At 36.0% G+C, this 72089-nt stretch overlaps 2 protein-coding genes and 2 non-coding genes across 6 annotated transcripts in view; 2 read left to right on the forward strand and 2 right to left on the reverse strand.

Moving 5' to 3' along the window:
- The window catches only part of LOC108465360 (endoribonuclease Dicer homolog 2-like), a 10871-nt gene extending 10355 nt beyond the window's left edge, over positions 1-516 (forward strand). For all 3 annotated transcript variants that reach the window (XM_017765694.2, XM_017765692.2, XM_017765693.2), the window contains one exon: positions 1-516. This exon is cut by the window's left edge and continues 242 nt beyond it. In XM_017765694.2, coding sequence (XP_017621183.1) covers positions 1-106 — 106 coding nt within the window. In that variant the 3' untranslated portion in view covers positions 107-516.
- A 13516-nt stretch (positions 517-14032) lies between these two features.
- Positions 14033-14139, reverse strand: LOC128281683 (small nucleolar RNA R71). Its single transcript, XR_008271942.1, has one exon. It is a non-coding gene; the product is annotated as a small nucleolar RNA R71 (small nucleolar RNA).
- A 23775-nt stretch (positions 14140-37914) lies between these two features.
- LOC128281703 (small nucleolar RNA R71) lies at positions 37915-38021 on the forward strand. The gene has a single exon (XR_008271966.1). It is a non-coding gene; the product is annotated as a small nucleolar RNA R71 (small nucleolar RNA).
- Positions 38022-43158: 5137 nt separating this feature from the next.
- LOC108465359 (uncharacterized) lies at positions 43159-47319 on the reverse strand. The gene is made up of 7 exons (XM_017765691.1): positions 47145-47319; positions 46344-46519; positions 46038-46155; positions 45135-45499; positions 44385-44919; positions 43511-44078; positions 43159-43423 (listed from the first exon to the last, which is right to left on the reverse strand). Exons 1-7 carry the CDS (start codon positions 47317-47319, stop codon positions 43159-43161), a joined length of 2202 nt encoding a protein of 733 aa, XP_017621180.1.
- Positions 47320-72089: the final 24770 nt, after the last annotated feature.

Below are 72089 nucleotides of genomic sequence, written 5' to 3' on the forward strand. Positions count from 1 at the left end.
TGGCGAGGTATTAAAGCACACATCAACAGCTTCTGATAGGAAGATGGCCAAGAAACTGGCTTCCAAAGAAATTTTGAAGTCCCTAAAGGGAGCCAATTTTTGCTAGATTTTGCAGTTGACCTCAATGTTAGCTACTCAAAGAGCTTGGTTTAGACATTCAGCCTTCTTCTCAGTAGAAACTACTTGATCAGAAAAGAAAAGGAAAAATGCATCTTCATCATTTTTTCTGGCATCTGAAAAAGCTTGTTTTAGTGATGAGAACGGTGTCCATTAATGCATCTTACTCGTTGCTGCATGCAATGCTTCAAGAAGTTGAGAGCAGGTAATTTTTTGTTTAATGTTGTTGCTGGTTCATTTTTGGTACTAATTGATCTGCCATTTGGGTTGGAACACATCATAAGGTCTTTTGCTCATCTTTGTAAATCTTGTTCTTGCACTTTTAAACACTACTGTTATTCTATCTTAATGGTTTTCTTACCATGATTCTTAAATTTACATATTTATTAATTCTGGAAATTTGTGTACTCATCATTTCTATAATGCCCGGCCGGTGTTTGAGTTTTATTATTATTATTATCATTATTGTTGTTGTGGTTAAACATAGAAAAAGAATGGAAATTGATTAATTTTTTTTCTTAGACTTAGAAATAGAATTACACTGAATCATTTGTTGATTGTTTTAGTAACTTACAAATTATAGTTGCTTATTACGCAATCCAAACCAAAATATGTTCAATAAAATTACAAATTAGAAAATCACGGTGGTATGTCTAATTTTTAGGGAATTAGGGTTTTGTATAATATTAATCGAGTTCGGATTTAGTTTTTTTGAATAATATATTTTTATGGGTTTATTTTGGGTTTGGGTTTGAGTAATGTATTTTTTTCAAGGAAATTGGGCCATTTATTGATGAAGGCAATCAGGACAAACAAATGCTTGAACGGAGAAACAAAATCCAAAATAAAACCTTAGTCCGAGTAGCTCCCAAGCCAAACAAGAAATGCATGTCCAAACCTTAAAAAGGAGCTAACTTCCAAAAACGCTTTGGTATTTAGCAACCAAAGTCAGGCCGAATGGCCTCGATTGATAATTAGAGTGGAGAGCAGGAACCGACAAACTCCAATAGCGTCCAGTCGTACAAAATCCACCACGTAACCCAGATTTGCAGATTCCTCAGAGGCCAAGCAAACATGTCCCTTTCTTGCAGTCGAACCAGTGGACCTTGGAGTTTACCCCCAGCCAAAGACCCATCCTGAAGAACTAGATCTGCATGAAACTGCCTTAGCCACCATGCTCGTTCACCCCTATAGCTTAACGATCCCGCTCTACCGCCAGTGAAGCATATTCGGGCATGACACTGCTCAAGTAAGAACAACCACTGTAACAGCCCCTTTTAAGTCAAATTGAAACAGTAGTTTTGGAACCACAAATCTCCCTTTTAAGTCAAATTGAAACAGTAGTTTTGGAACCACAAATCTGAAGTCAAAATATTTATTTTATTATTATTTTAAGGTCTACAACATGAATATATGATTGTGTGAAAGTTTCGTTAAGAAATTTTATTGTTTGATTGGTAAATTTGATAAAAAAAGGACTAAATCGAGTAAAGTGCAAAAGTGCTATTCTAATAGTTGAAGGTATTAAATAGCTATAGAACCTTAAAGTTAAGGTCCTTAAGTGGTAATTAGACCATTAATATAATAGTAGATGATAGTGGCTTGGTAAATTTGAAATAATTAATGTTCATTAAGGTTATAATAGTAATTTGGAAACTGAGTGATAATTTAATAAAACAAATACACAAAATGTGTTTCATTCATCTTTCTTAACCGGTTATAGCAAGGAAGAAAGCCATTTTTAGGGCTTGAAGCATTCGGTCCTCTCCTAGCTCAATTGTAAGTCAGTTTTTGTCCCATTTTTAATGATTTCTACGTTTTTGAGATCGTTGCAACTAGGCCTAGCTAGCCTAAGGACTAATTTGAAAAACTTTTAAAGGTTTAGGATGTTTCTATTGATGAATATGTATGAGTTTTGAAGTTTCTTGATAGATTATGAATGTTTGTTGTGAATAATACAAGTTTTGTTAAGTGATTTTTAGTAAAAATGCAAATTAGAGATTAAATTGTGAAATGTGAAAACTTTGTGGTTAAAATGTAAAATAAATGAAAAATATGGGTTGCTAGGGACCTAATTGAAATTTGGCTAGCATGGGTTGTGGTTAAATTGCATGAAATTTTGTTTTAAGGTAATAAGGACTAAATTGTAAAAGATGTAAAATATTAGGGGCAATTGTGTAAAAATGCCTTAAAGTGAATTTTGGACTAAATTGAATAGAGAGATAATTAAATAAGTTAATTTTGATTACATATAGATAAAAAAAACGAAACTCGAATCTAGATCGAGGGAAAGAGAAAGTTCTTGACTAATTGATCAATTTAGCCGTTTTTACATCCGAGGTAAGTTCGTATGTAATAAGTTTCATTAAGTTCTCGACTAATTGATCAATTTAGCCGTTTTTACATCCGAGGTAAGTTCGTATGTAATAAGTTTCATTGTAAATATATTTTAAATGCTTTGATATTGTATAAACTACTAATACGAGACTACGAACATGTTCCACAATGATTCAACGACGATTCGATGTTAGAAATCCTAGTTAAACCTTAGGAATAGACTTGGATACTAGTGACATATCATTGGGGAATATTGTGATTATGTGATCCAGGTGCTGGTCCTGTACGTCCTACCGGTGGCTGAGTATACTAGCATGTGTCGCGGATACTTGACAACTTGTGTGAGCAGGCCTGTTGATAGCTCTAGTGTGAGCAGTTTATGTGGATATGAGATTTAAATAGCTTCGGTTATATATGTGGCACTTCGGGTGTGAGTTTCCCATGTATCCGATAGTATTCCGAATGGTTCAACGGGTAAAAGAAAGACGTGGTTGTGTATGAGATTGATACGAGATTATACAAGTATGTACATGAACCGCATAAGTAAATCGAAGAAGTTGTGAAGTTCATATATGATATTATGATTGAAAATGTAAAAGGTTTGTTAGTTAAATGAACTACATGTTGATATGTTCAATTTGATGATTTTTATATTTATGTTAAGATTGAGTTTATTTTATACGAGCTCACTAAGCTATATTGCTTATTTTATCGTGTTTTATAGTGATTTCAAAGCTAGCTTGGATTCGGGGATCATCGGAGACTTCGTCACACTATCCGACTATCAATTTGGTACCTTTTGAGCTCATATTTTTAGTATATAGCTTGTATAAGGACTTTGGTCACTTTGGTATATTTGGTAATGTATTGTGCCATTTGAAATGGCTTGTAAATGTTTATATTTTGGTTTGTATATATAGCCATGAGTGATGGCTTATTTTGGGTTATTTTGGTATGTTTGAATATTGTATATATATATATGTGTGTATATGGCTTGTGTGATGTTTTGAAAGTTGGACATGTGATGCTAGTGGATAGTTAGTATAATAGATATCTAATAGCCAAGTTTTGATTGATTAACATGCTTGAGAAAATAGATCAAATGATGCATAGTTGATAATGGTCATATTGATGAATTGAGGAAGTATATAATGTGCATGGTTTACGTTTGAATTGGCTGGTTTAAATGCTTATTTATGCTATGTGTTGGTGCCAATTAATGTAGTGTAGGTACATGCAAGTTTGGGAGGCAAAATTGGCTTGGTAAATAGCCTATTTTTATCCACAAGGTTAGAGACACGGGCGTGTGTCTCAGCCGTGTGTGACACACGGTTATGTTATACGGTCGTGTGTCCCCTGGTATTGAAATTTAAATCAAGTCAGTATTGTAATATCCTGATTTTGGGCCTAGTCGAAATAGTGGTTTCGTGACCAAAAATCCGAGATAGAAATAATTATTTTATGATTATTTTGAGGTCTATGATATGATTGCATGATTGTGTGAAAATTTCGTGAAGAAATTTTATGCATAAAGTGCTTAAATTGAAATTAGGGACTAAATCGAATAATTTGCAAAACTTGCATTCTAGAAGTTTCTAGTATGAAATTGTTTTGAAATATTAATTAGGAGGTCTTAAATAGCAATTTTACCAATTTCTAAGTCTATGGACAAAATTGGACATGGATGGAATTTTGGAAAGTTTAGTGTAAGGGCATTTTGGTCATTTAGGGTAAAATGAATTAAAATACAAAATTAAAAGCCAATTTTGCTCATCTTCAACCCCATGGCCGAATATAACAAGGAGAAACCATGGCTAGGGTTTTCAAGCTTCCAAGCTCGATTGTAAGTCCATTCTAGCCTGTTTTTCAAGTTCTTTACGTTTTGGAGTCCCTAGCTCGATTAAGCTTATGCTAGCAATAATTTAACCTAGGGTTTATATTTGGAAAAAATACCCATAGGTGAAATTTGTGTATTTTGGTGTTTTATGATAGAATATGAGGTTTTAAATTATGTTAGACAACTTGTGCTACTCGGTTTTAAGTGAAAAGCGAGCAAAAGGGCTTAATCGGTAAAAATACCTAATAGTCATAAGTACATGTTAGAGTGAGAATTTGATGTTGCCATAGAAGGGAAAAATGATCATCATGTCATAAAACATAAGAAAATAGGCTGAAGTTTAATTTACGAGCTTTGGGGCAAAAGTGTAAATATGCAAAAGTTTAGGGGCAAAATTGTAATTTTTCCAAAATATGATTTTGGGTCAATTTGAATAATGTGAGTCCTAATTAGACTATATTTTAAATGATAGAGCAAGGAAAACTAAAATTAGGACTAAAATGGGAAAATACCAAGTTGTGGACGAAATGGTAAAAGTAGCCATTTTAGGATCGAGGTAAGTTCATATGTAAATGTTGGTAACATAGTTATTATTTTAAATGTTTTAATGTTATTTAAATGATATGATAATTATTATGAAATATCATACTTGTGACAATTGTTTGATAATATGTCAAATTATGTGATATACTTGGAAAATGTGAAATACTACCGAGTATCGGTATCGGCATTCCGTAGAAGATGGTTGAGACACATGATTGGGAAAAAGGTCCCGTTGAACCTTAGGAATGGATTAGGATACAAGTGACATGTCACTAGGATGGTTGAGCATCCGAACTCGTTGAGTTGAGTCCGAGTTCACTTATGGATGCAAATGTCCGAACTCATTGAGTTGAGTCCGAGTTCGAGAGATGTAACTAGGCATCCGAACTTGTTGAGTTGAGTCCGAGTTCACTTATGGATGCGAACGCCCGAGCTCGTTGAGTTGAGTCCGAGTTCGCTTATGGGCGGGTTACATAGTAGCATGGCTACATATGTGGCACTTATGTGCAAACTTTCCATGTATCCGAATTATATTCCGATGTGTTCAACGGGTAAAATTCTACTCAAGCGGAGGAATACTCGAGATGAAAGGGACGTATTGGTAAGTGTTGTGAAATGGACACTTTAGACAGGTATGTTCTTAACCCTCGGGTTGGAAATAGATACAACAACGGTAAGATCGTAAGATGATGAATGATATTTAGAAAATGTGATATGAATGTCTCGGTGATGATTATGCAAATGATGTTTTATGTTACTTGCTATTTGCATGTGAACTTACTAAGCATTTATGCTTACTCCCTCCTTTTCATTCCTTGTAGTTTTGACAAGCCAGCTCAGAAATCGGGAACGGTCGGAGGCTCGCTCACACTATCCGTATACCATCTTGGCATAATGGCTTGTATATTTTGAGTATGGCATGTATAGCATTATAATCATTTTGTATATATGGTCTTATGATATGGTTATTGAGTGGTATGGAAATGCTTGGTAATGATTAGCCATTGGAATGGCTAATCATGATCATATTTGGTGTTATGTATGTCAAATTGCTAGCTAATCCATGGAAACCATGAAATAGGTAAAATTTACCATAAAATAGATTCAGACAGCATTAGTGACGTGAATTTAAAAAAATCACTAAAAATAGTAGAAATGGAATTAAATAATGAATAAGTTATGGAATCGAAGCTTGATGAGTCTATTTTCATATGGAAGAAGCAAAACAGGTATATGAGCTATATTTTATGAGATGTTTAAATTTTTGTGAAACAGGGACAGAGCGATTTCTGGATCCCCTGTTCTGACTTTGGAAATTCACCATAAATTTTAAAAAGATAATTAGAAGTCATGATTTATATGTACAAATTCCTTAATTGAGTCTAGTTTTATTAGAGACAAACGTCATAGTCATTGAAGCTCATGCAGGGAGATATCGATTAAGTAATACACAGAGGTCAGAGTAGTCGAACCCTGAAACAGGGGAGACTTTAACTAATAAACTGTATTAATTGGCCGAACCAAAAATTCTAGAAAATAATTAGTAGATAGATATATGAGTCTAGTTTTAGGAAAAATTTACGGAATTGGATTTCGAGTTTCGAAACTCGAGATATGATTTTTAAAGCGACTGTGATGCAGTTAGCCAGCTTGTCTGGAAATTTTAAAATGAATTGTATGAGCTGTTTAAGTAATGAATTAAGTCCGTTAACACCTCGTGTTCGACTCTGAAAATGGTCTCGAGTACGGGGCGTTACAAGTATGCTCCACGTGGCCTTACACACGGGCGTATGACTTGGCTGTATGGCATAAGTCAGTATACCCTACAGGTTTGGCACGGCCTGACACACGGGATTGTATGGTCATTTTTAGGGCACACGAGCTAGCCACACGGGCGTGTGTGTTGGTCGTGTGACCAAGTCAGAGAGTTACATGGAGTCAGACACGTGTTAGGGCACAGAAATGTGCTTCCATTTCGAATGTCCACATGGGCTGTGACACGGGCATGTCTATTGGCCGTGTAAAACACACGGCCGGGCCACACGGGCGTGTGTCCCCTGTTTTGAGAAAGTTTTTCTAAGTGTTCTATGAGTTTTCAAAGTTATCGATTTAGTTTCGAACCACTCCCAATGCATGTTTAAGACTTCGTTGGCTCGTATTAAGGACAAAATGTTTGGCTGTGAATGGAATGTATATGATTTGATTAATTGTATGTGAAATATATGTTTAAATGTGATATAAGTCTGGTAATGCTCCGTAACCCTATTTTGGCGTTAAATACGGGTGAGGGGTGTTACAGCCTCCATATTGCAACCTCGTTGTAGCCAGGAGATAAGCCACAGTGTTACCATCACGAGAGGCATGAGCAAAAAAAATACTAGTGAAACAACAAAGCCATCGCTTTCACATCTTGGATGTAAACCCCAATAGATGATGCATCGTATAGAGGGGAACGAACTTTGTGAATAACAGAGTGCATCACCCTCAATAGTCACCTCTTGCAGATCGAGATCCAAATCCAAATGAACGGTGTAAGAACATGGCAAAGCTTTCGCTACAAAAGCTATAGGTATGTGCGTGGTGGGCACTGATTGTGATCCAAAAACTCTGCCCAAATTATCCCTAATTACTATTCCCACGCAGGACAACATGGAATTCGCATTGAAGGCAGTATCAAAATTCACCTTCAACATAGTGCCTTCCGATGGCCTCCAGTGCTCAACCTAATAAGGCAACCAGGTAACCTCTCTTGCACCACATCCAATTCCATGATATAAGAGATGACCTTGTGAACAATATCCTAGACTCACAATAGCATTAGCATGTACCCGTTGATTTCTGGCATGCCATATATATCATAACACACACCGCTTACCTAGAAACAGTAATATTAGAAACAACTAAAACATAATAAAACCAGCCCTGGGATGATATTTTAGAGAAATCATTAGGCCATATGATTTGCAGGTCATCCCAAACCCTAGCAACCAAAGGACAATCACGGAAAATGTGCTCCAATGTTTCAATCGGTATTTTTTTCAATTATAGTTTTTAAAAAATTAAATCAATTTCTAAAAATAAGTTTTAAATACCTTTAATTTAAAAATAGACTGAAACACGAAAATATATACACTTTTTATACCCTTTTAACTCAAATTCATGCAAATTAGTATTAATTCTTGTAAAAAATATAAATAATTATAAAATAAGTAAATTGTACTTAAATTATTAACATGTTGAATTTTAATTAATTTTATAATAAATTTTGATTAATTTTGATCATTTTCGACAGATTCGCACAAAGGGCAAAAATTGACTCAGCACACACTGCTAGAAGTGCAAAATCGAGAAGCGATTTTTGAAGCATCAATGCGAATTAATTTTTCAGCCGAAGACGGTCCAAATTATGAATATTAATTCATAATATAATTAAGTTTAATTTTAATCCAAATTATTTTGGGTTAAATAAATTATTATCAATTAATTATGAAAAGAGGCCAAGTTGAGCTAAACTGAGAAAATTGATCCAGCCGAGCACTGGGCAGCCCAAAACCGTCCCACATGCTGATCCAATTATCTTGTTTGGATGATTATTTGGCTTGCAAAATAGCCCTTGAAGACTCCTTGAATTTGCATTCAAACCCCTCTACTACTCATGCCTTTCTAGATTTGCCCCTACCTTAAAATAGCAAGTTTGAAACCTTCAAATTTTCCACATGTGTGGCTGGGCATGGGGGGAATATATGGTTACTGATTTTTTCTATTTTTAGCTCAAACCTATAAAGACCCCCATTGACTGCTCATGTAACAACCTATTTTTAGTGAAATCGGAATAGTAGTTTCGGGACCACAAATCTGATGTAGAAAAAATTAGTTTTTATATTATTATATGATCTACGGCATGATAGTGATATGGTATAAAAATTTCGTTATGAAATTTTACCGTTTACATGTTCAATTTGATAAAAAGGACTAAATTGTATCAAATTGTGTAAAGTGCGACAGTTGTGTCCTATTAGCTAAAGGTATTAAATAGCTGTAGAACTTTAACGTGGAGGTCCTTATTGAGTAATTAAACCATTAATTGAGGTAGTGGATGTACATGGATTTCAATCATGAAATTTGACATATTAGGTTGGTATAGGTGTGGTAAAAAATGAAATAATAATGAAAAAAAAAACAAAAAGAAAGCTATCATCTTTTTCATGTTCTCCTTCCCCAGCTACTTCTAGTAGAAGAAAATAGCCATGGAAGCTTGAAAATTTGAGCAACATAAAACCCTTTCATGTAAGGGATTCTTTGTCCCGTTTTTGTTGATTTTTATATTTTCGGGACCGTTGTAGCTTAAGCTAGCTAAATAGGGGACTAATTTGCAATATCATTGAAAGTCAAGGGTTTTGCCATTACAACATATTGGCTGTTTTTGAAGTTTAATGGAAGGAAACAAATCCTTGTTGTTGATTAAACAACTTTTGTTAAGTGATTTTTTAATGAAATTGTCAAATAGGGATTTAATTGAGAAATATGAAAAATGTGTTAAATATGTAAAATTGTGAAATTTATAGGCTGCTGTAGGCTTATTAGATTTCCAGCTAGGCTTGGGAGTGGGAAAATTTTCATTAATTTCACTTTCCGAGCCTAAGGACTAAATTGTGAAGAAATTAAAAGAATAGGGGCAAAATGGTAATTTTTCCAAAAATGTGTGTTGGACTAAATTGAATGTGTTTAGTATTGAATTGAGTTAAATTCATTTGTTTAGATCCGGTTAGACCTCATACGGAGTTAGATCGAGGCAAAGAGAAAATCTCAAATTAATCACCTTCGAATTTACGTAAACTCGTCGAGGTAAGTTTGTGCAATTAAATTAAATATTTATATGCTTTAATTGAAATATGTTTATGTGAATGGTATAACTATTATGTACAATTACCGAGTGTATAAACATTGATAAATGAGAAATACTGAGTCCCGTGTGAACCTTAGGAGTTTCGTAGGATACAAATGACATGTCATTAGGGTTACTATTTTGGTTGAGGTCTAGCATTTGTTGCAGACTCACCACAGCTCGCATAAGCTTACCGATATTTAGCTCGGAAGAGCTTACCGATATTCAGCTCGGATGAGCGTATCGTTTACCGCTCGTATGAGCATACATGAATAAGAATTGACAGATTATCATACAGTACACTTCGTGTGTACTACCCGCATATCCTACGATATTTTAAGTGGTTCAACGGGCATAATGTTATTACGAGATTATACAAGTTTGATACGAACTAGTACATGTATTTACATGAAAATGGTATGTATATGATATACGGATACACAGTATAAATATGTTACATGTACATGGAACTTAATAATTGATAAAATCATACATAATTCTGTTACAAGTTTATATGAGATCAATACGAACTAGCACAGGTATTTACACAATTACATGTAAATGGTTTGTATATGATATATGAATATATGGCTAATTTGGTAAATGGTTCAACGGGCAAGGTTCTGATATGATATAACATTAGTTCGATACGAACTATTACATGTATAGATATGTATTACATAGAGAATGATATTATATGGTATATGGATATATGAAATAGATGATACATGTGTAAGCAATTTGAATAATGATTGAGTTTATCCGTGTTTTGGTTTATAAATGTTGTTTATATGACACTATATCGAAACTGAATAAGACCATAGTTGAAAGAAACTATGGTATCATACCGGAAATGAGTAAGACCATAACTGAAAGACGTTATGGCATCACGATTCTAACGAGTAAGACCTTAGCTGAAAGATGCTATGGCATCATGAATCTGATGAATAAGACCATTGTTGAAAGACACTATGACATCCTTTAACCAATTGTTATTCAGTGAACATGTTTTGGGTGAGGTATGTATCATAAGATTAGTATAGGTATTTACAGGAAATATATGGAACTTTAATTAATTTTCGAGTTCATCCATGATTGTTGATTCATACGTGAATTTACATGACTAACATAATTGGTATATATGTGCTTAGGCTTTGGCTAAGTTGTAGTTGGATTATACCACGTTAAACTTATAAGTTATGCATTGAAATGATAATTGCCTAAATGGAAATATACTTGTGATCATGAAAAGGGGATTTTCGATTTTATATGAATACATGGCTATCTTGATTGATGATTATATGTTAGGCTTTTGAGCCAAATTGACTTGTGGTATTTAACCTTGAAAGGTTATTGTTGTTTAGGTTTAGGCCAAGTCATGATGGATTAACTTAAATGGATTACGCTTATAAATTGAAGCGGTGAACTTTAGTTATTTTTAGTTTGTGAACTTACTAAGCTAAATTACTTACTTTGTTTATTTTTCCGTGGTTTATAGATATCGGAAGCTCGTTAGGGTTGGAAGTTGTCAGAGATTTCATCACATTATCTATCGGCTATTTTGGTACTTATGGTTTTATAATTTTGGTTATAATGGCACGTATAGGTTGTTTGACTAATGTAGCCTATATGATTTGGTCAAGTATTTAGCCATTTGATTTGGCTTGTTTTGATACATGTTGTTATGTAAATATATACGTAAATGGTCTTGTCATATTGGTATACGTATCATGATGGTATGTGATATTATAATATGTTATAAGCTTGATATTGTTTGGCTTTGGATGCCTAATTATGCCAAGATTATATGCAAATTGTTGTATTTAGGTTGTTACCAATTTGGGTGAGAAATATGGCTTGGAAAATGACCTATTTATGTGCACACAGGCATAGGCATGGGCGTGTGTCTCAGCCGTGTGTGACACACGGCCATACGCACGGGCGTGTAGTTTGGGCGTGTAGTTTAGCTGTGTGTCCCTTGAATCTCTAAAATTTAGAAACAGGATGCTCGGAACAGTTCACAAGTGTAGAGACACGGGTGTGTGTCTCAGCCGTGTATGGCACATGGCCTAGCACATGGGGGTGTGGCTCGGCCGTGTAACCCAAGTCAGAGAGTTACACGGGTATGGATACGGGTTGGTACACGATCGTGTGCCTTACATCGAATGCCCATATGGCCTAGGACACGGACGTGTCACTTGGCCGTGTGAGCCACACGGCATGGACACACGGGCGTGTGACCCCTACACCTTGAAAATTTTTCATGTTTTTTTGAAAATTTCTTAAGTACTTGGTTTAGTCTCGGTTCACTTCTAATGTGTATTTTGGGCCTTGAGGGCTCGTATTAGGGACTATAAGTCCTGTGATGCTCCGTAACCCTGTTTCAATGTCGGATTCAGGCTAGGGGTGTTACAGCTCATTTGAAACACATCTCAAAAACCTTTCATCCTTTCACTTCTCTTTTACTTTCTCTCTTCAATCCCCTTCCGTTGTTCTTCATTTTCTTCCCCATTCCCTTGTCGATTTCACCTCTTGAAAAGAGTCCTTCAACCACCATTTGGAGCAGCATTCAAGCGTTCGTGGAAGTCTCGGTTCAATAGGAACAAGCAGAGAAGGAGGAGCGGAGCAACTTAGTTAAGCTTCGGAGAAACACCGGATTTGATTCTTGTTCCTTATCCTTTTAATTTTATTATTGTTGTTATGAACATGTCTATAAATACTAGTGATGTTGATATGTTTAATTTAATTAATATGGCTGAAATTTAATTTGTGTTAGGTTGATTGCATTTTGTCCACTTAATTTATTAAAATATTTGTTTGTGTTGTTATAGGCCTTGATAAGATGTTTGATTAAGTAAAATCATACCTAAGTTATTCTTGCATTACAATTGTAAGGTAACTAATGAATTAATTACTTAAATGGATTAAAATTGTAATTAACTGATACAATTCTTAATAAGTGCATGTTTAATCATCTAAGGTAGCTGAGGGTTAAATTAGCAACGGTATCCAACGGTACATTAGCCTTGCATTACTTGCAAGATTATTGTGATTAAACTATTTCAAGGTACGAATACATTGTTACCTCATGTAATCTTTTATGTGCTTATGAGATTGAATTAATTGTTTGAATTGGCATAGAGATATGTACAAGAGATTATTTTTAATTTCATAAGTGTGTATGTGCATTAACGCATTTGCTTATTAAAATATGTTTAATCGGTTGAATTGACATAAAGATATAGTCAAGAGATAAATGGATTTTGGTAGGTGAGTATGTTCATAAGTTAGCAAATTACCAAGTTGCTGTGAATTTATTTATAACAACATGAACATGAGTTTAGTAGTTCTAAGTTAAGAAATGTAATTAATATAACACAATTATGTCATATTGATTAAAATCATCTCTTGAAATCGTGCATTGGAACTTTTATTTTCTCTTTATTTATTTTACTTAGTTAAAAATCTTAGTTTTTAAACACCTCTTCAAATCAAAATATTTTTCTTCAACAAAGTGTTTTTAATTGCATTCATAAATAATTCTTTTCATAGCCCCTATGGGTATGATAATTCGACATTTACTTGTCACTTTATTACTTGTTTCCATTGTGTACACTTTCACATTTCTGTCGTTCCAAGTTTTTGGCACTGTCACCGGAGACTGTTTTAAAAATCATTATTTGTGAATTTATGAATTTTGCATTTTGGCTTATTTTTCTGTTCAGTTTTAATTGAATTAATTTTTTTCTATGTTGTTTTAGGTGTTTATGAGTATTGATCAAATTATCAATTTACGTCCTCGTAGACCCTGAGATTGAAAGAAGTTTTCGACAGTGAAGAAGAAAAGAAGGTCAGAGAAGGATCGAAGAGATGAACTTTGAAAATTTGAATCAAGGAAACGGAGCAAACCTACTCAAAATCCTATCCTTATTGCTAATGATAGGGATAAAGCTCTAAGACAGTATGTCGTGCCAGTGTTTCATGATCTTAATCCAGGTATTAGGAGACCCAAAATCGAGGCAAAACAATTTGAGCTGAAGCCAGTCATGTTCTAGATGCTTTAGACAGTGGGCCAATTCAGTGGAATGGCTATCGAAAATCCTCACATTCACTTAAGACTGTTTATGGAGGTGAGCGATTCTTTCAAGGTAGTCGGAGTACCCAAAGATGCGCTACGATTAAAGCTGTTCCCATATTCACTAAGGGATAGAGCTCGAGCTTGGTTGAATTCATTGCCACCAAATTCTATTTCAACATGGCAAGAGTTAGCAGAAAGATTCTTCATGAAGTATTTCCCACCTAGCAAGAATGCAAAGTTGAGGAACGAGACCACTACTTTCCAAAAAATGGATGATGAGTCCTTGTTTGAGGAATGGGAAAGGTACAAAGAATTATTATGGAAGTGCTCTCATCACAGAATCCCTCATTGCTTCCAACTTGAGATGTTCTATAACGGTCTCAATGCTCACACAAGGATGGTAGTGGACGCTTCTACTAATGGTGCTCTCCTTTCTAAGTCTTATAACGAGGCTTATGAAATCATTGAGAGAATTGCCAGCAACAATTATCAATGGCCAACCAATCGAGCAGTGTCAAGAAGACAAGTCACTGGAATACATGAAGTGGATCTAGTCACTTCATTTGCATCTCAGGTATCTTCTATTTCTTCAATACTTAAAAATTTTACCACTAATGGGTTTAATAGTTTTGCAACTCATCCACCTAATCACTTTGAAAATATAGCCTGTATCTATTGTAGGAAAGGATATTTGTTCAAAGAATGTCCATAAAACCCAGAATCCATATATTACATAGGTAATTAGAACTAGAATCGAGGAAGGCAATGACTGCAATCCAATTTTTACAACCCATCTTGGCGAAACCACCCTAATTTCTCTTAGAGTAACCAGGGGGCTAGAACCAGTAATGCTTATGCCTAACCTTGACCGCCCCAGCCTCCTATTTTTACCCAGCAAGTTTAGAAGAAACCTCAAGTTAAAACTTCCAATTGCTTAGAAAACTTATTGAAGACATACAGAGAAAAAAATGATGCCTTAATCCAAAGCCAAACAATCACATTAAAAAACCTGAAAAACCAAATGGGCCAACTTGCCACTAAACTCAGAAACCGTCCACAAGGTGCTTTGCCTAGTGATATGGAGAATCCGAGAAATCTGGGGAAAGAGCATTGTAAAGCATTGAAATTGAGGAGCGAAAAGACATTACAGCCCAACATTGACGAAGTTGAAGAGGAGCCAGTTGATGCTCAAGACTCAGTAGAAGTTCAATCGAGTGTTGAAATTCTAGTTTCATTGGAACCAAAATCTATAAAATCTGATAAGGTAACTTTTGAACCAGTTAATTTTGATAAACTAACAACTTTGTTAGATACAAAATTGCCATAAAAGATGAATCAACCAATTCAAGTAAAGAAGCCTCCACCACCTTACCCTCAAAGACTTCAAAAGCAGAAATAGAAAGTCCAATTCAAGAAGTTTCTAAACGTACTCAAGCAACTTCATATCAACATTCCATTGGTAGAAGCACTTGAAAAAATGCCGAATTACATCAAATTCATGAAGGTTATCCTGTCTAAGAAATGAAGACTAGGAGAATTTGAGACGGTAGTATTGACGAAGTAATGCAGTGCATATCTTCAACACAAACTACCCCCAAAGTTGAAAGATCCTAGATGTTTTACCATACCTTACAACATTGGAGCAACTTATTGTGGTAAGGCACTATGCGATTTGGGTGCAAGCATCAACATAATGCCCATGTCCATATTCAAAAGTTGGGTATAGGTGAAGTTAGACCTATTACAGTTACACTTCAATTAGAAGATCGATCCTTAGCACATGTAGAAGGAAAAATTAAGGATTTATTGGTACATGTAGACAAATTTATTTTTTCTGCTAACTTTGTTATTCTAGACTTTGAAGCAGATAAAGAGGTGCCAATCATCCTAGGAAGGCCTTTCCTAGCAACTGAAAGGACCCTTATCGATGTGCAGAAGGGCGAGCTTATTATGCATGTTTAGGACGATCAGATAACATTTAATGTTTTTAAGTCTATGAGATTTCCTAACACACTTGATGATTGTTCTACAGTATCCGATTTAGAGGAATTAATCATGGAAAGGAACTCAACTATGTTGAGGACCCATTGGAGCAAATTTTGACATCAGACCCTCCAAGTGATGAAGATGGGGATGAATACTTAGCTTTGCTAGAAGCTAATCAAAGGGGATTTAAACTGCAATCTCACTTTGAGTCTTTAGAGTTAGAGGATAGGGATTATGCTCAACCAAAAGCGTTAATTGAGGAGCCACCTAAACTAGAACTGAAGGTACTTCTCTTACATTTAAAATATGTTTATATAGGTAATGCTTCTACTTTGCATATGATTGTTTCACATAATTGACCATAGAGCAAGAAGAGAAACTCATTCTAGTGTTGAAAAAATTCAAGAAGGCTATCGGATGGACCATACTCTATATTCATGGCATTAGTCCGTCTGTATGCATGCACAAAATCATCCTGAAAGATGGCGATAAAGGGACGATTGATGGATAATGAAGACTGAACCCCATTATGAAGGACGTGGTAAAGAAAGAAATTATTAAGTGGTTAGATTGGGTATAATTTACCCCATCTCAGATAGTTTGTGGGTAAGTCCGGTCCAGTGTGTGCCAAAGAAAGGAGGTATTACGGTCGTAGAGAAAGAAAACAACGAGCTAATACCAACCAGAACGGTTACGGGTTGGAGAATTTGCATAGATTACCGGAAGCTGAACAAGGCGATAAGGAAATATCATTTTCCTTTACTGCTCTTGGACTGGATACTGGATAGACTTGTAGGGCAAGACTATTATTGTTTTCTCTATGGATACTCGGGGTATAATCAAATTACAGTAGTGCCAAAAGATCAACACAAAATAAAATTTACATGCCCGAACGGTACATTTGCATTTAGACGCATGCCATTTGGTTTATGTAATGCACTTGCTGCATTTCAAAGATGTATGATGTCTGTTTTTACTGACATGGTTGAGAAGTATTTGGAAATTTTTATGGATGATTTTTAAGTATTTAGAGATACATATGATGATTGCTTAGACACTCTAGCTAAAGTACTAAGGCGATGCGAAGAAACAAACCTCTTACTCAACGGTCTTCTAAACCTTTGGTATAGGTTCAAATCTTATTGGGCGCAATTTTGAATCGATTTCTCTATATTCCATTAAGTTAGAATTTTCTATTTATAATTGTTTCTGAAGTAAAAAACGTTCCTAGAACTTATCTTCTTTCTTTTTTTTATTACCTTCCTCACGTATGTATAAGATCGAACCCATTCAATTTCTAAAACGGATTACTAATCCTTAACTTTTCAAGGAATCCTTCATCAGTGGTTGTGAATGACTGATTTTTCTCAATCTTTTTGACTTTGGTTCTGTAGGAGCAAGTTAGAAAGATTGAGAATTCACTTCTTGGTCTTCGATCCCCTCAGTCACTATGAATGCCCGATCAGAGCAATGGGATGTGTCTATTTATCTGTCACTTGACTCGAAATGGGAGCAGGTTTGAAAAAGGATCTTAGAGTGTTTAGGGTTGGGCCAAGAGGGTCTCTTAACGCCTTCTTAGGAAAAATGTCATTTCATGGTACGAGAAGGTATTGTTCTAGGGCATCGAATAACGAGACATGGAATTGAGGTAGATAAAACAAAGGTAGATGTTATTGAGAAACTCCCACCTCCAACATCTATAAAGGGTGTTAGAAGCTTTTTGGGATATGCCAGTTTCTATTGAAGATTTATCAAGGAATTAACCAAAATTGCCAAAACCTTTATCCAAATTATTGGAGAACGACACGACGTTCAAATTCGATGAGGAGTGTTTAAAAGCTTTCAATGATTTTAAAAGTCGGTTAGTTTCAGCTCCAATCATCGTCACACTGGACTGGGATTTTCCATTTGAACTGATGCGTGATGGAAGTGACTTCACGATAGGAGCTGTGATTGGCCAGCGAAGGAATAAAGTTTTTCATTCCATCTACTACACAAGTCAGACTTTGACGGGAGTTCAGTTGAATTATATGGTAACAGAGAAAGAGTTACTTGCTATTGTGTTCACTTTTGAAAAGTTTCGATCTTACCTTATAGGTACCAAAATGACTGTCTATACAGACCATTCAACAATTAAGTATTTACTTGCCAAAAAAGATGCTAAGCCAAGATTGATCCGATGGGTACTTCTACTTCAAGAGTTTGATCTAAAAATTCAAGATTGAAAATGAGTAGAAAACCAAATAACAGACCACTTGTCCAGATTGGAGCAGCAAGAATGGAATTCTCCACTTATACCCATTCAGGAGACATTCCTAGATGAACACATACTGAAGGTAAATCATGTCCATAATACCCCTTAGTTTGCTGATATTGCTAACCTTTTAGCTTGTGGTTTGATGCCGATTGATAAGACGTATCATAAAAAGAAAAAGTTTCTTCATGATGTGAAGTACTATTTCTGGGAAGAGCCATATTTGTTTAAGAAATGTGCAGATCAAATGATCAAGATATGCGTGGTAGAAAATGAAAAACATAAGATTTTATATCATTGTCACACAACTCCAAGTGGGGGACACTTCAGAGGTACACGTACTGCGGCCAAAGTATTGCAAGCCAGATTCTTTTAGCTAATTCTATTCAAAGACGCGTATACTTATGTAAGGAGTTGTGATCGATGCCAGAGTGTTGGAAACATTACCAATAGAAATGAGATGCCCTAAACAAACATCATTGAGGTAGAATTATTCAATGTTTGGGGTATTGACTTCCTTGGTCCTTTCCCTTTATCTTGTGGTCACAAGTACATATTGATAGTAGTAGATTACGTGTCCAAATGAGTTGAGGCCAAGGCATATCTGACAAACGATACTAAGGTTGTGATGAAGTTTTTGCAGAAGCATGTGTTCACAAGGTTTGGAACCCTGAGAGCTTTCATTAGTGATGAAGGGTCCTATTTTGTGAACAAATGGTTCAAATGGTTTCTCGAAAAACATGGAGTGAAGGACAAGATTGCCATAGTCTACCATCCGCAGATGCATTGGCAAGCTAAACTAGCAAACAAAGAGAACAAAGGCATACTCGAGAAGGTAGTTTGCCTGAACCAACGAGATTGGTCCAAAAGACTGGATGATGCTTTATGGGCCTACAAGACAGCATACAAGACACCTTTAGGGATGTCACCCTATAGGTTGGTCTTTGGGAAAACCTGTCATCAATCCTTAGAGTTAGAGCATAAAGCTTACTGGGCTCTCTAACAACTCAACTTAGATCTTAAACTTGCTAAAGAGAAACAGATGCTTTCCTAATATTCTCATACGAGAATGTTAAATTACTCAAGGAAAGACTTAAAAGATGGCACGACAAGTATATTCGAGTTCGAGAATTTGAAGTAGGTCAGCAAGTCTTGTTATTCAATTCTAGATTAAGGTTCTTTCCAGGTAAGTTAAAATCACGTTGGTCCAGTCCATTTACGATTCACCAAGTTTATCCATACGGATTTGTCGAACTTCAAAGTAAGGGGGATAAAATTGAACAGGATCAAATCTCGTTCATTTTATAAGTTATTTAAATTTTTTCAATTTTCTTTTTAAATAAATGATTTAGGGTATATTTTCGGGATTAGCATGTTTAAGTAAATTCTGTCTAGGAGATTGGAACTTAAGCGGGACCGCTTATGACCCCTCCAATCTTTCCTGGGAATTGATTTTAACATAATCTTTTGAGAAATTATTTCCTAAATAGAAAAATAAATTTTAGTTTTTCAAATAAAAAAAGGGTCCATTTTGATCTAAGTTTTAATTGCAACTCAAGTTCAAATTTTCTTTAAGTCTAGGTACTTAATTGAACTATTTTCAAAATTTGGTTGCTCTTTTGTAAATATTAAAAATTAGATGTCTCTTTTTTAAATATTTTCAAAGGCATCTAGAATAAATGTTTTAATTTAATAAATAAGATGATAAGTAACTAGTATATAATTATATTTATTATCATATATATTAATTATTATCAACTTTGCATATAATTAGGATTTGTTCAAAACTGATCATATTAATAGTTTTTCAATAAATTAATAGCAAATAATAAAGTAATATGCATAATATTATTTATTAATTGTTATTAACTTTGTGTAGAATTAGAACTTAGAATATTTTAATTATTAATTTGTTTTAAGAATTCTAATTGAACTCCTACCCTCTTTACTATAAATTCCAATCACGTCTACATTTTCTCACATAACCTAAACCAATCTCCATTCTTCCTTCCAACACCTACCATCGGCACCCTTAGCAACCTTGTTGCCCAGCAGCCACCCTCAAACGCACCTCGCGACCCGCCCCATCGCACACGTCGCTAGCCAGCTCAAAAGCTGCTCATGCCCATGCTTGCTTTAGCCGACCATCGCGTGCTGCTACTGCCTTGCATGTTCTGCTCAGCGTGCATCGTTGCCGTTCTCTGCTCCAGCTCGCGCGCGCCAACTGGCCAGCAGCTTCCGCACCAGCTGGCGCACCCAGCAGCTCACCAGGCCTTGCTTGACGCACCTTTTTGTTGCCTAGCATCCTCGTGGAACACGCGTGCTGTTCTGCCTACGCAAGGCTCCACACATTGCTACTGCCTCATCGCACCAATCCATACACTCTGCTACCTTGTGTGCTGCTGCTGCCCTTGCCTCTAATCGCACACTCTTGTCACTTGTGTACTATAAATCCATCTTATATCGCCACCAAGCACCCTTCCAACCATCCCTCGATTAAATTCTTTTACTTCTAATTTTATTTATTGAGTTCTTAATTTTTATATAAAGGTGGTAAGATAAATTTTTCTCCTAAATTTCAATTTTATTTAATTATTTAGTTTTTCAATTTATTGACTTATTAATATTTTATACTAATTAAATTTTTAAGAAAATATTTGTTTCTATCTTATGTTCATGTTAATCATGCCTCGTAAGAGAACTTGTGCCTTTGTCTAAATTGACGAATCGCAACTGTGAAGAAGCCAAAGCAAGATACGAAAGGATCTTTAAGAATCAACAAATGCACCTTAAAAAAAGCTTTACACTGAAGTAAAGCAACTACATTGATTTTATAGCGCGCATTCGACAAATTACTGAAGCTCTCAATTGAGAGTTGTTTTGTGAGAAAAGACCGAGTGCAGATGAGGAATTAGTTCATGAATTTTATGTGAATTTGACCTCAAATGAATTGAAAAAAATTTCTATCCGAGGAATCAAGGTACCAATAACCTCAAACACTATGAATGAATTCTTTGAATTACCTGATTTCGAAGATGATGAATATTCTTCCTTGATGAGAAATATTGAGACTGAAAATCTACAAGAAATTCTCGAGGAACTTACATTTCTAGGTTCTAGGTGGAGTGTGTCAAAGTAAGAAATTCACACTTGTTGCAGAGAATATTTGACACCACTAGCAAAGGTATGGTTCTATTTTATTCGATTCAGCCTTATGCCTATTTCACATGGGACTACAATTTTATTAGAGCGAATGGTCTTATTATACTCGGTTTTTACTGAAAAGACCATTTATGTAGGAAAAATCATTTTAAGAGAAATGTGGAATTGTGCCACTAGACGTTCTGGCCCATCTTTCTTTCCCTTTACGATAACAATTTTGTGCTTGAAAGTTAGAGTTCTTGCAAATGTAAAGAAGACAGGTTATAGCCAGGGCACAATCACAGATTGGGACCTCTACTGAATAGCTGAAGATTTTGTTCTCCAGCAACGAGTTGAAGAGAGCAAGGATCCTGAAGAAGATTAAGAAGAAGAAGAAGAAGAAGAAGAAGAAGAAGAAGAAGAAGAAGAAGAAGAAGAAGAAGAAGAAGAAGAAGAAGAAGAAGAAGAAGAAGAAAAAGAAGAAGAAGAAGAAGAAGAAAATTTCACAGAGATCGAACCAATGCAGTTAGCTAAAATCCCTGATAAGTCAGAACCAATAGAACTAGCAACCGAACCTGACATGGCAGTCTCATTGTTTAGAACTCAATCGCTTAACCCAGATCTTTGAGATGAGCAATCAAAATTGATGGACATAATGAAGCATATGCAGTGGTAGAAACAAGCTTATTGGAGATATTCAAAAATACGGGATGACTTAATGAAAAGCGCTCTTACAAAAATATACAATGACTCGTTTGTTTTTGTGCCTGAGTTTCTAGAGTTCATATTTGAACCATATAGTCCACTATCGAAGAGGGAGCAAAGAGAGTCATGTAAAAACAAAGATGATGGAGCAAAAGATGAGTTGGATTCTAAGGGATCTACAAATGAATAAAAAAGGGGGATCTTAACTTTATTTAATTTTCTTTCTTAGGTTATTTAATGTTTCAGGATTAGGTTCTATTAGAATTTTTTTATTGCATAGACAAGATGTGGAAATCATAAATAAAAATGAACAAGTTGTAAAGTACAAAGTGTGGCAATAGGTATATATATGTCTAGGATTGGATCTAGAGAGAGCTTGGTACTTAAGCAGTCAAATTGACTCACCTCGCTTTTCTAGAATCCTACCTGGTGTATAGTATCTATTCACTTTTAACAATGAGGACATTGTTCATCTTAAGTAGGGGGACCGAAAAATTGAAATTATTTCCTCTTAGAATAAAATTTTCTTTTAATTATGACTAGGTTATATCTTGTTCAAAAATTTGAAATTTTGTTAAGTATGCTAAACTTCAGTATGAATAAAATTCTATTATTTCAATAATTGTTATGTTGGCTAAATTATGACATAAATGTATTCTTAATAAAGCATGCAAATCATACCTTAAAATTTTTAGTTCCCTAAGAAAATTAGGCATGCATGAAAGTTTAAGTCTCTACAATTGACTTAGTGATTTCTCGAGGCAAAATCCTAGGAGGCATGGAATGTAGAAAATGATTTAGGCAACTTCTGTTTGGACCGTTTGAGCCTTTCAAGCCAACCTTGATGAATTTTTAACCCTTGCAACCCAACTTTGAGACTATATGACCTAATTTTATTTGAACCTTTGCAATATTTAGCCATCACTTCTCTTTTAATCATTTTTAAATTGTCCCAAACATTAGACTCAGTACTATTCCGATTATTATTTTAAAATAAGTTTGGGGAAGTTGAAAAGAAGAACCAATTGGTCAAAAAATTGTAGTACATACAACAAAATGCTCGTGAAAAATAAAAGAGAAGAGCATAAATACGTGAAAGAAAATAGATGTACAAAAGAGCATGTGAGAGCAAAATAAGTTGGTGTATTGAAGGTAAATATTCTGAAGGTCTGATTGAAGCTGAGTCTGGGGTTTTAAGTCAAAATTTATCTATCTTTTACCAACCTCTAGCCTAGCTATATTACAACCTATTTAAAATACTTATTGATTCAAGTTTCTATGCTACCTACATTAGTGGAGAGAAATTGCTATGCTTAACATATGAAGGTATAAATTAAACTTGATGATTACAGCTTAATCTTAAATTAAACATGTCTTTATTGATAAAGAATTTAGTCTATTTTTTCTATAATAATAATAATAGAGATAAATTAGAATGATATGTATACTTAAGTAGCATAAATATCAAATTTCTTGTTCTTGAGCATAAGTATACTAATTTTGGGAAGAATGTTTTTCTGAAGGAATTTTTCAAAGGTGTTTTTAAGAAATTCTTTTCAATTTTTGCATTAATCGGAACGAGTAATGAATTAAGTTTGGGATGTGGAAACACAAAAATATACACACTTTTCATGCCTTTTTTAACTCAAATTCATGCAAATTGTAGTAATTCTTGTCAAAAAAATATAATAATTAATTAAATTATACTTAAATTATTAACATGTTGAATTTTAGTTAATTTTATAATAAAGTTTGATTAATTTTGATCATTTTCGATAGATTCGCACAAAGGGAGAAACTTGGCCCGATAGACACTGTTAGAAGTGCAAAATCAAGAAGTGATTTTTGAAGCATTGAGGCGAATTAATTTTTCAGCCGAAGACTGTCCAAATTATGAATATTAATTCATAATATAATTAATTTTAATTTTAATCCAAATTATTTTGGGTTAAATAAATTATTACTAATTAATTATGAAAAGAGGCCCAATTGAGCTGAACAGAGAAAACCAATCTGACCGAGCACTGGGCAGCCAAAAATTGTCCCACATGTTGACCCAATTAGCTTGTTTGGCTAATTATTTGGCTTGCAAAATATCCCTTGAAGACTCATTGAATTTGCATTGAAACTCCTCCACTCATGCCTTTCAAGATTTGCCCCTACCTTAAAATAGCAAGTTTGAAACTTTCAAACTTGCCATATGTGTGGCCGGCCATGGGGGGACTCTATCGCTGCTGATTTTTTCTATTTTTAGCTCAACCTATAAAACCCCCCTTGGCTGCTCATTTGAAACACATATCAAAAACCTCTCACCCTTTCACTTTTCTCTCAATTTCTCTCTTGAATCCCCTTCCATTGTCCTTCATTTTCTTCCCCATTCCCTTGTCGATTTCACCTATTGAAAAAGATTCCTTCAACCACCACTTGGAGCAGCATTCAAGTGTTCATGGAAGTCTCGGTTCAACAAGAACAAGCAGAGAAGGAGGAGCGGAGCAACTTAGTTAAGCCTTGAAGAAATACCGGATTTGATTCTTGTTCCTTATCCTTTTAATTTTATTGTTGTGGTTATGAACATGTCTATGAATACTTGTGATGCTGATATGTTTAATTTAATTAATATGGCTTAAATTTAATTCATATTAGGTTGATTGCATTTTGTCTACTTAATTTATTAAAATTGTGTTTGTGTTGTTATAGGCCTTGATAAGATGTTTGATTAAGTAAAACCATGACTAAGTTATTCTTGCATTACAATTGTAAGGTAACTAATGAATTAATTATTTAAATAGATTGAAATTGTAATTAAATTACACGATACTTAATCAGTGCATGTTTAATCATCTAAGGTAGCTGAGGGTTAAATTAGCAACGGTATTTAACGGTACATTAGCCTTGCATAACTTGCAAGATTATTGTGATTAAACTATTTCAAGGTAGGAATACATTGTTATCTCTCGTAATCTTTTATGTGCTTATGATATTGAATTAATTGTTTGAATTAGCATAGAGATATGTACAAGAGATTATTTTTAATTTCATAAGTATGTATGTGCATTAATGCATTTGCTTATTAAAATTTGTTTAATCGGTTGAATTGACCTAAAGATATAGTCAAGCGATAAATGGATTTTGGTAGGTGAGTATGTTCATAAGTTAGCAAATTGCCAAGTTGCTGTGAATTTATCCGTAACAACATGAACATGAGTTTAGTAATTCTAAGTTAAGAAATGTAATTAATATATCACAATTATGTCATCTTGATTAAAATCATCTCTTAAAATCGTGCATTGGAACTTTTATTTTCTCTTTATTTATTTTACTTGGTTGAAAATCTTAGTTTTTAAACACCTCTTCAAATCAAAATATTTTTCTTCACCAAAGTGTTTTTAATTGCATTCATAAATAATTCTTTTCATAGTCCCTGTGGGTACGATAACTCGACATTTACTTGTCACTTTATTACTTGTTGTGATTGTGTACACTTGCACATTTCCGTCATTCCAAGGACTAATTTGTAAAAGAATCAAAATTGAGATGTTTTATGAAGCAATTTAACCAGATTTAAAATCCAAGCTTCCCTTTTCCAAGTTATTTCACATAAAAACAACCCCAACATTTATGCTTGTTGTCCCTTGTTCTCTCTTTCTATTTAAATAAATTTTGAACTCCAAATCCTAATTCCTTTTGATTTCTATCATCTTTTAAGTTATAAACCTCTATAAAAACCAAGGAAAACACCCAAAACACCATAGTTTACTACATTGTCAAACTTGTGGGTTTTTCAGGTTTTCAATCAAACGCTTGATTTTTTGTCATCTAAGATAAAAATTAGATTCCTTATGATTTTTTTAATGATATCTAGTTTTTAAAACTGAATTATTAACCATTAAATCGTATGTTTTAAATAAAAGTAAAAAATTGGGTTGTTAATGGCAGATTTTAGGTTTTTGAGTAAAAATATGGTTTCAATGTGTTTTTAAATTAGTTTTGACATGATTAAGAGGTTTCTAAACTTAATTTAAAGTTTCGTTAAGGATTTCTAAGGATTTAATGAAATTTTGTGAAGATTGCCATAAATATGTAAAAAATTTTGATATCATGAATTGGGTAGTTTTGAGTAGTTTAAAGGTTGAGAATCAGTTGTAGGTGAATAATTAGATGAATGGAATTCATTTAGGCAAAAATATTAAGTATAGACCAAGATATTTGAGTTTTTAGTTTGTTAGTTGAAATTTCAGTTTCTTGAGGAATATAGCTTAGACTTGCATTTTTTGTTGGTTTAAGTGAGTATTTGGCTAAATTTTGATAGTATATATTGTGTGGTTAATATGTGTGAAGAATTGGAACCGTTGGAACCTTCTTCGAGCAAGGCGAAAGGCAAGGAAAAGAAAGTTTAAGCATTCGACTTTTCGACGAAAACGTAACTGGTGAGTGTTTGGAGTTGCTACCTGTAGACATGATTCTTAGTGTTGATTGGGAGCTTAGGAATAGCCTAAACCTCTATCCTAAGTTTTGAGTGTAAGCTTTCTATTTTCCTTGTTTTATTTTTGGCAAATTATGCAAATATGTGAATAACTATGAATTGATTATTATGATGCAATATTGTGAATTATATTGTATTGTGGGTATATTAAATATGTTGAATGATAGTAATGATGTTGTATTAGCGATATAAATATGTGTTGCATTGTGGAATACGATGATAATGTAATTAGTTTTTGTATGTGATAAATTGATTATAATGCACTCATATGTTGACGAATATATGATGGCTCAATGAGCATTATTATGGCACTTTAAGTGCAATTAATTGTGAATTTGATAAGCATGCATTGTGTATAAGTTTGTGATGTGAATTGATGAATATGAACAGAGATGATGTGCATTAAATCAGTAATTAAAATTGTGTAATTGTGGATACTTTGGCCTTGTGACCTTATGAGACCGTTAGATATAGTTGGCATGCCATTGGATTGTGAGTACTCACCTATATGTGTTTTGTGATTTGGGCGTTGAGGCCCTGTGACAGTTTGGAGAGATAAGGGAATGTGAGCTAAGCTCCATTCAATGAGACATGATTCATTTATTAGAGAGTGTTCGCTTTATGCTTCACTTTTTGGGATATGTTCGACTTTATGAGTCAATTGATGTGTTGGAGAGTGTTAGTTTTATGCTTCACTTATAGGACTTGTTTGACTTTATGAGTCTATTTGGAGTGATGGAGATCCATGTATCCGATGTGTGGTGATAGAACCCACTTTTATGTTTCATAACCTCAAGAGCCAAACTATCATAAAATGTGATTGAATGTGATTAAACATGATTTATATGTGCTGCGATATATGCTTAAATATTCATGTGATTAATTTGTAAAAGAATTCTTGAAAGATGACCAAACGTGTGAAATATGATATGTATCCAATGAGTGATGATAAAGCTTAGTTTTATGTTTCATAGCCTCAAGTGCCAAATTATCTTAAAATGTTTATATGTGTAATGTGATGTATGCCTAAATGAGGATGTGGTTGGTATGCCAATTTATCGATTAGACATGATCTTGTATGCTATGATAATACGACAAGAGATGGATGCTTTTAATTGTGAATTATATGTTAAATGAGTTAAGTTATATGAAAATACTAGTATGTTCTCATAGTAAATTGCGTATGTTATTGTGTATTGGGTTGTTTTCATATAACTTGTGAATGCCTGTGAATATATAAGTTAAACTTGTGAGTTATTAAAGCATGTATATGTTGTTTTAGTCTTGACGAATTATTGTTAAATAAATTAATGAAGCATAAACATGTAATTTTGACTCGAATGGAATATTGTTGTGAATGTGTTGTAGTATGCTCTTGATTGACCTTTGATATTGTGTGTATATTTTGGTTACTTTGAGCATTCATTAAGCTTTCTAAGCTCAACCACTCCCTTCTTAAACTTTGCAGTTTAGTTGTGTGTCGGTGTGGTTCTGGAGGGGTGATCCAAGTAAGTCCATTTTCGTTATTCGTAGGTGTTGTTAATTTGGTTATGTTTTGGGAATAAGGCAATGTGGTAGTCTTTGTACTAGTATTGGATATGATATTTTGAGTTGTCTCCATGATTTAATTGCTTTTAGGATTTTGGGATTTATTTTGTAACATGTTGACTATTGCTCGAATTTCCTTTTGATGTTTGAAACTATTATTATGGCCGTTTTGGTGTTTATTTGGTGATGATATGATAGCATGTTGAATTGGTATGAGTTGGAATGACTCATATGCTTTAAAATGTTGTATTTTTTGGGTATGGAGCAGAGGTACCAAAATTCGTATGTTAAAAATGATACCTCTGAAAAATTTGAAGTGCATGAAGTCAGTCTTAATAATCGGTATCGATGCCTTGGCCCGAGTATCGATACTCGAGGGCGGAATTATCAATACTTTGGCAGGGGTATCGATATTTTTTGATAGTTGGGTTTTTGATTGAGAATCAATAAGCAATTTTGGTATTGATTTTCCAAGCGGTATTGATACCTCTTGAGCAAAATATCAATACCATGTCTTTAGTATCAATACCTACGTTGATGTTTTGAGATTTTGCTAAAATAGACCATATGCATGTTTAATTATTATTTTAAAGCTATTTGATATATGTTAGCATGTAACGACGATAAATAAAGCTTAAGATAGACTCTAAACCTATACAAATGTTAAAATGGAAGACGTTTTTATGGAGAATGAGTTTTTACCTGTTGTATCTGGCATGAGACGGTGGTGTGACACCTTGATATTCGGGCATGGCGACTAGACTGGGTATCGGGTGGGACAGATGGAAAAGATAAACACGACATGTAGAAGTCCTAAGGAGCCTTTAAAACCTGATGAATCCACAACCCCCTTCAAAAGATTCTAATTTCCCTTCCAAGAAAGAAAACTTGGCAAGAAAAAGCCTGAAGATGATCCCCATAATCTGAAAAAATTGTTAAAACTATTCTAAAATAAAACTCAAGAGAAATTCTTAAAAAGAAAACTCAAAGATGATTTTATTAACTCAAAGTGAATAATAAATAAAATGATTTTTGTGTACAATGAAAAGACCTTTATTTAAGCTAGCTAAGTAAATCCAAATAAAACTCTTAAGTATAATGAAACACTAATTAAGCTAAATAAAAAGTAGTTTTAAACTAAACTTTCTTGTTAACATAAAACTCCTAATTAACTTAAAATACTTAAAATTATCAAAATTCCAAATAAAATAATAAAACTTAACAAATACAATATTGGGCTCGTACATAATAAAAATTAAGCCCAAAAGCGAACCTAATATTATTTAAACTCGAATAAAAACCTAAAACTCGTAATTTTTGTAATAATCCCGTCTAGAAATTTTGCTTACCTAGTCTTGTAAACTCTAAATTATATAGGTTTTTTATAGTAGTGTTTACCACATTTTTACTTAAAAATAATACTAATCCTGAGTACTTGTTAATTAATTAAGTGAATTTTGCTTATATTCCGACAATGAGTATGAATTTATAAATATGCAAATTTGTTCTTTATTATGATAATTTTGTGCATAAATTAAATTATTTCATGTTATTTATTAATGTGCTATACTTAATTAATGTAGTGGGACTATGAAGTTGATTTAATAAAGAGCTTATTATAATTTTTGCATGGACATGAGCAATTCTACCTTAGTTGGATGGAAAAACCATGCAAATTGGGTCATGAAGATGTTGTTTTGACCCAATGAAAAATGGTGCTACATGGTGGACAAATCTGACTATTAAATGGGTCACAAAATCGTTCAAACAAGGAGAAGAGAATCCCAATTCGACAAGGATATTTGGGCAGCCAAAAATTAGCATTTGGGATAATTATTTAGGGGTCCCAACACTTGGAAAATTATTGAAAATCAGCACACTATGTTTGTTCAAGAAGCTGTCCACCCTTTGCGTGGTTCAAGCATGATTTTATGCTTGAATCAAGCAACCAACTCACCCTCTTTTCCACATATTATGGCCGGCCAAAGGTGGGAGAAATCTAAGGGATCTTTGATGCCATATTTAGTAAACTCCTTCACCAACCTCAAGTATAAATACCCACTCCCATCTCACATTTCAATCATCCCTTATTCATCGTTTATTTAACATTTCTCTTCCATTCTATTATTCTCTCTATAACAGCCCGTTTTTAGTTAAATCGGAACAGTGCTTTTTGGGACAACATATTCGAAGTCAAAATATTTATTTTATTATTATTTTAATGTCTACAGCATGATAATGTTCGTTAAGAAATTTTATCGTTTGGTTGGTTAATTCGGTAAAAAGGACTAAATCGTAAAAAATGTAAAAATGGAGTTCTAATAGCTAAAAGTATCTAATAGCTATAGAACCTTAAAGTTAAGGTCCTTATGTTGTAAATGGACGATTATTAAGGTAAGTGGACATTAATGGACATTAAATGTATGATATAAATGTTTTATTATTAAGGATAATTTGGTAATTTGTCAAATAAGGTGAATTAAATAAAACAAAAGAAAAATCTATTTCACTCTCTTCATCCTCAGCTGAATTTTACAATCTTGGAAGCCATTGTTAGGGCTTTTCAATTGGCCAAGCTTTCGTTGCCTATTAAGGTATGATTTTTGTCCCGTTTTAATGATTTTTATGTTTTTGTGATCATTGTAACTAGTTTTAGCTAGCCTAGGGACTATTTTGCAAAAATGTTAAAGATTTTGAATGATGCCATTGATGAATACATGTGTATTTTGAAGTTTCTTGATAGATTATGAATACTTTTTGATAGATATACAAGTTTTGTTAAGTGATTTTTTGTGAAAATGCAAAATAGGGATTAAATTGAGAAATGTTCAAACTTTGTCGTTAAAATGTGAAATAAATGAGAAATATGGGATTCTAGGGGTATAATGGTTATTCGGATAAGCATGGGTGTTTTGAAATTTGTATGAATTTGTGATTTGTGTAATAAGGACTAAATTGTAAAAAAATGTGAAAGTGTAGGGGCTAATGTGTAAAATTAGCTCAAATGTATATTTTGGACTGAATTGAATAAATAGATGATTAAATGAGTTGGATTTGATATTATGTAGATTAAGAAAAATGAAATTTGGATTTGGATCAGGGAAAAGATAAAATACTTGGCTAATCAACTCATTTCGTGGTTTCTACATTAGAGTTAAGTTCATATGTTGTAATTTCATTTCAAATGTATTCTATATGCTTTGATCTAGCATAAATTTTGATTATGTGACTGTGGACAAGTTTGGAAATGATTTGGAGATGATTCGACGGTTGGAATCCCGGTTGAACCTTAGGAATGGTTTAGAATACTAGTGACATGTCATTAGGGGATACGGTGAGTTGGCTTCTAGCTATGATATAGCACTTCGGGTGTGAGTTATACCGATTTGGCTTTGGGCCATGCCTATTGGCTGATTTGGCTATGAGCCATGATATCAGTACTTCGTAGATAAGTTACCTTGATTTGGCTACAGGCCATGGTATAGGTACTTATCGAGTGAGACCCTTGAGTATCTGACTTTTATTTCGAATGGTTCAATGGGTAAATGAAAGATGATAATGTATGTGAGATTTGTACAAGATGGTACAGGTATGTGCGTAAACCATATAGCTTTGAATCGAAGAAATGGTGAAGAAAGTATATAGTTTTGTGAATGAGTAACTAAGAGGTTGTTAATTGATGTGAATTTTTATACATATGATCAATTGTTGAATTATGTGTTTATGATTATATCAAATTTATGTCATACGAGCTTACTAAGCTTTATAGCTTACTTTGTTTATTTTCCCGTGTTTTATAGTGATTTCAAACCTAGCTCGGATTCAGGGATCATCGGAGACTTCGTCACACTATCCAATTATCAAATTGGTACTTTAGAGCTTATGTTTTGAGTATATGGCATCAATAGGGACTTTGGTCATTTTGGTTATGTGTTAGTAATGGATTTGATCATTTGAAATGTCTTGTAAATGTTAAATATTTGGTTTTTGCATAGTCATGAGTTTTGGCTCATTTTAGGTTGTTTTGCATTTATATATATATGTGCAAATGGCCTTGGATGTGTGGTTTGTGATTTGGTTGTACATATAGCCATGGAAGTTGGCTTAATTTGGTTGGTTTGGTTGTGTGTTTATATTGCTTGATTATGTGTTAATTGATGAATATGTTATATTGTGAGATTAGACCAATTTTGCATATTTGAGATAGGTTATATTGATGTTTATGATAGTGGATTTTGACATGAAATTGAATGGCATATTGTGAGATTTTATATCTTGGATCAAATGGTATTAGAAATGGTATGAAATATGTTTGTTTGGAGTTGATCTAGATACTCATAAATGCTATGTTTTGGTGTTATTGAGTTTGGTGTAGGTGAGCATAAGATAGGGTGGCAGAATGGCTTGGTAAATAGCCTATTTTTGTCCACATGGGCAGAGACACGGGCTTGTGTCTCAGCCGTGTGTGATACACAGTCAAGTACATGGCCGTGTGTGACACACTGTCTTGGTGTTGATTTTGAAATTAAGTCAGTATGCTCCACACGGCCTCACACATGGCCTCACATACGGGTATGTGACTTGGTCGTGTGGCATAAGTCAGTATACCCTACAGGTTCAGCACGACCTAGCACACGGCCTGGCACATGGGCGTACGTTAGTAGAAAGATTTTTGGTTAAGTATTTCCTGCTTAGAAAAAATGCTAAGTTGCAAAATGAGATCACCACTTTCCATCAGTTTGATGTTGAGTCTTTGTATGAGGCGTGGGAGAGATTTAAAGAATTGCTTCGTAAGTGTCTGTCGCATGTGAATATGATATGCAAGTTGTTAAAGTATACATGTCGGATCAAGTAATAAGGTGATAAGTGATATCATCTCCACAAGGATCGGATTTGGTATACAAATGGTAAAGTTATTTTAATAAAGTTAGATTAATGTTATAGGAAAATAATGATAAGAATGCTGTGGTAAACAAAATGAGTATTAATGTGAACAAAATTTGTAACTGATGAATAATTGAAAATGTCATGGTAAGGCAAGAGTAAAAATGCAATGGTAATTACAAAAATGTTTATATGAATAATATGCAAGTGAATAAGTAAACAACTAAGGATGCGATGGAAAAGATAATATGGAAAAGGATAAGGGATATACGATGTCGATTTGGAAGGTCAAGATTACAAAGAATCTACCTTTACTATCAGTAATATCTCAGTAAAATTGTAATCAATCTATTGCTCAAAAGAGTTCTAAAGTGGCCTACTTCTTTCGAGAGCAGAAACCTCAAGTTACCTTGCCCATGTTTATAGGCCTTTAATATAGTACCCTTCACTATTTCCTTCTGTATGAACACTACTCTATGTCTAGAGTCTACTACAAGTATCAATCGAGTACTTGCTTATATCATTCAATTTTGGTCTAGTTAATCCAACCTTTTTCAGAATTAAATTAGTTTATGGGTATGCTGCGCAGTTGTCTATGTCTAGGGACTGTACGCATAAAATTTAGAAATAAAAACAATTGAATGAAGCAGTAAATTAATTTAGATCTATGCTTCAACCATTAAAGGAAATAAATGTTTCATCAAGTAATCCCAACCCTATGAGATTTAGCTCATGGGTTGGCAAATAAAATTCAAAACCAAAATATCATTCAACATTGTTTTCATAAAATCAATTTACAAAGAAATAGTTAAGAAATAATAGAAGAACGTTGGGAAGATAGCTTTCGCATGTCCAGTTCACACTCCAGCGGCACAATGTTCTGTGGTGGCTAAGAGGGACTGCCTTTGTCCTCCTCTCTCCATCTCTACTCACCGCTACCCTTTAGTTTTGCCTTTGGATCTCTACCCTTGTGTCTTTTTGGGTTTCCTCCTTTGGATTTTTGTAGGCTTTTCCCTAGGGTAAATCCAACAACCCAAGAAATATTCTTCTTTTTTTAGATTTTTTTTTGGGTTTAAAATCCCTTCCTTTAGGGTAGGTGGTTATCAGCCCATGGTATCATGATACTTTTTCCTCTTTTTTAGGCTATTTTTTCTGGTTCGAGTAGAGTTGGCTGAGACTTGGTATGCATTGAGTGTTGACTCGGTCATCTTCTTGGAATTGCCACGGCTTACAAGTTGGAAAATTGTCTAACCTTTTGCCCTTGCAAACCTTCACTCCTTTATTTCTTTCTCCATATCCTTCACCTGCCAAACCACCAAACACAACCCTTCTACATGCAATTAAAAGTAACAAAAAAAGTAACAGATAATAATATTTAAGCACAGCCCAAGCTTCTTATGCAATGTTCTAAAAATGCTAAAATTATATCCTAAAATGCAAAGTACAGACAATTGACCCTGTCTAAAGGCATAAATACAGACAATTGACCCTGTCTAAAGGCATAAATTATAACTTTTTTCAAGAGTTACCACACCCCCAAACCTGAGTTATTTCTTATCCTCAAGCAAGATATGCATGAATTCATGAACGTAAGAATTGCCATAGCAACATAATCACCTTTCAATTGTGAGACCTTTAAGAGAGCATTTTGTACTTTTGTTCCTGACAATCTCCTATGTCTAAAATTTGATCAAGTTTCATAAGCTTATTTAGCAAAGGCAGTGCAGTAAATATTGCCCTAAAAGAAAGGAAAAAATCCTAAGTATTCATGCAATTTCCACTATAGCAAGTATCTCATTATTTACTTAGTTCATCTTTTAACTAACTCATTTTTCTTTTCTTCTTTTTTACGTGGCCTTATACATACTCAATTACATACATATCCATTTATTGTGCCTATATTTTTTTATTAGGGGATTCAGCTCGTCACATGATTCTTTGACTCGACAATTGCAATGGAGCATACACTAAATTGTCGAATACTCAACCATGTCATGATTTGAATACTTATGATGCTAAGGCTTTTGACTAAAAAGATGGATGGAGTAAACAACTACCTCCTTATCTACTCAGCCTATTACTATAGTGGAGTGCCTCTAATATTCTTTTCTTTATTACACACTCTTACTTGGACTCACCTTTCTAGCCAACAACACGATGGAGCAAACAAAGTGGTTTTGACTTACTTGAAAATTCTAAGCATTGGAGTATTTATGGCATTTTTTAGATATTTTTCCTTTTGAATTTTCTTAAGCATTGCCACTTTATTCATTGTTGAGTATTACCATTGTACTAAATTTGGGTTCAAGAATCTCTAAGTTTATTAAAAGAAACTTACTATAGATCAATTGTAATTGGAATTAGGACATCCTTATTTTAGGGATCAATTTACAAGCAAAGTATTCTAAGCTAAAATCACCTAATCCACTGTCACAACTTTCTAAGTTTATAGAAGAATTAAGCCCCTCGTCGAACATTACAGACAAAAACGCACTTATCACAGTTTAAAAAATTCCTGGCAGTTATGTGTGCCATGGAAAAACGAATGCCTAATGAACCAAAAAAAAAAATACTAAAACAACATGCTCAACTAAATATCTAATGTAGTCTAGATGCACAATACACCCCAAACCTAAGGGATGCATTCTCCTAAATGCATGTACAAATATGAATCATGAACGCAAGAACATATATATGTACATAAAGAGATGTAACAAAGGGATAAAAATTCCCGAGCTTGGAACTGAATTGTGGTACTTTAATTGCGATGAGTTATCTTTCGTGCACTCATTTTATAACGCATCTGCCTTTTAAGTAAATTGAGTGGTACATCATCATCTTAATTATCAAATTTGGTGAGTTCATCAATAGTCTGATCGATCTCACGATCCTGTTCAATCATCGGTTTAGTAGAAGGAGGTGGAACAATTGCAATGCTGTCCATTGGTGGTGCAACTGAGGGATTGCTTCCACTTCGACCTCATGGTCAGTCTCAATGTTGACAGACTTTATTTTCTTTAGTTCTTCCCTCGGTGCTTTAGGTGCATTCTCTTTATTGCCAGGATTCGTCTCAATGAGCTCTACGTCACCAACCCCTTCCCCTTCTGTAGTTTATTAAACAAAGGAAATGAAATAACTAATAGAAATTTAAATTGACAAAATGAAATAAATTTTTTTTTAAGATATTGAAGTTAAACATCTTGAAGATCAATGAACTATTTGTCTTGCTCTACATGAGTAGCCTAATAGTGTTTCAAGCGTTGTCTATAAACTTTAAATGTGTCCCCCGTTTTATTGACATCAATAGCTCCATGCATATACACATAAGCTAGCAAGAATTGTTCATCAAAATTGAAATTTCTATTTTGCTCCAACAAAGTGCACAAAGGTCTCCTCTCAAATGAATCTCCATCACTATCAGATTTGTTGTGACAAAATCTCATAAACTCTTCCTCCACTATTGCTCCTATCAACTCAATGCACGATATTTTTCATTCTCATAAACATATTTTAGTGCATTAAATAGATTGAATGTGACATGCTAATCATTCATCCTCATGGTCAGTTCACCTTTCTGCACATCGATTAAAGTTCTACTTGGAGTAAGAAAAGGTCTTCCAAGAATAATCGGTACATCTTTGTCAGATTCACATTCTAAAATAATGAAATCAGATGGAAAAATAAGCTTATCTACTCTTACCAATACATCTTCAACTTTACCTTTCGAATGTGCGCAATACTGATCATCTAGTTGCAACATGACTGTTGTGGCTCTTGCCTTCCCAATTCCCAGCTTTTTGAAAATAGACAAAGGCATTAGATTTATACTTGCCCCTAAATCAAATAACGCTTTACCAACATAATGATTTCCAATTAAATATGGGATAGTGAAACTCCCTGGGTTCTTCAACTTTGGAGGTAATTTATTGGTCAACATTGTTGTGCACCCTTCAATCAGAGTGACAGTCTCAAATTCTCCCAATCTGTGCTTTTTTGACAATATATCTTTCATAAATTTCACATACTTGGGCATCTACTCCAAAGCTTCAACCAGTGGTATGTTGATGTGGAGTTGCTTTAGAACATTTACAAACCTTTTAAACTAAATATCCTGTTTAGAATTTTGGAATCGCTGAGGAAAAGGAAAATGTGATCATCCTTCAGGTTGCTGATTTTTTTTGCCATGGCATATCTATTGGCAACCTGATCTGATTCTTCACAACATTTCTTTATGTACCCTTTTTAGGTGCTATTTTTCGTTCAGTAGGATCTGAGATCTTTTCCTGATTAGGTCTGGATTTGTCTTCCTCTACATGGCATCTTGAGCAACTTCATCCAATTGAGTTCCATTTCTAAGTGTGATGGCCTTGCATTACTCCTTCCCTTGGGTTCTCAAATTTTTAGTATCACTTGGAAATACTCATTGTGGCGTTGAATTTAGAGCGTTCGCTATTTTCTCCATTGATTCTCAAGAGCTCAGAGAGACGTAGCCTGACTCTAAATCACGACATCATTTTTGGCCATATGCTCATTCCACAAGGCTTCAATAGATGATGATGATGATGAAGCCGAACCTTGCTGGACATGTTGCCTCGGTGTAGGTTGAGTATAACCAAACGGTGCATTGTTGGCTGTCTGTCTCACAACATTTTTTAGATTCCCCACACCTTGATTATTCTAACTAAAATTTGGTTCCACCCTAGATTGTAGGTGATGGAATAGGGGTTATTATCCTGGTTAAAATTACCTATATAGCACACATATGCTGGGTTTGATTGGCATCCATCAAACACATGGTCTTCACCATAATAAACACATGCTAGCTTTACTACTTTAATCTCTTGAACTGCAGTTGGTCTCTTCATTATCTTAATCATATTATTTAAAGATGATACCTGAGCAGTCACTAAAGTGATTGCAACAAGCTCCATGGCACCATCAACTTTCTTGTACGTCCCAACTCTTGTGGTAGGGTACTGATAATCATTGTTGGAAATCTTTTCCAAAATTGTTGTAAGATTTATCCAACAATTTACTATTGGCAGATGCATCAACTACCATTCTTGTATGTGCATTCAACCTATTATAGAATATTTCCATCTGAGTCCTGTGTTGAAATCCATGCATCGGACATTTCTGAATTAAATCTTTAAATCATTCCCAAGCTTCATATAATGTTTCATCCTCTAACTGCCAAAAAGATGTGATGTCATTTTTAAGCTTGGTATTCATATTCGGTGGATTATATCGTAGCAAAAACCTCTGGCAAAGATCATTCCATGATGTCACTTTCCTTGATCTCAAAGCATTTAGTTATGCTCTCACACGATCTCTTAAAGAATATGGAAACAATTTAAGTCTCAGGGCGTCTTTAGGCACACCCTGTTCCCTAAATGAGTCACAAACCTATAGAATAAGTTATAAATGCAATCTTGGATATTCAGTAGGCAGCCCACGAAACTGTCATACTATTTGCAACATCTGAAACATTATCGATTTCAACTTAAATTATTGAGGTTGTATTTTTCAAGCAATAATGTGCAAGCATACACTATCTATGCAAGTATAGTAGACAAATATGAGTCTACTGGATATCGATCCCACGAGGATGGTTGTCTTTTGTCTATCAATGTCAGTGCAATAAATAGATAGAAATGACATAAATTGTGAGAGTAGTTGTCGAAGCAATAACTTGAAAATAATAAGATAAAATATGATAATGATAAACTGGGATCCCCAACGTGAACATGCAACAGAATACTAAGTGCTCACAACGTATAAAAGGATAGGTGATTGTCGATGCATTAAATTGCAATGAATATCTTACCAAGCTTAATTTCTATATCTAATCTAAGACTTAAACATGCACATTAGCCACACCTTCTGATGATGACAGTGGGACACTATTAAGAACAAGTAGATTAAATTCCTCTAATCCTTAAGCAACTTCTGTTGTCATTCTTGTTAGTTTGAACTGTCGCTGCATTTTCCAGTGTATAAAATAACATTTAACCTAGAAATCATGTATACTTCCGTACAAACATGAAATAGAAACTAATCACCAACATTTAGAAAAGAAATATAAAAGAAACAAGTGGAGAGTACTATTCCTAGAAAATCTCGACTTGATCTCTCAACTCCCTCTTGTGTTGCACTCAGGGCTCCTCATCAAGAGCTAATCTATATCCTTTTCACGTTAGTTCACCCGTAGGAGGCTTAAGCTGCCGTAGTCAAAAATTTTCAAAAGATAGGTTGAAGAAGATAATACCCTCCAAAAGCCTCCTTTTTCTCTTTTTCACGTGAATATTTGTATTCTTCCAAAATAGCACAGGTGTCCTTTCATCAGAATCATGCTACCTCTGTACGTACAAGTTGGTTATACCAGACTAGATAGCTCACACATTTTAGTTCTTATCCGAACAGCTGTTAGGTGCGGAGACAATTCTGAGCGCAATCTAGAAATACTCATGCAGCGACATCAATAACAAAACATGACAAAATTAAGGGAAAATAGGTTAAGATCCACTGAGTTATAAAATGCAATTTACTAAATTGAAAATCCTAAAATATGTGCTAAAGATAACTAAATGGGGACAAATTAACCAATAAGTAGGGAGAAAACGTATGTTCTTTCTAGTACTATTGCACCCCCAAACTTGAGTTTTTACTTGTCCTCAAGTAAAATAAAAAGTAGCAAGGCAACACAAGAATTCACTAAGGAAAATGATCATTCTAGCCACTTGAATCACCTAAAATCCCAATGAATGAGTCACATTCAGATGATAGAATATTGCATTGATAATACATATGTATAAATGAATAAGACTGCAACTTCATCAAAACCATTATCATGCTTTAAATCCTAATTTCTATCTACCAATACAACATTTATTATACAATATATGTCTCTTTCTTTTTGTGAATAAGGGATATCATTGCATTACTGTACCATTGTTCCGAAGAAGTAACGATAGAGTGCAACAAACCCTCAGGGAGTACATAATTGCACCGACCCACACTCATGTAATGACAGCCTTTGGGCATATTCATTTTTCTAACACTTGCATTGGAGTGTTCACTCTTTAACATTTCACAATACATCCACTTTGGAGTGCCTCTTATTCATAACTATATATATAAGCAACTGTAAAAGGCAGATTCATTCAAGATTCAAGGAATGCTACTAGTCATCCATTACTAATGCAACCTAAATCATTCATCAAAGAATTAAAGATACAACATTCAGTCAAATTTATCCAACTCATTCATCGATAATTCACATGATTCAAGAATTAAGCTTCGAATGTAACAAAAATTTTCAAACACATTTGCATTAACCATAAATAAACCTTGCATGCTTCATTAAACTCAATTTTTTTTTTGAAATGTAGGTGTATTTCCAAACCCCATATGCATTCCCCCAGACTTAAATTTTGCATTGTCCCCAATGCACTAACATTAAAATGCAATGATAATAAAAATGCAATGACAATGTGCACTAACAAAATGAAAATTATAGCTACATGAAATACATGAATACTATAGTTAAAACTTAAAATAAACTAACTTGGTTTTCCTCGGCCATCAATGTGGCTGCACGATATTTCTTCTTCTTTCTCTTTTTCTCATCCTTCTTGAACTTTTTATCTTTGGAATGCTTTCTTTTCTTTTCTTTGGGCTTCGCAGGGTCCTCGGATCGTTCCTTAGTTTCCAGCACTGCCTTGGTATCATCAGCTACTTCTTGTGTAGGAGGGCTCACCTTGAGTGGTCTGATATAGACCTCTATTGCCAATGAGTTATGGTGTTCCTTACTAGTTACCTCTACAGCTTCTGCCAGTCTAGCTCCATCTCACTCTAAATTATCAGTAGTTGCACCCAGAAACTCGGATGCATTGACAATGTTCTCAACATATTCTTTCTCAGCAACTTATTTTTCAATATTTTCTTTCTTGGCCTTCTTATTCAAAACTGCAACACAAACTTCCTCCTCTCCCTCACCAGCTTCCTCTTCAACAGCAGGAGCCGCTTGACCAGCAATAAAGTGACCCTCGATCGGGATATCAATCATTCGCATGCACTCCTCAATGTCCCTTGAGTCCTGTTCTTTCTCATCATCAAAGACGTGCACACTGGGAAGGGATTCTACCGGTCTGTCTCAGTCCCCTAAGTCATCTTCCTCATATGAGGGTTCATAATCTCAGATGATTGGTGGGAACATTGGAAACTCTAGGAGTAGGATCAGGCTTAACTGACTTAATGCAGCTACAAAAGAGTTTTACAAGCCTTGGTATAAGTTTAGAACAAATTTTGTGATTTGTCCATATGATCTATTGTAGCGACAAGCCTGGTCTGCTTATTGCTGATAGAATTGGCCAACTTCTCGATATCCTACATTTTGCGCAACAATGATGTCTCTGCAGTTTGTCCCCTTACTTTCTGCCTTGGTTTTTCCCTTTCTTGTCTTGCTGGTCTCTTCCTCCTTCATTGTTAGTTTATTCTTACCACATCTCATTCTTCAATAGAGGCTTCATTATCGGGCCCTTATTCTCCAGGACCTCTTCATCATCACGGGGCACGATCCCTTTCTGCGGGCACAGTAGCATCACCAATGATGGGAAAACTAAAATTCCAGTTTGACATGCAGTGCAGTTAGTAATTTCCTGGTGGAGTATTGTGCCGACATCAATATTTTTGCCTTTGGAAATTGAATGTATTAGGCACATTCTATCGAGGTTGACTGTGGTGCTGTGAGTAGAGGGCAATATCCTGCAGTTGACAAATTGAAACCCGATTTTGGTTTGCAATGTCAGAAAGCGACGGTGCATTGTATAATTCTTTTGATGTAAACCCATCCACAATGCTCTTTCGACACATAAATCCTTTACCAACAAGTCCTTTTTGTCATCTGTGATATCCTCAATAAACTTTGGAGTGTTCATCTACATCCACTTTAGTGTTGTACAGCTTATTGATTTTTTTAACATCCCATGGGATTAAGCCTCTCAAAAAAAGATAAACTCTAACTCATGGTCAGAAAGGCTAGCGTAAAAATCATGTACCAATGAAGGAGAATAGCTTCCAGGATAAGTGCAGGAAGTCTCCCACTTTAGCTTAGAGATGGTTTTGTAAACTTGTTTGCCCAAGTCTTATTGTTGCAAAAGGAGAATTCCCTATTCTGGGTAGAAGTTTCAATTCAAAATGTTGTATTGAAATCGGTCCTTGGCCACTTTCATTAAAAAGATCACCAGCTCCTTTTTCTCCACTGGCATGTAGGATTTTAATTCACAAACTACAGCTGCAAAGGATGACTGTTCTTCAATAGGCTTGGTGGCTTTCTTGACTGATCCTCTCGTTCTTACCATATTTTGTTTGTTTTGTGGAGTGAAGGTTGTTTAAAGTTGTACCCGTTCAGAAAAATCAGACGGCTAGGCCATTTTTGATCAAATGGTGGGATCTAAAAATTTTGATTTGTCTTCCATTCGCGGTGAGTCATATGTGATAGTATAATCGTACGAACTGTGTTGACAATAAAGCCCAAGTGCATTGAAAATGGTATCTAATTATTCTACAAAAAAAAAAAACAAAAAAAAGAGTAAAACAAACTTGAATAGAAGCAAAAATAAATTAAAATTACATAATAATAAATTCCATAAAAATTAAAATTTTTTGACCAATTTAATTGTCTCTACCTGCTTTTGATCAATATTCTCAAAATAATGTTTCAATCGCTAGCCATTCACTTTGAACTGGTGTCCATCATGTAAATCTCTAATTGTGACCACGCCATGAGGAAATACTTCGACAATTTCGAAAGGTCCAGACCAATGAGAGCGCAATTTACCCGGGTGCAGTTTCAGTCTAGAATTGAATAATAAAACTTGTTGACTCACAATAAATTGTTGCTGCAAAATAATTCTATCATGCCATCATTTGGCATTTTCCTTGTAAAATAAAGCATTTTCATAGGCATTTCACCTAATCTCCTCTAGTTCAGTGATATCCAATAGCCTTTTCTTTCCAGTAACTTCATAGTCCATGTTCACTTGCTTAATTGCCCACATTGCTTTGTGCTCCAATTCAACTGGCAAGTGACATACTTACCTAAAATCCAATTGATATAGTGACATCCCTAATGGATTTCTGTATGCTGTCCGTAATACCCATAAAGCGTTATCCAATCTGGAAGACCAACTTTTCCTCGAAGGGTTCACAACCTTCTCAAGAATGTTTTTAATTTTTCGATTCGATACTTCAGCTCGTCCATTAGTTTGCAAATGATAAGTAGTAGCCATTCTATGATTATCCATATCTCTTCAGTGCGGCTGCCACTTGGTTGCAACGAAATTGTGTAGCCTGATCACTAATCAATGCCTTTGGTGTGCCAAAGCGGGTGAGTATATGCTTGTGAAAAAAATTTAAGCACTGTCTTTCCATCATCCTTTGGGACTACAACAGCTTCAACCCACTTCAAGATGTAGTCAATAGCTACTAATATATAAAGATTTCCAAATGAACTTGAAAATGGTCCCATAAAATCCATTCCCGAAACATCGAACAATTCAACCTTTATAATTGGTTGCTGCAACATTTCATTATATTGAGATGTAGAACCAGTGCGCTGATACCTATCATATTGATTCACAAAATTGTGGGTGTCTTTGAATAATGAAGGCCAGTAGAATTCTGATTGGAGAACCTTAGTAGCCGTTCACATGCCACCAAAATGACTTCGATAAGGAGCATCATGGGAGTGCTTTAGGATTGAAAGCATCTCGTCTTCCAAAACACAACATCGAATAATGTTGTCATTGCATACGTTGAATAAATACGACTCATTCCAATGATACTTCACTACTTCACGAAGAAATCTTTCTTTTGTACGACCTATGACACCTAATGGGAGTTTTCCACATACTAGATGATTAACCAAATCCACATACCAAGGGGTTGTATCTACATAAAATAACTTCTCATCTGGGAATGCATCGACAATTTGAAGTATGTTTCCATCTTCGCTACCAACATCCAATCGAGACAGATGGTCTACAAATTGATTCTCTGAACCCTTGTGGTCTTTTATCTCGATGTCGAATTCTTGCACTAGTAAGATCCAGTGTATCAGCCTTGGTTTTGCATCCTTCTTCACAAAAAGATATCTCAACGCTGAGTGATCAGTAAATCCGATAATCATTGTGCCAACAAGATAAGAACGAAACTTGTCGAAAGCAAAGACTACAACCAACAATTCTTTCTCTGTAGTGGTATAATTAATTTGAGCCTCTGTAAGAGTTTTGCTAGCATAATAGATTGCATGGAATATTTTTCCCTTGCGTTGTACTAGAATGGCACCCATAACAAATTCCCTTGCATTACACATAACTTAAAAAGGTTGAGACCAATCTGGTGCAACGAAAATGGGTGCATTTACTAGCTGTAGCTTTAATTGAATGAATGCATCTAGACATGCATCGTCAAAGAGAAATTTTTGATTTTTTTTTAGTAATGAGCATAAGGGATTTGCAATTTTCAAGACATCTCTAATAAATTTTCGGTAAAACCTTGCATGCCCAAGAAAACTGCGAATACCTTTCACATTTGTTGGTGGAGGTAATTTCTCAATAATTTCCACTTTAGCTTTGTCTACCTCAATGCCTTGACCAGAGATGCGATGGCCTAACATAATGCCTTCAGTTGCCATGAAATGACATTCTTCCCAATTTAGAACAAGATGTGTGTCTTCACATCGCTGTAATACCTTATCCAAATTGTTAGCGCAATGATCAAAATCATTCCCATAGACTGAGAAATCATCCTTAAAAACCTCTAAAGAATCTTCAATCATATTCGAGAATATTGCCATCATGTACATTTGAAATGTGGCTGGTGCATTGCAAAGACTGAAAGGCATATGGTGAAAGGCAAAAGTACCAAAGGGACAGGTAAAAGTTGTTTTCTCTTGATCCTCTGGTGCAATAGCAATTTGATTGTACCAAGAATAGCTGTTTAAGAAGTAGTAATAAGCTCTTCCAACAAGCCTATCCAACATTTGGTCAATGAAAGGAAATGGGAAGTGGTCCTTCCTTGTAGCAGTATTAAGTTTGCGATAATCTATACAGACTCGCTATCCCGTAAGAAAGCATGTAGGAATCAATTCGTCTTTGTTGTTGCTAACCACAGTGATGGCTCTCTTTTTAAGACCGCATTTCACTGGACTTACCCAATTGCAATCATAAATAGGGTAAATAATTCTAGCATTAAGCCACTTTATAATTTATTTCTTAACAACTTCATTCATCTTCTCGTTTAATCTTCTTTGTTGCACAATCGATTGCTTGCCTTCATCTTCCAAGTTGATCTTGTGCATGCAAAAAGATGGACTAATGCTTCAATATCAGCAATACTCCAAGTAATAGCTCGTCTATGTTGTTTAAGAATATTGACCAATTTCTCTTCTTTAGTTACATCCAGTGTTACGGAGACAATAACTGGGAGAGTATTGTTATCACCAAGAAAGACATGTTTAAGATGAGTAGGTAGTGGTTTCAATTCTAGAGTAGGAGCTTCGTCGATAGATGGTTGAAAAATTGGAGCTGTTCTATTGGCTAAGTCTAAGGATTCAATCTGCCATCCATGCCTGAGTTCAATATTATTAGTTTTAACCATGCTGTCACAATTATCTATGAATTCATCATTAGATATCACTGCAAACTCCACAGAAAGTATAAAGCTTTGGTCATTAAATTGTACCTTAATTAGATCATCCAGCACATCGACAGTATGGCATTCTTCTTTATCCTTGTAGTGAATAGATTCGAAAACACTAAAGGTAACGTGCTAATCATCAAGTCGCAAGGTTAGTTCACCTTTGTAAACATCAATAAGAGTTCGTCCAGTGGCTAAAATGGTTGTCCCAAGTTTATGGGAACCCTCTTGTCTGCCTCGTAGTCAAGAATGATAAAATCAGCCAGAAAAACAAATTTATCCACACGAACTAAGATATCTTTGACTTGCCCTTTAGGTTGAGCCAATGATCAATCAGCTAGTTGCAATGTCACTGTAATAGTTTCATGTGACTAATTCCCAACTTTCTGAAAGTAGATAGTGGCATTAGGTTGATGCTAGCTCCCAAGTCGTATAAAGCCTTGCCCAAATAATGGTTGCCAATTAAACATGGGATAGTAAAGCTCCTAGGATCTTTCATTTTGGGGGGCAACTTATTTTTCAAAATAGCACTGCAACCTTCTGTGAGTGCAATAGTTTCCATATCACTGAGCTTCTTCTTCTTGGACAATAGCTCCTTCATAAATTTCCCATAATTCAAACTTTGAACAAGAACGTCTACTAAAGGAACATTGACCTGAAGTTACTTCAATGTGTTCAAGAATTGTTGGTACTGCTTATCCTGCTATTCTCCCTGAATCTTTGTGGAAAAGGTAGAGGTGGATATACATCTAATTGCGCCGAAACCTTTGATTGCATCGACAATTTTGAGGGTCAGACATTAGGCATGTGAGTGAGAATTTGTGAAACTTCTTTGTTTGGTACATTGAAAAACTCTTCAAATTCAACCTTCTCACTAGGGATCACTTCACTAGTATCTTGAGGTGCTACAGTAGAATCAGTAGTCGGCTCGCTAGTTTGTTTACCACTCTTGAGAGTGATAGCCTTGCAATGTTCTTTCCTCCTTGGACTGGGATTTTTCGTGTCACTCGGTAGTGTGCCTGGTCATTGAGTATTCAGATTCGAAGCAAGTTGTGCTAATTGTGCCTCCAACGCCTGAATAGAGGATGAATTCCCTTGTACAATAGCTTCTGTATGAGTCATATGCTCCCGCATTAAAGCCTCAAGAGTTGCTAACGGGTCAGAATGAGAAGCTTGCGTGTACTGTTGTTATTAATGTTCTTGAACATGCTGATTTGGCATTGAAGAGTGTTGTGGTTGCATCTGATTCTAATGTATATGCATCTGGCTTTGTTGTGGATGCACTTAAGTGTGCTGATTATAGTTCTGCTATTGTTAATTATAATTCCCTTGTCTTGAATTATAATTTCCTTGAGTGGATATATTCCCATATCAGAATGTCGCAACATTTTATCCAGCATTCTAAATTCCCCAAAACTATTGATTCTGTGCAGAATTATTATAAGAGGTGCCATAGGAATTTTTGCAGATGTTACTGACATAAAAGGCATTCTCTGCGAACAATCTTCATAACTGTGGTTGTCATCGCAAATCTCACAATAAAAGTTAAGAACATTAACTTGTTAAGCGACTTATATAGGTGCAACGTCACTAGTCCCTAGCATATTTTTTTTATCATATTTGCAAGAGAAGAAACTTGAGCACTAAGTGCAGATATTGCGCCCAATTCAATAACTCTTAGAGTAGCTTTTGCTTGTGCATCTCTAGAGATAGGATATTGATAATCATTTTGAGCAATTCTATAAAGAATTCCAATAGCATCATTATAAGTACAATCCAAAAAATGACCATTGGCTGATGCGTCGACAAGATTCCTCATGTGTGAATTCAGCCCATTATAGAAAATCTCAATTTGTGTTTCATGTTGAATGACGTGCATGGGACAACGTCGAAGTAAAGATTTATAACGTTCTCGTGTGGCGTAAATATTCTCATCATCCTACTGATGATAAGCTGTAATATCATTTTAGAGACGAGCATTCATTTTTGGCAAGTTAAATTGCAAAATAAAAAATAAAAAAATGAGTTGCTAGTGTATTCCAAGAAGTAATAGATCCAGAAATAATTGCATCTTCAAAGCATCATCAGGAAGGCTTTGTTGACTAAAGGAAGCACAAATCAATAAAAATGATTTAAGATGTTCTCGTGTATCTTCATGTGGCAGTCGAGCATATTGCCCATTAGAATTTAGCATTTGAAACATTGCTGGCTTGAGTTAAAAATTTCTAGCTTGCATTGCTGGCCTAACAACTCCCGGTTGTAAGTCATTCAAAATAGGTACTACAAAATCTCGTATAGTCTTGTTTTGTATTTAAGCGTCTTGCGACAAAGGTGGATCATTAGCATTTTGGTGCTGCATTAGGGGTATGACTTCATAGTTTCTTGGTAAAGCCATTTTCCTTTGTTTTTGAAGTCTCCTCTGAATGGTTCTTTCAATTTTTGGATCAAAATCTGCAATAAACTCCGAATTAATTCGGGCCATACAACACCTAAAATAAAATGTGAAAATAGTGAAAAAAAGAAAACAAGTTAGTGAAAACTAAATATTATGAAATAAAAACAAGCAAAAATAAATATCAAATAATCCCCAGCAACGACACCAAAACTTGATCGGTTGTTTAACGTCACAGCAATAATGTGCAAGCGTACACTGTCAATGCAAGTATAGTAGACAGATATGAGTCTATAGGATATTGATCTTATGAGGATGGTTGTCTTGTTTCTATCGATGTCAGTGCAATAAATAGATAGAAACGAGATAAATTGTGAGATTAGTTGTGAAAGTAATAACTAGAAAACAATAAGATAAAATATGATAATGAGAAACTGGGATCCCCAACGTGAACATTCAACAAAATACTAAGTGATCACAAGGTATAAAAGGATAGGTGATTGTCAATGCATTAAATTGCAATGAATATCTTACCAAGCTTAGCTTCTATATTTAATCTAAGTCTTAAACATGCACATTAGCCACAACTTCTGATGATGGCAGTGGAACACTATTAAGAACAAATGGATTAAATTCCTCTAATCCTCAAGCAACTTCCGTTGTCATGCTTGTTTGCTTGAACTGTCACTGTACTTTCTAGTATCAGTGACCGCAATAACACTTCCATGCTAAAAACATTCAAACCAAAAGATTAAACAGTAGAAGAAAGATTGAATAAAATAAAATTTAACCCATAAATCATGTATACTTTCATACAAACATAAAATAGAAAGTAATCACCATTGTTTAGAAAAAAAAATAAAAGAAAAAAGTGGAGAGTACTATTCTTAGAAAATCTCAACTTGATCTCTCAACTCCCTCTTGTGTCGCACTCAAGGCTCCTTGTCAAAAGCTAATCTGCATCCTTTTACGTCGGTTCACCCGTAGGGGGCTTAAGCTACAATAGCCGAAAAGCTTCAAAAGATAGGTTGAAGAAGATAATACCCTCCAAAAGCCTCCTTTTTCTTCTTTTCACATGAATATTTGTATTCTTCCAAATAGCACAGGTGTCCTTTCACCAGAATCATGCTACCTCTGTACGTACAAGTTGGTTATACCAGACTAGACAACTCACACATTTTTGTTCTTATCCAGACAGCTGTCAGGTGCGGTGACAATTCTGGGCGCAATCTGGAAATACTCATGCAGCGATATCAATATCAAAACATGACGAAATTAAGGGAAAATAGGTTAAGATCCACTGAGTTATAAAATGCAATTTACTAAACTAAAAATGCTAATATATGTGCTAAAGATAACTAAATAGGGACAAATTAACCAATAAGTAGGGAGAAAACATATGTGCTTTCTAATACTATCAAATGCCTCTTCCCATGCATTGATGGTAAACCTGTAGAAATTAAATTAAACTAAGTTAAATTAAACTAATGGAATTAAGAAAAATAACCAAACAAAATTACACCAAATTGTCGATCCCCAGCATCGGTGTCAAAAACTTGTCGCTTGTGAATATGATATGCGAGTTGTGCAAGTATACATGTTAGATCAAGTAATGAAGTGACAAGTGAGATCGTCTCCACAGGGATCGGATTAGGTATACAAATGGTAAAGTTATCATAATAAAGTTCGATTAATGTTATAGCAAAATAATGATAAGAATGCAATGGTAAACAAAATGAATATTAATGTGAACAATATGTGTAATTGATAAATAATTGAAAATGTTATGGTAATGTAAGAGTAAAAATGCAATGACAATTACGAAAATGTTTATATGAATAATAAAATGCAATGACAATTACAAAAATGTTTATATGAATAATATGTATTGAATAAGTAAACAACTAAGGATGCGATGGCAAAGATAATACGACAAAGAATAAGGGATATGTGATGTAGATTTGAAAGGTTAGGATTACTAAGAATCTACTCTTACTATCAGTAATGCCTCGACAAAATCGTAATCAATCTATTGCTCAGAAGAGTTCTAAAGTGATCTACTTCTTTCGAAAGCAGAAACCTCAAGTTACCTTGCCCATGTCTATAGGCCTTTACTATGGTACCCTACACTGTTTCCTTCTGTATTAACGCTGCTCTATGTCTAGAGTCTACTACAAGTATCTGTCGAGTACTTCCTCATATAATTCAATTTTGATCCAATTAATCCAACCTTTTCAAAATTAAATTAGTTTATAGGTATGTTGCACAGTCGTCTATGTCTAGGGATTGTACGCATAAAATTTAGAAATAAAAATAATTGAATGAAATAGTAAATTAATTCAGATCTATGCTTCAACCATTAAAGGAAATAAAGGTTTCATCAAGTAATCCCAGCCCTATGAGATTTAGTTCATGGGTTGGCAAATAAAATTCAAAACCAAAATATCATTCAACATCATTTTTATCAAATCAATTCACGAAGAAATAGTTAAGAAATAATAGAAGAATGTCGGGAAAACAGCTTTCGCATGTCTAGTTCACACTCTAGCAGCACTATGTCCTGTACTGGCTGAGAGGGACTGCATTCGTCTTCCTCTTTCCATCTCTACTCAACTGCTACCCTCTAGTTTTGCCAATGGATCTTCACCCTTGTTCCTTTTTGGGTTTCCTCTATTGGCTTTTTATAGGCTCTTCCCTAGGGTAAATCCAACAACCCAAGATATATTATCCTCTTTTTTAGATTTTCTTTTTGGTTTTAAATCCCTTCCTTTAGGGTAGGTGGTTATCAACCCAAGGTCTCATGGTCATTTTTCCTCTTTTTTAGTCTGAGTCTTCCAGTACGAGTAGTGTAACAGCCCCTGTTTGGGTCAAATCGAAACAGTGGTTTCAGGACCACAAATTTTGAGTAGAAATATTTATTCTGTTATTATTTTAAGGTCTACAGTATGATTAAATGATTGTGTGAAAATTTTGTTAATAAATTTTATCGATAGAGTGTCTAATTTGACTAGAAGGACTAAATTGCAATAGGTGCAAAGCTTGAGTTCTCTATGTTAAAAGTGTCTAATTGCTATGAATCCTTAAATTAGAGGTCCTTAAATGGTAATTAGGTCATTATACTCTAGGGTAGAAAAAAATGGACATGGTTAGGTGAATTTTTGAAGTTTTTCATTAAGGGCATTTTAGTTATTTGGTAAATAAAGACAAAATTTAACAAATAAAAGATGTCATCTTCTTCAAATTAGTCCCCAATGGCTGAATTTCACAAGGAGAAGACATAGCTAGGGTTTTGGCCACTTTCAATCTCAATTGTAAGTCTGTTCTTATCCCGTTTTTAACAATTTTTATATTTTTGAGATCGTTGTAACTTGATTTAGCTATTTCAAGGACTAATTTGAAAGAAAGGTGAAGTCTAAAATTTTACCCATGTTGAACATGTATGTATTTTGATGTTTGATGGTAGAAAATACATGTTTGTTGTTTGTTAAACGACTTTTGTAAAGTGATTTTCGATAAAAATGACAAATAGCGACTTATTTGTATAAGTCTATAAAATGAGTATAAAAATGCGAATAAATGAAAAATGTGGCTGTCATGAGCATGAAAAAGGTTTGTCTAGGCTTGGGTCGTGATGAAATTGAAAGAAATTCATTTTACGGGCCTAGGGACTAAATTGTAAAAAGGTTAGGGGCAAAAATGTAATTTTTGCCATAGTGTGTTTTTTGGCTGAATTGAATAATGTGATGATTATATAAGTTAAATTTAATATTATAGATCAAGAAAAATGAAGTTCAAGTTTAGACCGAGGAAATAATAAGGTTGTGGACTAAATCGAACTAATAGTTGTTTTTGTAACCGAGGTAAGTTCGTATGTTAAATGAGCTTTAATATAATTGTGTTTAAATGCTTTAATATTGCATGAAATGTATGATTGATTGTGTGGATGAGTTTAGCTCTACGGACTAGTTCGATGACGGTTCGATAAGCAAGAAATCCCGTTTGAATCTTAGGAATATTAGGATACAAGTGACTGTCACTAGGGTTACCATGTGTTATGTGATTATGTGATCCAGGTACTGCTCTCGTACGTCCTACTGGTGGCTGAGTATACCGGCATATGTTATGGTTACTTGATAGCTTGTGTGAGCAACACCGAGTAGCTACGTCTTGACTGACAGCTTGTGTAAGCAGGCCCGTTGATTAGCTTGAGAACGAGCAATTATGTGATATGAGATTGAGGTAGTATTGGCTACATATGTGGCACTTAGTGTGCAAGATTCCCAAGTATCCGACATTATTATTTCGAGTGGTTCACAGGTATGTCAAAGATGAGAAAAAGTGTGAATTCATTACGAGATGGCACAGGTATGTACTTGTAACACCCCTAGCCCGAGTTGGACACCAACACCGGGTACGAGGCATTACCATTCACAAATCACATATATACATACAAGTCAGATTATACGAGCCCGTTAAAACTTACAACTTTTTCAAACTTTGTCTAAAATTTTTTATCTTGGGCCTACAAGGCCCAAAACACCACTTGGAAGCTACTCGGGACCAACTCGAGTCCTTTAACCAACATTAGGAAAATGACCTTTGAAACAAGGCACACGCCCGTGGGGATGGGCAACACACCCTTGTGGAACTTGAACATGGTCGTGCTGATGGTCCGTGTGAGACGCACGGCCTAAGTACCTAGGGACAAGCCTGTGTCCTATACTCGTGTAGATTTATTTTTCAATTCGAATCTACAGGGGTTTTCACACGGCTTGACACATGCCCTTGTCCATGGCCCGTGTCCCTCACATGGCTTCGACACGCCCGTGTCTCAACCCGTGTTCGAAAACCTTGACATTTTTTTTCTAACATCAGCAATCGTTAAGGGTCACACGGCCAAGGCACAAGCCTGTGTGCTAGGCTGTGCCCTTCACACGGCTGAGACACACGATTGTGTCTTTATCTGTGTGTTTAGTACCATGCATACTGACTTGCAATTTTTATGTGCAGGGGACACATGGTCAAGCAACACGCCCATGGGGTTGGTCGTGTGTACACACCCGTGTGTCTACTCATGTGGACAATATGAGATTCTCTATCAATCCTTTTTGCCACCCTGAAACACAATCTAATGCCGACCAACATATCAAAATCTCACTTAATATGATTTCTCAACCAAATAACCATAGCTAAGGCTTATATAAATTTTGCATTCATATAACAACTTTCAATATTAGCCATTTTTCATGGCCTTATACAAAATGAATCAAATGCTAAGGTAAGCCATCACATTTGGCCAATTAACAATGACACAAAACTCAAAAGTCTAAGTTCCTATACATGCCATATTCAAAATGATAAATAATTATACTAAGTGCTTCAGCTGATAGTGTGATTGATGCCTCCGGCATCTGTTGATCCTCGAGCTAGTTAGCCAGCACTATAAGAAAATGGAAAAGAGAGGGAGTAAGCATAAAGCTTAGTAAGTTGCATGCAAATAAATATAATAGCAACTTTACCATTCATCATTATGCTTATAGTACAAAAGTAGGCATAAGCACAACTTACTCGTCACTAACCAATACAATTCACATAGCATAAATATTGAGCTCACGTCTCATACATTTCAAATAGGTACCTGTACCACTCACAACATGGTTATACTTTTCTCGTTTAACTTAAAATGTAACTCTTACCATTGAACCATTTGGAAAGCTATTGGATATTTATTAAGCTTGAAACATAGGGTATAATACCGATGTCATGTCCCAGACATGGTCTTACATTGGCTCATCCATCAAGTCGATGCCATGTCCCAGACATGGTCTTACATTGACTATCAAAATCGAGGCCAGCGCCAAGTCCTAGACATGGTCTTACACTAGCTCTCACATATCCGTGCCGATGTCATGTCCCAGACATGGTCTTACACTGACACCTCTATACGTGCCGATGCCATGTCCCAGACATGGTCTTACACTGACATATCAAGTAGCCGATGCATGTCCCAGACATGTCTTACACTAGCTTACATCTCGAGGCCGATGTATGTCCCAGACATGTCTTACACTAGCTCTCGTCTTGATACCGTTGCCATGTCCCAGACATGGTCTTACACTAGCTCTCTTAATGTGGCTGATGCATGTCCAGACATGTCTTACACTGGCACAAAAATAACCCGAATGTCATGGCATGAATATCCAATTTATTCCCTAAGGTTCAAACTGGAGTCCTATTATCTCAACATTCATCATATATAACCATTTCCACAAACAAGAAATTTATGCTATATCAATTCAAACACATATAATAACAATGTAGTTGTATTATTTACATACAACTTACCTCGAATTACAAAATGTAGGCAACTAGTTCGGCTTAGTCCACTTGCTTTGCTTTTCCCCGATCTAGGCCCGAATTTTGTAATTCTTAATCCATAATGATGGAAATTCACACATTTAATCATTTTATTAATCTAGGTACTCGAAAATTTAAAAATTGGGCCAAATGACCATTTTGCCCCTAGACTTTTGCAAAATGACCATTTTACCCCTAGGTCTACAAATCGATTTTTATTAAAATTTTTCATATCTTAAGCCTAACCGAACCCTTTTTTACTCTTATAGCAACCCAAAATTTGTATTATTCCTCACATTTATCATCTAATTTTCAACTTATGCAAAATGGTCCCTAGTTAGGGTTTCCATGAAAAACACTTCACAAAAGTTGTTTATTACACCACCATAACTCATTTTCTTCCATAAAATTTTAGAAAACAACATGAAAAAACTCATGGTAAGACCCTAAAATTTCAACCATTTTGCAAAATAGTCCCTTTATTTGGAAGCTCATGCTACAAGGGTTCCAAAAATACAAAAAATTATCAAGAAAAGTCATCAAAACCACTTATGTGACACCCCTAATGTGACCCTAGTCGGAGAGTGGTTTCGGGACCACGAAACCGAGTCACAAGAATAATTAAGTGTTATATTCCGTGCTTATTGTATGAGGATTTGGTATGCGTAAATATTTCGTGTCTCGATTTTTATTAATTAGGTGCTAATTTATAAGAAAGGACCCATGTGCTAGGACTTGAAAATGTGATAGGTGTATTTTTAAGTGGCCTAATAATGCATAAAGTGAAATAAATGGAGTTGTATGTCAATTATCCCTTTCCCTAAGGTGGATGGCCGCCATGACAAATTATGGGCAAGGGAAAACATGTTCCCAACATGTTTTACTAATGGATGATGTTAGAAATGATAAAATAAGAGTATGAAAAAAAAGAAAAAAAATGTTCATTCTTCTCCATAGGCTTGGCGAATGTCCTAAGGAAAGAAAAGAAAAATTTGTTCATCCTTTCTCATCTTCTTGGCGAAAATACTAATGGAAAAGGGGAGGATTTTTGCTTCATGCTTGGGTTGGAAGAGACCTAGAAGGAGATTTGGCTAAGTTTACATCAAGATTAAGGTATGTATGAGGTTGTGTTGGGAGTTTCATGCATGGTTTGGTTGCTAATTTGATGTGCATGTTAGCCATGGCTCAAATCTTTGTTATGCCATGGAAATGGCATTTGGCCAAAGTTGTTATGGTGATAAAGCCATTGCATGCTAAGTGTGAAACTTGATGATGATGCATGCAATGATGGATTGTCTACTCATGAGTAAGATTTTGAGCTTTCTTTTGTTTTATCATGATTGAAGTTGAAAAGAAGCATGATTGTCATATTCGCCATGATGCATTCTTGAGCATGATTCATGCTTCTTGCATGTTAGTTAAAATTTGTGTTTTGGATGGCTATGGACACCTTGAAATTGCCATGCTCATATATGCATATATATGATTGCATATTATGTTTTGGTTATGAACTAAGTGATGAATATATTGGTTTAAAGAAGAAGATGTGGAAGAATGCTTGTGAAATTGCAAGCACAATTGACCTAGCACACATGTAGGTGCTTAATGCTATATTATAAGTTTTGGGCCACAATGTGCAAAGCATTAATTAGTAAATTGCATGCTGTTTTTGTGAGGTATTAAGTGCAAAATTGACCTCAACATGTACATGAATATTCGGCCTTGGGTAGCCTATTGAAGGCCTTAGCATTTCCTTGATGCTCAAATAAATTGTATTGAATTGCTTGATGTAGTATAAAATGTGCATGACCATTGTGTATTCAAGCTAAAGAGTGGCCATATGACCATTTAAAATCCTTGTCATATTCGCCATAAGCAAGCACAATGAGGTTTTAATAAATTGAATTTGTTTGAATTAGCTCAAGAGCTAAGAGGGCCACAATTGGACAAGGGAAGGAAAAGGTGATCGAATAGCCGAAAAAGCCGTTCGACAACATCCGAGGTAAGTCCTCAAGAAGTGACCTTACTTGAATTATGTGAGATGAAATATGGATGTGTATGATTATTGATTATGTGTGTATGAGTATTTGAATTCCACCCGGGCTAAGTCCCGAAGGCGAATATGCTAATGATTATAATTGTGTTTGAGCCTTAGTAACGAAAATGAAATATGTATGTCCAATGATTATTGATGTATGTGTGCATGAGAAATTGAATGATATCCGGGCTAAGCCCGAAGACAATTATGCTGGAAATTATATCCGGGTTAAGACCCGAAGGCATTCGTGCGAGTTATTCTATCCGGGCTAAGGCCCGAAGGCATTTGTGCACGTGATTATATCCGGTTATATTCCGAAGAATCTTGGGCTGGAGGTGAGTGTTGGTTGCTGTAATGAATTCAATTAGTACACTCGGAAAGCCCAAAGGATAAGGTACGTTATATGTGCATTAGAAAGTCGACATGTTTGAGCAACATTCGCTCAATCGACTAATGAATTTCAGTTATTGAATTGATTGATGCTTTGTGAACTTATATAATGATGAAGTATGAAGTAAGAATGTGTATTAATGAAATGATGCATTTGGCTATGTGAATGTATTGCTGTAATTAGAGTTGATTATATTCCTTGAGACTTACTAAGCATAAAATGCTTACCCGTTGCTTTGGCTCTCGCTTTCTAGATTTCGCTCAAGCAATCGGATTTGGGATCGTTGAAGTCGAAGTCATCCACACTATCAAGCCTCCATTTTGGTATAAATTTTGGTTGAACTTGAGATGGCATGTATAGGACTACCCTTGTTTGTTAAATATGTTGTAATGTAAGTATGTACGGCCATGCGAAAATGGCTCGAAAAGGAAGCATGAACTTAGACTAATTGTGGGTTGTATGTATATATTTTGTGTCATGATGTGGCTATGGCTTGGAAATGGGAATGTTGGTCATATGATCAGCCATTGGCATGGTTAAAATGATCATATATGAACCTATGTATGGCAAGACTAGTTGAATCATGGAGACTACCAAATAGGTAAGTCCTACCTTAAAAACAGATGCTGCCAGCTGCAGTGGCGTGAATGTGAAAAATCACCAAAATTCATAGGAATGGAATTAAATAGTGAATAAGCTATGTAAATGAAGCTTGATGAGTCTATTTTCATATGGAAGAAACGAAATGGTCATAGGAGTTACAGGTTAATAGATATTAAAGCTATTGTGAGACAGGACCCGAATGGTTTCTGGGTTCCCTGTCGCAACTTTAAAAATTCACTATAAATTATCCAAAAAGAATTAGGAGACATACCTTATATGTACAGATTCCATTTTGAGTCTAGTTTCATTAGAAACAAACGACACCAGAATTAAATCCCTTTACAGAGAGATATTCAAGTTATACCGCGCGAAGGTTAGAGCAGTCGATCCCTGTAACATGGGTAACTTTAACTAATAAACTGTACCAATTGGCCCGACCAAAAATCCTAGAAATAAATCCATGGATGGATATGAGTCTAAATTCAGGGAAAATTTACGAAACCAGTTTCCGAGTTTTGAAACTCGAGATATGATTTTAAGGCGACAAGGACGCAGTTTTCCAACTTTTTGGAAATGTCAAATTGGTGGGCAAAACATGTGAACTTGGCTTGTTAACCCCTCGGGTCCGACACGCGATGGTCTCGGGTTTGGGGTGTTACAATTTTATTGGTATCGAGCCACGGTTTAGTCGATTCTAGGACTACCGTGATGTGTTTGGGGTCTAGCTATACATGCCATTAAATGATGAATCGATAGTGTGGTGATTTCGACAATTTGACTTTGTGTTTGTTTATAGCAATGGATCCCGATCCCAACCGAAAGCGATAGTGATGATGTGGAGAGTGTGGCGCTTGCTGCTCAAGACAAGGGACAACAGCCGGACTCTCAACCTATGGCCAACAATCCTAATGACGAGGCTAAGCAAGCCTTTTATAGTGTGATGAACGAATGGTTTAATCAATACATTCGAACCAACACTACTGCTCCACAACCTCCATTCCCGACAAATGCAACCCTCAAGACCTACAATACCTCCGTGATGACCAAATAAGGTCAAGTAAGCCCCGATCGATAGGATTCAAAACATGGGGCCACTTGAATTTAAGGCCACGGATGATGATGATGCCGAAGCGCTGAATTTTGGTTAGATAACACTATCCGAGTGCTTGATGAGCTATCCTGTACACCCGATGAGTCTTGAAAGTGTACCATTTCCTTGCTACGCGAGTCCGCCTACTATTGGTGGAGTACTCGACTTGTGGTGCCTAGAGAGCAAGTGACTTGGGAATTCTTTCAAACCGAGTTCAAAAAAGTATATCGATCGAGATTCATCGACCAAAAGCGGAGGGAATTTCTTGATCTTAAGCAAGGTTCTATGTCCGTTATCGACTACTGAACGAAAGTTTGTGAGGCTTAGCCAGACGCGAGAATGCATTTCATCCGAAGCTATTATGTAAACGCCGAGGATGGGCTGAATGATGATATAAGGATGTTTGTTGGCATTCTCGAGATACGAGAGTTCGTAGTACTTGTTGAGCGAGCTTGTAAAGTCAAGAGCTTAGAAAGGAGAAACAAAAAGCTAATGTGGGAACCGGAGAATTCCAAAAGAGGTCCTCGGAAAGTCTCTTCAACAAGCATCGAAGAGATTTCGAGATGATGCGAGCCGGTCTAGAGGCGTTTGGGCTTTCCTAGACGAGGACGCGATCGACCCCTGTGACCACACGAGTCACCTCGATCACGGTGGCGTAAATGATCGCCGAGAGAGGCGGAGTGTCCACATTGTGGCAAATGGCATTCGGGAGCTGTTGGTTTCGTGATCGCTCCTGCTATAAGTGTGGATCGGCCGACCACTTTATGAAGGATTGCCCGAGGATGCATGAGCAGAATGTAAGTCGAGTGCAAACCCGGGTGCTACCATCGCCGAGGTAGGCCACCTAGAAATATGGGCAATGTCGTTGGCGGTCGAGAGGATCTAGAGATGCTACCATCGGATCTCGAGGCTCGTGCTCTGCTAGGACTTATGCCATACGCGCACGCCTTGAGGATCTTGCCTCTCCGGATGTTATTACCGTACTTTCACTCTTTTCAATACAAATGTAATTGCTTTGATTGACCTGGTTCTACTCATTCATATATATGTAAAACCTTAGCATCCAAGAAGACTTTGCCCATTGAGTCTCATGAGTTTGTAATTCGGTGTCAAACCCTTGGGTCATTACGTGCTTGTTAACAAAGTGTGCAAGAAAAGTCCCCTAGTGTTCGAGGTTCTTGTTTTCCGGTGGACTTAATGCTTTTGCCATTCGATGAGTTCGATGTTATTCTTGGTTTGGATTGGTTGACCATGCGATGCGGTTGTAAATTGCAAGAGCAAGACTATCGATTTGAGGTGCGAATAATGAAATAATTCGGGTTGAGTCCACGGACTTAAAGGGGTTGCCACCGTAATATCGCGATGTTGGCCCGAAATATGTAAGAAAAGGGTGCGGCGTACCTTGCGTCGTACTCGATGACAAGGAATCGAGAAGAAACCCAAATCTGTGCCGTGGTTTGTGAATACCGGATGTTTTCCCAAGAATTGCGGGTTTACCACCGTTCGGAAATAGAATTTGGCATCGAATTGGTACCGTACCATTCAATTTCGATAGCTCCATATCGTATGGCACCAACGGAATTAAAGGAGTTGAAAGCTCGGTTGCAAGAATTGGTGGATAGAGGTTTTGCTCGCCCGAGTTTTTCGCCTTGGGTGCGCCGGTGTTGTTCGTGAAGAAGAAGGATGGAACCATGCGATTTGTGCATCGACTATCGTCAACTTAATAAAGCGACGATAAAGAACAAATATCTGTTGCCACGTATTGATGACTTGTTCGATCAATGAAGGGAGCCTCGGTGTTCTCGAAAATAGATTTGAGATCGGGCTACTATCAATTGCGAATCCGAGATTCGGGCGTGCCCAAGACCGCCTTGAGCGAGATATGGTCACTATGAGTTCCTAGTGATGCCGTTTGGGCTCACTAATGCCCTACGGTATTTATGGATTTAATGAATCAGATCTTTAGACCATATTTGGATCGATTAAGTAGTCGTGTTCATTGATGACATCTTGGTCTATTCAAGAAATGAGACCGAACATCTTTGAACACTGCGGTTAGTCTTTGCAAATTTTACGGACAAGCAATTATATGCTAAGTTCAAGAAGTGTGAGTTACGGTTAAGAGAGGTTAGCTTCTTAGGTCATGTGGTATCTCGCATCGGGTATTCGAGTCGACCGAATAAAATTTCAGCCATACTTAATTGGAAGCCTCAGAAATATTACGAGGTTCGGAGCTTTTTGGGGCTTGCTTAGGTTATTACCGACGATTTGTAAAGGCTTCTCAACGATAGCCACGCCGATGACGGCTTACTCCAAAAGGACGTTAAGTTCGAATGGATTTGAGAAATGCCAAAAAGTTTCGATCAATGAAAACTTATTTGATGAAGCCCCAATTCTAGTGCAACCCGAGTCCGCAAGGAGTTTGTCATCTATAGCGACGCTCTCTACTTGGGTTAGGTTGCGTATTAATGCAAGAAGGTCGAGTTGTGGCCTATGCATCGAGGCAATTAAAGCCACATGAGAAAAATTATCCGACTCATGATCTCGAATTGGCGCCATCGTATTCGCCTTAAAGATTTGGCGACATTACTTATTTGGTGAAAGGTGCCATGTATACTCGGATCACAAAAGTCTCAAATATTTGATGACCCAAAGAGACTTAAATCTGCGACAAAGACGTTGGCTTGAGTCATTAAAGGATTATGAGTGATCATTGACTATCACCCGGAAAGGCGAATGTGGTTGCGGATGCCTTGAGTCGTAAATCGTTATTCACTTTACGAGCGATGAATGTGCACTTGTCATCCGATCCGACAGGTGTGTTAGTGGCTGAATTGAAAGCCAAACCATTATTGACACACCAAATTCGAGAAGCTCGTAAAGTCGACGACGAGTTGGTTGCAAAACGGGCTGCGTGTGTTCGAACAAGGACTTGGAGTTTCAAATCGACGATGACGATTGTTTGAGGTTCAAAAGTCGTCATGTGTCCCAAAGAATTGAACTCATTTCGATAATTCGAATGAAGCCCATTGTAGCCAAATGGCAATCCACCCGGAGTACGAAGATGTACAATGATTTGAAACGTCGGTTTTGGTGGCATGGTATGAAGCGAGACATCTCCGACTTTGTTTGAGATGTTTAATATGTCAACAAGTGAAAGCGGAACATCGGTGCCTTGAGATTACTTGACCAATCACGATACCCGAGTGGAAATGGGATCGAGTCACAATGGACTTTGTATCCGGACCGCCATTGTCGACAAGTAAGAAGGATGCGGTTTGGGTCGTGGTAGATCGATTGACTAAGTCGGCCCACTTTGTCCCCGTCGCACGGATTTTTCAATGGACAAATTAGCGGAATTGTACGTTTCTCGATTGTGAGATTACACGGGTGCCTATTTCCATCGTGTCGGATAGAGATCCGAGATTTACCTCGCGATTTTGGAAAAAGTTGCAAGAAGCTTTGGGTACCAAGTTGCATTTCAGACCGCCTTTCACCCCAAACCGATGGTCAATCCGGCGGATAATTCAGATACTTGAGGATATGTTAAGATGTTGCGTCCTCGAGTTTAGTGGTTCATGGGAACGGTATTTGCCGTTGATTGAATTCGCACAACAACGACTTTCAATCAAGTATTAAGATGGCACCTACGAGGCTTTGTGCGAGGCGTAAATGCCGTACACCATTGTTTTGGACCGAGCTTGGTGAAAGCAAGATTTTCGGTGGATTTGATTAGGATGCTGAGCAGAAAGTGAAAGTAATCCGTGAAAGTTTGAAGATAGCCTTGATCGTCGTAAGTCGATGCGGGATATGAAGCGTAAGGATATCGAGTATCGGTGGGTGATAAAGTGTTTCTCAAGGTATCGCCTTGGAAAAAGATACTCGTTTGGTAGTAAGGGCAAGTTGAGCCCGAGGTTCATTGGGCCATATGAGATATCGAGCGAGTCGGTCCGGTGGCATATCGTTTGATTTTGCCCCGAACTCAAAAAGGTTCACGATGTCTTCCACGCTTCGATGCTTGACGTTATAGATCCGATCCATCGCACGTTATTAGTCCATCGAAATTGAAATTCAAGCTAATATGAGTTATGAGGAAGAACCGATTCGTATCCTATCACGAGAAGTGAAAGAGTTGCGAAACAAGCGGGTTCCGCTAGTGAAAGTGTTATGGCTCAAGCACGGATAGAAGAAGCTACTTGGGAGACCGAGAACACTATGAGAGAGCGATATCCGAACCTATTTACGGTAAGCTTTTAGGGACGAAAATCTCTTGAGTGGGGAGAGTTGTGACACCTAATGTGACCCTAGTCGGAGAGTGGTTTGGGACCACGAAACCGAGTCACAAGAATAATTAAGTGTTATATTCCGTGCTTATTGTATGAGGATTTGGTATGCGTAAATATTTCGTGTCTCGATTTTTATTAATTAGGTGCTAATTTATAAGAAAGGACCCATGTGCTAGGACTTGAAAATGTGATAGGTGTATTTTAAGTGGCCTAATAATGCATAAAGTGAAATAAATGGAGTTGCATGTCAATTATCCCTTTCCTAAGGTGGATGGCGGCCATGACAAATTATGGGCAAGGAAAACATGTTCCCAACATGTTTTACTAATGGATGATGTTAGAAATGATAAAATAAGAGTATGAAAAAAAAAAGAAAAAAAATGTTCATTCTTCTCCATAGGCTTGGCGAATGTCCTAAGGAAAGAAAAGAAAATTTGTTCATCCTTTCTCATCTTCTTGGCGAAAATACTAAGGGAAAAGGGGAGGATTTTGCTTCATGCTTGGGTTGGAAGAGACCTAGAAGGAGATTTGGCTAAGTTTACATCAAGATTAAGGTATGTATGAGGTTGTGTTGGGAGTTTCATGCATGGTTTGGTTGCTAATTTGATGTGCATGTTAGCCATGGCTCAAATCTTTGTTATGCCATGGAAATGGCATTTGGCCAAAGTTGTTATGGTGATAAAGCCATTGCATGCTAAGTGTGAAACTTGATGATGATGCATGCAATGATGGATTGTCTACTCATGAGTAAGATTTTGAGCTTTCTTTTTGTTTTATCATGATTGAAGTTGAAAAGAAGCATGATTGTCATATTCGGCCATGATGCATTCTTGAGCATGATTCATGCTTCTTGCATGTTAGTTAAAATTTGTGTTTTGGATGGCTATGGACACCTTGAAATTGACCATGCTCATATATGCATATATATTATTGCATATTATGTTTTGGTTATGAACTAAGTGATGAATATATTGGTTTAAAGAAGAAGATGTGGAAGAATGCTTGTGAAATTGCAAGCACAATTGACCTAGCACACATGTAGGTGCTTGATGCTATATTATAAGTTTTGGGCCACAATGTGCAAAGCATTAATTAGTAAATTGCATGCTGTTTTGTGAGGTATTAAGTGCAAAATTGACCTCAACATGTACATGAATATTCGCCTTGGGTAGCCTATTGAAGGCCTTAGCATTTCCTTGATGCTCAAATAAATTGTATTGAATTGCTTGATGTAGTATAAAATGTGCATGACCATTGTGTATTCAAGCTAAAGAGTGGCCATATGACCATTTAAAATCCTTGTCATATTCGCCATAAGCAAGCACAATGAGGTTTTAATAAATTGAATTTGTTTGAATTAGCTCAAGAGCTAAGAGGGCCACAATTGGACAAGGGAAGGAAAAGGTGATCGAATAGCCGAAAAAGCCGTTCGACAACATCCGAGGTAAGTCCTCAAGAAGTGACCTTACTTGAATTATGTGAGATGAAATATGGATGTGTATGATTATTGATTATGTGTGTATGAGTATTTAAATTCCACCGGGCTAAGTCCCGAAGCTAATATGCTAATGATTATAATTGTGTTTGAGCCTTAATAACTGAAAATGAAATATGTATGTCCAATGATTATTGATGTATGTGTGCATGAGAAATTGAATGATATCGGGCTAAGCCGAAGACAATTATGCTGGAAATTATATCCGGTTAAGACCAAGGCAAATGTGCTAGTGGCTATATCCGGGCTAAGACCGAAGGCATTCGTGCGAGTTATTCTATCCGGCTAAGACCGAAGGCATTTGTGCACGTGATTATATCCGGTTATATTCGAAGAATCTTGGGCTGGAGGTGAGTGTTGGTTGCTGTAATGAATTCAATTAGTACACTCGGAAAGCCCAAAGGATAAGGTACGTTATATGTGCATTGGAAAGTCGACATGTTTGAGCAACATTCGCTCAATCGACTAATGAATTTCAGTTATTGAATTGATTGATGCTTTGTGAACTTATATAATGATGAAGTATGAAGTAAGAATGTGTATTAATGAAATGATGCATTTGGCTATGTGAATGTATTGCTGTAATTAGAGTTGATTATATTCCTTGAGACTTACTAAGCATAAAATGCTTACCCGTTGCTTTGGCTCTCGGTTTTCTAGATTTCGCTCAAGCAATCGGATTTGGGATCGTTGAAGTCGAAGTCATCCACACTATCAAGCCTCCATTTTGGTATAAATTTTGGTTGAACTTGAGATGGCATGTATAGGACTACCCTTGTTTGTTAAATATGTTGTAATGTAAGTATGTACGGCCATGCGAAAATGGCTCGAAAAGGAAGCATGAACTTAGACTAATTGTGGGTTGTATGTATATATTTTGTGTCATGATGTGGCTATGGCTTGGAAATGGGAATGTTGGTCATATGATCAGCCATTGGCATGGTTAAAATGATCATATATGAACCTATGTATGGCAAGACTAGTTGAATCATGGAGACTACCAAATAGGTAAGTCCTACCTTAAAAACAGATGCTGCCAGCTACAGTGGCGTGAATGTGAAAAATCACCAAAATTCATAGGAATGGAATTAAATAGTGAATAAGCTATGTAAATGAAGCTTGATGAGTCTATTTTCATATGGAAGAAACGAAATGGTCATAGGAGTTACAGGTTAATAGATATTAAAGCTATTGTGAGACAGGGCCCGAATGGTTTCTGGGTTCCCTGTCGCAAATTTAAAAATTCACTATAAATTATCCAAAAAGAATTAGGAGACATACCTTATATGTACAGATTCCATTTTGAGTCTAGTTTCATTAGAAACAAACGAAACCAGAATTAAATCCCTGTACAGAGAGATATTCAAGTTATACCGCGCGAAGGCAGAGCAGTCGATCCCTGTAACATGGGTAACTTTAACTAATAAACTGTACCAATTGGCCCGACCAAAAATCCTAGAAATAAATCCATGGATGGATATATGAGTCTAAATTCAGGGAAAATTTACGAAACCAGTTTCCGAGTTTTGAAACTCGAGATATGATTTTTAAGGCGACAGTGACGCAGTTTTCCAGCCTGACTGGAAATGTCAAATTGGTGGGCAAAAACATGTGAACTTGGCTTGTTAACCCCTCGGGTCCGACACCGGCGATGGTCTCGGGTTTGGGGTGTTACAACTTACTTGTAGGGAGATTAAGTGGCTGAAATTTTTCAAGCTTCCAAAACCCTCATATGGCTGATATTTTTGGTCAAGAAGAAAGGATGAATGAAAAAGATAAAGGCTAGGCTTTAGGGTATTATTTTATCTCACATTAGGTCATCAAATACCTAACACTTTGACTATTTTATTTTCCTTTTCTCATAGCCGCCCATCACTTATTTAATGGCCAAATTTCACTTTAAAGACCCCCAATTTAGGTTCTTTAGAAATTTGACACCTTAAGCTATCAAAATAGGACTTTTGCATTTTATGTGATTTAGTCCTTTTTCACAATTAAGCATGAAATCGCTAAAATTAATTCACCAAAATTTTTATACTGTCATATAATCATGCAAAAACACATAAAATAATATTAAAAATAATTTCTCTACCCTCAGATCATAGGTCCCGAAATAACTGTTTCGACTGGGCCCAAAATCGGGCCATTATAGTACTCAAAGCTTATGATTATTAATTCTTGAAATGACGATGTCAAGGCAATGGAAGTGAATTATGATCATGAGATTATGGTAAATTATGTTATCTTATGTTATATTACTTATATGATTATTGTATGGTAAGGTTGCTTATTTTTTCATACGAGCTTACTAAGCTATATAACTTACTCCATTTTATTTTCAATGTTTTATAATGTCACCAAGCTAGCTCTGGATTAGAGCTCGTTGGAAGTCGCATCGCACTATCAAATTGTCCTTTAGGTACCGATAATTTTAAAACATTTTGAGAGTATGGCATGTATAGAGACTTGGTCATTTTGTTATATGTGTCATTTGATTTGGCCAAATGTATTAGCTTATATTTGTTTAAGGTGATTTGGTATTTAGCCACGTAATTGGCTTATTTTGGCTAAAATGATTGTAAGCCCATTTATATAAGTATATGTGTTAATGTCTTCTTGTTTTTCTGTGTTTTGTAATGGGTATGCTATATGTTTATTTTGGTTAAATGACTTGTTGTGAAATAGAAGAGATGAGTCCTTTGGTGTGCTAGGAAATCTAAGTAGAATTATGCATGATGAAAGTATTCATGTTGATACTTTTGACTATGAGTTGGTATGAATTGATTTGGTAAATTATGCTATAGTAAATATGTTAAGTGTTGGTAATGAATGATGTGATTTAGCCTTGATTATGGATGTTTTGGTTATTTAAACATGCCATGTATTATGCCATTGAACTTGTGTGTGTATAGGTGTAAAAGATGGTGACAAATGGCTTGGTAAATAGTATTTATTTTATCCACATGGGTAGACACACGGGCGTGTGTCTAGGCTGTGTGTGAGACATGATCTGCCCAATGGGCATGTGTTCTGGCCGTGTGTCCCTTGAACCTTAATTTTGAGAAATAGAATGTTTATAATTAAGCATACGGGTAGAGACACGAGCGTGTGTCTCAGCCGTGTGAGGGACACGGCCTCAGGCACGGGCGTGTATCCCGACCATGTGAAGTCTGCTCCTATTTTATGAAATTATAATTTAACACATGGCCTGGCACACAGGCGTGGGACTTGGCCGTTCGATATCAATTTGTTCATGCATTGCAAAATAGAGAGTTACACGGGTTAGGGACACGGTCGTGTGTGACCACACGGCCTGCCCATACGGGCGTGTCCCAAACCACATGAGCGTGTGATCCCTGTTCATAGTAAAAATTTTCTAAGATTTGTAAAAATTGTCCAAGTGCTTGGTTTAGTCCCGAACCACTTCCAAAGCATGTGACAGCCCAAAATAGACCCTAGCCGGAATGTGGTTTCGGGACCACAAAACTGAGGCATAACAATAATTTAAAATTTATTTCGATGCCTATAATATGTGAGTATTCATGTATGACATTTTTTGATGATTGATTTAGTGTTATAAAGGTGAATTTCACTAGAAAGGACTTGTGTGAGAAAATTTAGAATTGAGATAGGCAAATGTGGAAGTGGCCTATTGATGCACACTAGGAAATGTTGTCCTTGCATGTCAAATTCCCCAAATTTGACTATAGTGGCCGGCCATGGTGATGAATATGGGCAAAAGAAAACATGTCTTAAACATGTTTTGCTAGTGGTGCATGTTAGAAATAATAAAATAAGAGTATGGAAAAAAAAAAAAAAAAAAAAGTGTTCATCTTTCACCATAGCTCTTGGCCGAATGTCCTAAGGAAAGAAAAGAAAAATTTTGCTCATCCATTTTCACTTCTTGGCCGAAAATACTAAGGAAAAAGGGGGAGGATTTTTGCTTCATGCTTGGTTTGGAAGAGATCTAGAAGGAGATTTGGCTAAGTTTGTATCAAGATTAAGGTATGTATGAGGTTGTGTTAGGAGTTTCATGCATGTCTTGGTTGCTAACTTGATGTGCATGTTAGCCATGGCTCAAATCTTTGTTATGCCATGGAAATGGTATTTGGCCAAAGTTGTTATGGTGATAAAGCCATTGCATGCTAAGTGTGAAGCTTGATGATGATGCATGCAATGATGGATTTTCTACTCATGAGTAAGATTTTGAGTTTTCTCTTTGTTTTATCATGATTGAAGTTGAAAAGGAGCATGATTGTCATATTCGCCATGATGCATTCTTGAGCATGATTCATGCTTCTTGCATGTTAGTTAAAATTTGTGTTTTGGATGGCTATGGACACCTTGAAAATTCGACCATGCTCATATATGCATATATATGATTGCACATTATGTTTTGGTTATGAACTAAGTGATGAATATATTGGTTTAAAGAAGAAGATGTGGAAGAATGCTTGTGAAATTGCAAGCACAATTGACCTAGCACACATGTAGGTGCTTGATGCTATATTATAAGTTTTGGGCCACAATGTGCAAAGCATTAATTAGTAAATTGCATGCTGTTTTTGTGAGGTATTAAGTGCAAAATTGACCTCAACATGTACATGAATATCCGGCCTTGGGTAGCCTATTGAAGGCCTTAGCATTTCCTTGATGCTCGAATAAATTGTATTGAATTGCTTGATGTAGTATAAAATGTGCATGACCATTGTGTATTCAAGCTAAAGGGTGGCCATATGACCATTTAAACTCCTTGTCATATTCGGCCAAAAGCTAGCACAATGAGGTTTTAATCAATTGAATTTGTTTGAATTAGCTCAAGAGCTTAGAGGGCCACAATTGGACAAGGGGAAGGAGAAAGTGATCGAATAGCCGAAAAAGCCGTTCGACAACATCCGAGGTAAGTCCTCAAGAAGTGACCCTACTTGAATTGTGTGAAATAAAGTATGGATGTGTATTGATTATTGATTGTGTATGCATGAGTATTTGAATTCTACGGGCTAAGTCCGGCGAATATGCTTGTGACTATAATTGCGTTTGAGCCTTAGTAACGAAAATGAATTATGTATGTCCAATGATAATTGATGTATGTGTTCATGGGAAATTGAATGATATCCGGGCTAAATCCCGAAGACAATTATGCTGGAAATTATATCCGGGTTAAGACCAAGGCAATTATTAGCTAGTGGCTACATCCGGGCTAAGACCAAGGCATTCGTGCGAGACACTCTATCCGGGCTAAGACCCGAAGGCATTTGTGCATGTGATTATATCCGGTTATATTCCGAAGAATCTTGGGCTGGAGGTGAGTGTTGGTTGCTGTAATGAATTCAATTAGTACACTCGAAAAGCCCAAAGGATAAGGTACGTTATATGTGCATTGGAAAGTCGACATGTTTGAGCAACATTCGCTCAATCGACTAATGAATTTCAGTTATTGAATTGTTTGATATTTTGTGAAATCATATAATGATGAAGTGTGAAGTAAGAATGGGTATTAATGAAATGATGCATTTGGCTATGTGAATGTATTGCTGTAATTAGAGTTGATTATATTCCTTGAGACTTACTAAGCATAAAATGCTTACCCCGTTGCTTTGGCTCTCAGTTTTTTTTAGATTTCGCTCGAAGCAATTGGATTTGGGATCGTTGAAGTCGAAGTCATTCACACTATCAAGCCTCCATTTTGGTATAAATTTTTGATTGAACTTGAGATGGCATGTATAGGACTACCTCTTGTTTGTTAAATATGTTGTAATGTAAGTATGTACGGCCATGCGAAAATGGCTCGAAAAGGGAAGCATGAACTTAGACTAATTGTGGGTTGTATGTATATATTTGGTGTCATGATGTGGCTATGGCTTGGAAATGGGAATGTTGGTCATATGATCAGCCATTGGCATGGTTAAAATGATCATATATGAACCTATGTATGGCAAGACTAGTTGATTCATGGAGACTACCAAATAGGTAAGTCCTACCTTAAAAACAGATGCTGCCAGCTGCAGTGGCATGAATGTGAAAAATCACCAAAATTCATAGGAATGGAATTAAATAGTGAATAAGCTACGTAAATGAACCTTGATGAGTCTATTTTCATATGGAAGAAACGAAATGGTCATAGGAGTTACAGGTTAAGAGATATTAAAGCTATTGTGAGACAGGGCCAGAATGGTTTCTGGGTTCCCTGTCACAAATTTAAAAATTCACTATAAATTATCCAAAAATAATTAGGAGACATACCTTATTTGTAAAGATTCCATTTTGAGTCTAGTTTCATTAGAAACAAACGACACCAGCATTAAAGCCCTGTACAGAGAGATATTCAAGTTATACCGCGCGAAAGTCAGAGCAGTCGATCCCTGTAACATGGGTAACTTTAACTAATAAATTGTACCAATTGGCCTGACCAAAAATCCTAGAAATAAATCCATGGATGGATATATGAGTCTAAATTCAGGAAAATTTACGAAACCAGTTTCGAGTTTTGAAACTCGAGATATGATTTTAAAGGCGACAGTGGCGCAGTTTTCCACTGACTGGAAATGTCAAATTAGTGGGCAAAACATGTGAACTTGGCTTGTTAACCCCTCGGGTCCGACACGGCGATGGTCTCGGGTTTGGGGTGTTACAATTTTATTGGTATCGAGCCACGGTTTAGTCGATTCTAGGACTACCGTGATGTGTTTGGGGTCTAGCTATACATGCCATTAAATGATGAATCGATAGTGTGATGATTTACGACAATTTGACTTTATGTTTGTTTATAGCAATGGATCCCGATCCCAACCGGCGATAGCGATGATGTGGAGAGTGTGGCGCTGCTCGCGCAAGGGACACAATGGCGGACTCTCAACCTATGGCCAACAATCCTAATGACGAGGCTAGGCAAGCCTTTTATAGTGTGATGAGCGAATGGTTTAATCAATACATTCGAACCAACACGTTGTTCCACAACCTCCATTCCCGACAAATGCAACCCCGCACCTACAATACCTCCGGTGGTGACCAAATAAGGTCAAGTAAGCCCCATCGATAGGATTCGAAAACATGGGGCCACTGAATTTAAGGCTACGGATGATGATGATGCTTGAGCGAGCTGAATTATGGTTAGATAACACTATCCGAAAGTGCTTGATGAGCTATCCTGTACACCGATGAGTGCTTAAAGTGTACCATCTCCTTGCTACTGAGTCCGCCTACTATTGGTGGAGTACTCGACTTCGTGGTGCCTAGAGAGCAAGTGACTTGGGAATTCTTTCAAACCGAGTTAGAAAAAAGTATATCGATCGAGATTCATCGACCAAAAGCGGAGGAATTTCTTGATCTTAAGCAAGGTTCTATGTCCGTTACCGACTACGAGCGAAAGTTTGTGAGGCTTAGCGATCTGCGCGAGAATGCATTTCGTCCGAAGCTATTATGTATAAACGCTTGAGGATGGGCTGAATGATGATATAAGGATGTTTGTTGGCATTCTCGAGATCGAGAGTTCGTAGTACTTGTTGAGCGAGCTTGTAAAGCCAAAGAGCTTAGAAAGGAGAAACAAAAAGCGATGTGGGGATTGGAGAATTACGAAAGAGGTCCTCGGAAAGTCTCTTCATCAAGCATCGAAGAGATTTCGAGACGATCGAGCTGGTCTAGAGGCGTTCGGGCTTTTCTAGGCGAGGGCGATCGACCCCTGTGACCACACGAGTCACTTCGATCGCCATGGTGGAAATGATCGTAGAGAGAGGCGGAGTGTCCACATTGTGGCAAATGGCATTCGGGGAGCTGTTGGTTTCGTGATCGCTCTGCTATAAGTGTGGATCGGCCGACCACTTTATGAAGGATTGCAGGATGCATGAGCAGAATGTAAGTCGAGTGCAAACCGGGTGCTACCATTTGCTTCGAGGTAGGCCACCTAGAAATATGGGCAATGTTAGTGGCGGTCGAGAGGA

This window comes from Gossypium arboreum, chromosome 1 (assembly GCF_025698485.1).
Source record: "Gossypium arboreum isolate Shixiya-1 chromosome 1, ASM2569848v2, whole genome shotgun sequence".
In the NCBI taxonomy this organism is placed as follows: Eukaryota; Viridiplantae; Streptophyta; class Magnoliopsida; order Malvales; family Malvaceae; genus Gossypium; species Gossypium arboreum.

Excerpts from the sequence above, each read along its gene's own strand:
- LOC108465359 (XM_017765691.1), bottom strand. The coding sequence starts at position 47,319 with ATGAGGAATCTTGTCGACGCATCAGCCAATGGTCATTTTTTGGATTGT. Across the intron at positions 45,500-46,037 it reads AACTATTGCACTCACAGAAG|TGATATCTAATGATGAATTC; the intron begins GTTGCAGTGCTA and ends TGGAGTTTGCAG. Across the intron at positions 44,079-44,384 it reads TCCACCAACAAATGTGAAAG|AGGCTCAAATTAATTATACC; the intron begins GTATTCGCAGTT and ends AAACTCTTACAG.